The 72,089-nt window shown below is 34.1% G+C and overlaps 4 protein-coding genes and 1 non-coding gene across 5 annotated transcripts; 2 read left to right on the top strand and 3 right to left on the bottom strand.

The window, feature by feature from the left end:
• Nucleotides 1-27,962: 27,962 nt before the first annotated feature.
• LOC131611860 (protein MIZU-KUSSEI 1) lies at nt 27,963-28,983 on the bottom strand. Its single transcript, XM_058883703.1, has one exon. It carries the CDS (start codon nt 28,868-28,870, stop codon nt 28,133-28,135), a length of 738 nt encoding a protein of 245 aa, XP_058739686.1. The 5' UTR covers nt 28,871-28,983; the 3' UTR covers nt 27,963-28,132.
• Nucleotides 28,984-29,896: 913 nt separating this feature from the next.
• On the bottom strand, nt 29,897-32,457 carry LOC131611858 (protein NRT1/ PTR FAMILY 2.8-like). Its single transcript, XM_058883702.1, has 3 exons — nt 32,342-32,457; nt 32,012-32,229; nt 29,897-31,493 (listed from the first exon to the last, which is right to left on the bottom strand). Exons 1-3 carry the CDS (start codon nt 32,430-32,432, stop codon nt 30,054-30,056), a joined length of 1,749 nt encoding a protein of 582 aa, XP_058739685.1. The 5' UTR covers nt 32,433-32,457; the 3' UTR covers nt 29,897-30,053.
• Nucleotides 32,458-44,020: 11,563 nt separating this feature from the next.
• LOC131611857 (protein RETICULATA, chloroplastic-like) lies at nt 44,021-47,110 on the bottom strand. The gene is made up of 8 exons (XM_058883701.1): nt 46,899-47,110; nt 45,911-46,634; nt 45,713-45,811; nt 45,388-45,608; nt 45,115-45,184; nt 44,771-44,850; nt 44,529-44,593; nt 44,021-44,447 (listed from the first exon to the last, which is right to left on the bottom strand). The coding sequence occupies exons 2-8, from the start codon at nt 46,502-46,504 to the stop codon at nt 44,254-44,256; spliced, it is 1,323 nt and encodes a 440-aa protein (XP_058739684.1). The 5' UTR covers nt 46,505-46,634; nt 46,899-47,110; the 3' UTR covers nt 44,021-44,253.
• Nucleotides 47,111-57,474: 10,364 nt separating this feature from the next.
• Nucleotides 57,475-57,548, top strand: TRNAV-CAC (transfer RNA valine (anticodon CAC)). Its single transcript has one exon. It is a non-coding gene; the product is annotated as a tRNA-Val (tRNA).
• Nucleotides 57,549-57,611: 63 nt separating this feature from the next.
• Nucleotides 57,612-64,189, top strand: LOC131609296 (PRA1 family protein A1-like). The gene is made up of 8 exons (XM_058880989.1): nt 57,612-57,917; nt 58,258-58,298; nt 58,424-58,502; nt 59,783-59,869; nt 59,946-60,034; nt 60,170-60,241; nt 60,326-60,455; nt 63,862-64,189. Exons 1-7 carry the CDS (start codon nt 57,760-57,762, stop codon nt 60,427-60,429), a joined length of 630 nt encoding a protein of 209 aa, XP_058736972.1. The 5' UTR covers nt 57,612-57,759; the 3' UTR covers nt 60,430-60,455; nt 63,862-64,189.
• The last annotated feature ends 7,900 nt before the right edge of the window (nt 64,190-72,089 follow it).

The raw sequence follows: 72,089 nt of genomic DNA, 5'->3' as shown, positions 1-72,089 counted from the left end.
CGTACAGGTGAAATCGATTTCCCTTAGCATGAAATCGATTTCATGCATGTAACGTTAACAAAATTTCAAAAACAAACAGTGGGAAATCGATTTCCTCTTTAGGTAAATCGATTTACATAGTGCAAAAAGTGAATTTTTGCTTCTGGAAATGTTTTAAGACAGTGGCAAATCGATTTCATGTTATGGTAAATCGATTTACCCAGTGTAAAACATGAATAAAAGATTTTGCAAATGTTTGCTATTATCATGGATGGTCTATGCAATGGTTGGTTGATTTCTTGAGCATCTAAGACTTTAGAGAATGTAATTATAGTCATTATACCTTCTTGAAGTGCAAGCTTGATTCCAAAGCCTTGATCATTGATATTTTAACTTTAACAACTCATCTTTGCCTTCTTGTTATTTAGAGATTTGTCTTCATCAAAAAACAAAAGTTCTTTATTTAATCTTGACTTCACAGGGTGACCCACTTTCCCCGTATCTCTTTATTCTCATTTCAGAAGGCGTATCTACTCTTATTAAGGACGCAATGTCTCGAGGGGATATCCATGGCGCCCAAGTTTGTAGGGGGGCACCTAGTGTGTCCCACCTACTCTTATGAAGTTATTGCAAACCTACGCAATCGCGTCGGTTCAGGAGTGTCATACCCTAATTTCGACCCCTCTGAGATGTCATACTTTCAGGCTTTTCATCAGAATCAAAACAGATACTCAGAACAGTCACTTGTTCATCTGGTGCTTAATCAAGGGTGTTCAGAAACAAAAGAGCTCAGGCAAAGGATCAATCAATAAAAGGGATGGTCTTCAACACAAACATAGGACTCAAAAAACTTCATTCTATTCACCTATGATTGATTAGACACCCATCACCTGGACCCAAGTTTGCTTACTTCACCAGTCTAGGGTTTTGAGCCCATCAAGGACTAAAAGCAGGGATCACATTTGGGGAACCCTAGAAAGCTCCAGGGCATCACTCAAAGGCTTCAATTATCTTCAATTATCTCATATGACAATATCCATAAGGCATTACACTTCAATTCAAGGTCTACAGTCATCAATTTCATTTGGTCGACAATTAGGGTTTTTACCCTAATTCACCTGGGCAGTTGACTTTTAATCAGGACATGGATCCAAAAATCAAAGCATGACTCAGGAGCTTATATTACTTCAATATAATCCATTCACATCATTCATTTAAGGAGAAGAACTTGATTCATTGCCAAAGCCCAAGAATTCACTTCATCTGGAAAAAGTCAACTGTACAGGACTACCTTTGACTTTTAGGGTTTTGAGTCAAGACATGACTTTTAAAGATCAATATCATCAATATATGATTATTGAAGTCATTTGACCAAAGAAAATCAAGAAAATCAATCAAGAATCAAAAAGTCAAAGGTTGACTTTTCAAAACTTTGGAAGGCAATATCTCAAAATTTCAAGTACAAACTGAAAAAAACTTCCAACATAAAATTTGTAGATATTGATCCAATGAACAACTTTGTCACATATAATTTTTTGGCTAAAAATCAACCATTGAAGAGATATGGAGCTTCAAAGTTGCTGCCTTCACAAAACTAGCAAAGAAACCCTAGTTTTCTTCAAACTTTATGGGACTTTTTCACTAATTTCCCTAAATATTTTGGGCAAACACCAAACTAATGGATTGAAGTACATGTTAATAGCTTTCCAAATTGTGTTCAACCTTCTCCAAATTCATTTTGAGCTAGGAGTTATGCTTGTTCAAAGTTAGGCCCATGGAGTGAAGTTTTAAGGCATAACCAATTTTGGTTTTGGTCATTTTCGTGCAAGGACCTATACTAAATGGTGCATATACAATTCAAATATATCAGAAGAGATTGGAGAGAATCATTTGAATCATTTGCATCAAGATTCCAAAACATCCAAAAATCAAAGCCATGTGATTAAGTAATCATTACATTTAAGAATTTATGGCAAATGGTGATTCATCAATTGGAATCTTTTCTAAGCCAATTAGAGAGCTCCACACTTCATGTCTGTCCCCTAAGATCAGAAAAGATTAATGGATGGGGAGCTAGCTCGAAAACACCATCATTACATCTTGGAGATTCCTTGAATTCCTTCATGGCCTAGAAACCAAACTCACTTCACTAAGCAAGCTTACTATCTCCAATTGCTCTGAACATTTTGCCTATAAATACAAGTGCATACCTCAGTATCAAACACATCAAAGCAACTCCAATTCTTGCTTTCTCTTTCTCTCCCTCATGCTTATAGTTTTTCAAAGTTCTTTGGCAAGAAGAATCGATTTCTTCAAACTAGAGCTCTTCTTTGAGAAGTAAGCATTCTAACATCTCAAGGAGGTTCATTAGAGGTGGTCCAAGCACCTGGATCACTTCTGTAAGTGGAGTAACACCATAGTCACTCTCACTTTGGAGCTTAAGCAAGTGGAGGTCTGTAGAAGAATTCATAAGGTTTCAAGCCAAGCTAAGCACATCAACATGTTCCTAGAGGTGTAGTGAAGCTATTCAGATGCCTGCAACACATCTGTAACTACAAATTCATCAACCTCCATGTTCACTTGAAGCTCAATTTGAAGGAGTCGATTTGGACGATTCAGAGGGATTCAAGTCATAATAAGTATTCAATTAGCATCACTGAGTCCCTATGAAGCTTTTAGGATCACTCACACAAGCCCAGGTGTTCCTCATCATCCTCACGACCTCCATTTTCAGAGGTATTTTTTCAAACTCTAACTCACTTATTCAAGTACTCTTTCTCATATATCTCGATACCAGTTTGTTCAGCATCATAAGAGGATTAAAAACCCTCTATCATCATTCATTTATCTTTCAGTATAGCCATTTAACTTGATTTTCAAATTTTAGGGTTCTTCACGTTTTTTAGTAAATTTGTTAGATGTAGTTAATATAAATCTGTGTTAGTTACATATTTGAGTTCGTGAGAAAATTTAGAGTGAAATCCATGTTTGCATCACCCTGTTTGGTTGAGAAATGGGCAAGTTCACAAATTCAAAATTTGAGAGCTTGAGGAAGAAGACGACCATGGCTGTGGCGCGCAAAATTCAAATCTCTGGGTCAGGTTTATTTTATTTTGAATGGTATGAGTTTTACAAACGAATTCATCGTTTGCCCTAGTGGCCTCACATGCGCTCTTAGTCTTCTCATGCCCATAGTTTGGGGTTCGAATCCCCCTCGCCCCAGACTTTTTGATTCTTTTATTTTTTAAGCATTTCTAACTCATTATGAAACAAAACCAACTACGCGCGTGTTATAGTCACCAACTGGGGCTTGGCCCAGTGGTGTTATTTTGAACATGTGACCATAAGGGCGTGGGTTCAAGCCATGGTGGAGACAAACCTATTTTTTTACCACTAATTTCCTTTATTTTCTTCATAACTTCACATAATTAATTCACCTATGAAATTAAATCATTTTTACTTCATTTTTCACACACTTCTCATTTAATATATCTATTTTGAGGATATACCAAAAAAATCACAAAAAATATATTATTTTAGTATGTTTTAATTAGGTTTAAAATCATATATTTTAAGTGTGTTTTAATACTTAGAAAATATAAATTTCACTTGGTTTTCAAAACATAATCTCTTGTAAATATTTTTGTCATAAAAACCTAAGCATTTAAGTCTTAACTAGGTATAGACTTTGTCTTTACCCTAATTAAGTTGACATTTGTCAATTTTCAAAACTGTTTTCAATCTCCGATCCAACAGACGATCCAGGTTTTCCGACGACAAAACCTTGTATCATTTCAATCATCCTTCAACTGTTTTTCATAAACAGAAAATCATTTCTTGGGGCCTCTAATAGAGTGTAAGTCCCAAAACCTTTTTCTTTTCTTAGTTTGTTTTCAAAAACTGTATTTACAAAATCTTCTCATCTGTTTTCAAAACATTCTTCTGGTATTTGAAGGGCATTATTCCCGGTGAAACTCTTCAGATACCTATGTGACCTTTGTCCATCTTTACTTCTTCTGTTTTCAAAAACCTTTTAACTTTTATTATAAATATTCAACTGTTATCAATAAAACAACAAAAAATTGCTGGTAAGGCTTTGTACATACATCTTCAAAGGCCTCCACTCCATCCAGGTTAGGCTTTACAAGCTTTCAATTTACAGTCTTTATTTAAATTACTGTCAAATATATACTGTTTATATATTAGAACTACGTCTGAGTATAAACCTTAGGACAGTTAAACTATATATATATTATAGGACTATGGCCTAGGATTGAGAATGTCTTCCCGATGAAGGCTCTTTCCTAATTAGAGATCTTTAGTTCAAACCCTCAAGATGAATTATTCCCGGTGAAACATCTTGAAAAAAGCCTTAGAACCCAAACTAGGACACATCTACCCAAAGAGGAATTACTCCCGGTGAAACCTCTTACCCTTTTGCTTAAAGCCAAAATAAGTTCAAAACCACATAGCTTTCTCTTGTGCTATAACAAGGACCCCCGATGACCCTCGATTAGCCTCCTCTTGGGCTTTGTACAAGGACCCGCAGGCTTCTTAAAAGCATTCCTAGCTTCCTCTTGAGCTTGTATACAAGGACCCATCAGGTTTCTTATAAACATAGGAACAAGTCTTTAGTCACCTTTTAGCCTATCCTGGTGAGTTTCTTCCACTTTAAACCAGACTTTAAATAAGCTAAGAATGTCTCAATCTCATATTGAGTACACCTTTTGGAATGAGAGACATGGACAATCTCTGTCACCCTTATCTTCATTAATCTTCCTTAGCAGAGTCTAGGATCCATAGTTATCTATCCTCAATCAGAGTTAGCCTTAATCTTGGGCTTTAAACAAGAAGTCTCAATTAGATAAACTTTCTGCTATCATTCATAAATCCCTGGAAAGGGTTAGCCTCCAAAAATTCATTCTTTAAAAAGATAATTTCACCAGCTGGGTCAAAATCCCTGGAAAGGGTTAGCCTCCAAAAATTCATTCTTTAAAAAGATAATTTCACCAGCTGACTTAAAATCCCTGGAAAGGGTCAGCCTCAAAAAAAATCAGTCTTTTAATAGATAAATGCTCCAGCAGAGTAAAACTCCCCAAAGAGTCAGCCTCAACCTTGGGCCTCATACAAGGCATGAAATAATGACTTCCCCAGTTAAGAGTCAGCCACAACCTTGGGCTTCATACAAGGCACAAAATAGAGTCTCCCTAAGTAGAGTCAGCCACAATTCTGGGCTTTGTACAGAACACCAAATAAAATCAATCAAATAAATACTCTCCAGCTAGAGTCAGCCTCAATTCTGGGCTTTGTACAGAACACAAAAACTCTTTAGTTTAAATCCATCCCCAGTGGAGTTATCTCCCAGAGTCAATAAAATCAATCAAAAGCCTCAAGCTTGGGCCTCATACAAGCCAGCTAAAAATCAAATCTTTCAAACAGTAGGAAGACATAGCTTATCTCTATAGAAAGATATTCCTCCTATCTCACCACATTCAAACAAACAAACATTTCAATTTCAATTTCAACTTCAAACATTCTCCCATTTAGGACTTTGAAAGGCATGCTCTGAGGCAAACAAACCCAGACTTATACACTTTCCCTAATTTGGATGAGAATCCTTCTTTCATTCAAGAGACACGTGACTGGCATACTTGCAAACATACAAGTAAGGTCCCTCTCTTAATGAAATGAATTCAGCTTTTCTGTCACTCTTTTAAATGTTTGTGGTGGAATAGTAGAAATACCTCTCTATAAAAATGACTTCATGTCTCTTTACTGTAAACAGATATTTAATTCAAGCTTCAACCTTGAGCTTCAAGCAAGGCACCAAAAAATAATTAATTTCCCTTATTAGTTCTCCGAACTACATTAAGCTCTGACTTCCATTAGGGACATGTAGGCATGAGGTTCACAAGGAATCTCAGCGAGCTAATAAAAAACCAAAAATAGTCAGTCTGTCTGTCTTTCTTTTAATTCAATTCAATTCTCTCTCCTAACACAAAGGAGAAACTTTCCCATTAATAAGCAACAAACACAAACACATAGACACAGAGAAGTTTCCCGTAGAGTACTACGGATATGTAGGGTGCTTAAACTCTTCCCTATGTATAACCGACCCCCCGGACTCCAAAGTTTCTAGTCTAGGTGAATCCTCACACTTAGCAAACTCCTAGGGTTTATTTGAGATCTTTTTCCCCTCTCCTACTCGTAGGATAATTAAAAAGTTCGTGTGATATCGTAGGAAGAACTGAAACAAAATTCATCCCGCCACGGGCGCTTCCTCCTTCCAAATTCTGCGTGAAGGGTCTAGCGTGCCGTCCTCCCAAGTGAAACGGGGAGGTAAAAAAAACGACACCACAAGGAGATAAATCTTACTAAGTATGAAGTATTCTTTAGCCGTAATATCAGTATTCCAGCCCAAGAGGATATTGCAAATATTATGGGAGTCCGTCATGTGTTGGGCACAGGTACATATATGGGTCTACCATCGATGGTAGGTAGAAGCAAGAAAGAAGTTTTCGCTTTTATAAAGGATCGTATTTAGAAAAGAATAAATTCTTGGAGAGGGAGGGCGTTGTCTAAAGCATGTAAAGAGATGATGATAAAAGCAGTGTTGCAATCTATTCCGTCGTATATCATGAGTGTGTATCTTATCCCAGATGGGGTAATAATAAAGGGATTAGGTGGATGGCATGGGAGAAGCTAACTGACACAAAAAAGAGGGAGGATTGGGCTTTATATATTTCTGAGCTTTTAATCTGGCTATGATTGCAAAACAAGGATAGCAGTTATCGACAAAGCCTCAAACCCTGGTCTCCAGAATTTTCAAAGCAAGGTATTTCCCTAAATCTTCCTTCCTTGAAGCTAATCTGGGTAATAATCTGAGTTACATTTTGAGGAGTCTTTGGAAGGCTATAGATGTTCTTAGGGTTGGTTGCAGGTGGAGTATAGGTGATGGAAGTAATATCAAGGTCATGCATGAGTCGTGGTTGAGGGGTACAAAAGAAGTTTGCTTAGAAGGGCCTCAAGTGCAAGGTGTGTATGATCTTTATGTTCAAAATCTTATGCTTCCTAATACTAAGCAGTGGGATGTTAATACTATAACCTCTGTGTTTGATCCTATAATGGCTGAAGGTATCTTAAGAACACCTTTGGTGGGGGAGGTGGTTGAGGATGGTTTGATTTGGAAGGAAGAGCATAATGAGGAGTATAGCGTGAGAACTGGTTATAGGTTGTGGAGGAAGTTCCAGACAAATCGGGAGCAGAGGAGGGTCGAAAGCGGGTGGGATAGTCTGTGGAATATTATAGCACCCCCTAGAGCCAAGCATTTGTTATGGAGAATTTGTAGGGGCTGTTTACTGACGCAAACTAGGCTCCAACAACATTATGTTCAGTGTCCTTCGTTTTGTCAAAATTGTGAGCTTGAAGAGGAAGATGATTGGCATGTGTTTTTTGAAGGAGTGAAAAACACTTAGAAAGGGGGGGATTGAATAAGTGTAACTTCTAAAAAATGGTAGATAAAAATAAATAACACAATTATTTTTATCCTGGTTCGTTGTTAACAAAACTACTCCAGTCCACCCCTGACAAAGTGATTTACCTCAACTGAGGATTTAATCCACTAATCAAACTGATTACAATGGTTCTCCACTTAGATACCCTCTAAGTCTTCTAGAGTCTACAGATCACAACTTGATCACTCTAGGAAATCCTTTATAATCAATGTAAAAACAAATATTACAAGAGTTTAATTTGCTTCTAAGAAAGTTGTAATCACCAAGTGATATTTCTCTTAAGTTCTAGTTCGTAACACTCACAAAAATATTACAAATATGTGAGGTTGGAGATGAAGTTCTTCTTTGCTTTTCTTTGATTTCAATTTGACAGCGTTTTGGTACTTTTGCGTGAGAGAGTTGTTGTTGCTTCTGAATTAGAACTTCTATATATAGGCGCTGAGGAAATTTGACCGTTGGGAGCATTTAATGCTTTGCGTGAATAGTATACTGCTGCATTTAATGTTTCACTTTTTTTGTCAACTACCTCGAGTCATGCTTCGTCTGCTTTTACTGACTTTGCCTTTTGTAGCTTCTAACGTTCCCTTTGTCAGTCAGAGATTTGACGTTATAGCCTTTTCATCTTGTACTTGCTTCTGGACTCAGATTGTATATAATGAAGATTTGAATATCAGAGTCTTCAGCTTTGGTGCAGATGCAACTTTTGTCTTTAGACTTGGAAGTGCTTTGAGCGTGATACCCTCAGTTCTTTAGAGCTTTACTTCTGACTGTCATCTTCTGATGCTTTCCAGATCATGTTCTAATTCTGCATAACCATCTTCTGATGTCTGCCAGACCATGTTCTGATGAAGCCATCCAGAACTTCTGGGTCAGAGTCTCTGAGCGCTGATTTTGTGCATACTCTTTTATACTTTTTCTGAAATGGAAAACGTGAATAATTAGAGTACCACATTCTCTTATACAAAATTCATATATAATGTTATCATCAAAACTAAGAATATTGATCAGAACATTTCTTGTTCTAAAATTTTTTGGGTGTATTTCGTCTAGCCAGTGTTGGTGGGCAGCAGGTTTGTCCTATCCCCGATTACACTCTTTCAATGATGCTAAATCTCTTATTCTTGATATTTGTAATAAAGAGGACAGGAGGGAAGCTGGTAGATTTGCCGTGCTTTTAGAGATGCTTTGGAAAAATAGGAATAATGTTGTTTGGAATGATGAGCGGATGGATGTTACGAGACTAGGACTACAAGCGTACTACAATTGGACGAATTGGTTCTTGGCTCGTGATATTACAGAGATTGATAACCCCAAACCCAACTTGTCAGGTTGGACGCTGCCTTGCAAAGGGTGTGTGAAGTGTAATGTCGACGCGGGGTTCAACAGTCATCTTAGATCCACGAATAGGGGTTGGTGTTTTAGAAATAATATGGGTGATTTTGTTTCTGCGGATGTAGCTTGGGATTTTGGTCTTTTGTCCATTATAGAAGCGTAAGCTTTGGCTCTAAAAGAAGCTATTCTTAGCGCTTTCGAGTTGAGGATGGATTGTGTGAAGTTTGAAAGCGACTCTCAAATGGTGGTTCAAGCCATCCACTCTAGAGCCACCGGTAACTCTGAGTTTAGTATTATTGTTAGGTCCATTAAGCAATTGTTAATCTCTTTTCCAAACTTTGAGGTAAAGTTCATTAAGCATCAAGCAAATATGGTTGCCTACTCTCTAGCGAAGACGGCCAATTCTTGATCTAGGCGTAGTTCCGTTAATTATATACCTTCTTGTATTGAAACTCCTTTATTCAATGATATGAGTTAACTTTGTTACGGTAAAGAAAATCATATAAAAAGATATCACCCATACTAATGAATTTAAAGAGTAATTATTAACTTATTTAATTTCAGGATCATATTAGTGTTGTTTTGGAAATGGTGATAATGAATCATTAAGAAGTTAGTAATGTATAATAATAGAAAAAATTATTTAATTTTTATGTCTTTAATTATAATTATTAGTAAATAATTAAAATTTTATTTATGTGTATTTTACACTCATTTATTAATAACAATTAAATATTACCACCGTTCCTTTAAAAATGGACAATTCATTTTTTTTAGGTCTATTGAATAATCAAAATGTATCTAGTATATAAATAGACCAAATACATTAGTTATTGAATAAACCTAAAAAAAATGAATGGTCTTTTATAAAAAGGAACTGATGTAGTATTATGTTTTTTTTTAACAAAAGCAAACTTAACTTCTTTCATTATTCAAAATAGAGAAAATACAAGGAGGAATCTCATCAAATAACATGCGTCGAGTCTAGGAATTGGCCGCCTTAGCTAAAGTGTGAGCAACCATATTCGCTTGACGCTTTACAAACTTAACCTCAAAGTGGGGAAAATCTAGTAACAACAACTTAATAGAAGAAATAATACAATTAAACTCTGAGTTGCCACAAGCGGTTGATCTTAAACTTTGAACAACCACCTGAGAATCGCTTTCGAACAGAACATGGCCAAGGTGAAGGGTACTAACACCATGGATAGCTTCCTTGAGGGCTAAAGCCTCCGCTTCTAGAATAGATAAAGTACCACCATCCCAAGCAGCTCCAGCAACAACAAAGTCACCATGATCATCACGAATGCACCACCCACAGTTTGTTGTACCTAAGTGACGGTTAAAACCTGCATCCACATTACACTTAAAGGAACCACTCGACGGCGGATGCCACTGTAATAGATTCTCCTCAATACTTTCGGAGTGCCGAATTTGTTGAGCAGAAAACCTGGATGTAGTATTATGTTGAGTTAATGATTTAATTTTAAATTTGGTTGTTTTAACCCTTTCAAATATTTTGAATAAGTTTTAAGATATAGATATAATTCAATTTATTATTTTGCAATGTAATATTATTACCATTTATTAAATAGGTAAATAATTATAAAAAAAATATTTGTATTTTACTCTCACTTATCAATGAGAATTAAATATTATTTTCTGTTAATCATGTGGTTTTAAGTTTCATTTTCAACCATTGCAAATATTCTCAATAAATTACATGTTAAATTGAAATAATTAAATTTATTGTTTTTTAACGTGATATTGTTATTTGTTATCGTTTTAAATAAATGGTAATGATAATTAAAAAGTTAATAATTTTAATAGATGATGATGAAACCGAATTAATATATATATATATATATATATATATATATATATATATATATATATATATATATATATATATATATATATATATATATATATATATATATATATATATATATATATATAGAGAGAGAGAAAATACAACAAATTGAATGAAAATCGAAAAATAAAATATAAAAAATATTAGAAAATTGTTGATTAAAAAAAGAGGGAGAAATATGAGAGGGTAATAAATGTGTAGAATATCTAAAAAATATAACAAAAATTGAATGAAAATGGGAAAATAAAATTAAAGAATATTAAATTATTCTATAACAATTAGAAGATCTTTAGTTTACCAATCGTTGCTTTGTTCCAATTCCCTAGAGCAATGATGTTTCGGCCACCCGCAGAGACTGGGTCGCAAATGGTCTCCCAAGAAATTGGGGCTTTCTTTGAAGGGTTGTCCTTCCCAGTCCATAAGAACTTTCTGCACATGCTGTTAATGTGATTAATCACTTGCTTCGGTAAGGGAAAGATTTGCACCCAATAGTTTGCAATTGCAAAAAGTACGCTTTTAATCAATTAACTTCTGCCCGCATCAGACAACAACCTGGTGCTCCAGTGGTGCAGTCTTTGTAGCATCTTGTCGATCAAAGGTTGGCACATATTTATGGAGAGTTTTTTACTAGCCAACGAAACACCAAGATATTTGAACGGCAAGGACCCGGTGGCAAAACCAGTTTCTGTTTTAATTTCATGCTTTGTTTCCTCATCTAAACCGTGAGATGTTTGGTTTTCTTCTTTTCTTTTCTTTATATTTCTCTTTTGTTGAGTTTGTATGTAAATTAATCTAAACACATGGATGTTTGTTACTCTTTCTACTAGTTGTATAAAGTTTGCTTTACAAATCTTAATCGGTGTTTTTCTGATCGTTTTGCTTAATCGCTTTGGATTTATGCTGTATTAGAAATATGCTTCGTGAATCTTGATTAGGAGAATACATGTTAGTTCTAGATTCTAGACATAGGATTTGGGGTTAACATCCACATGATATCGGAGTTTAATGCTTATGTGTTGTTCGATCGGTTAAGACATCGTCGAAAGAGCAATATAGTTGAACTCTCGTCAGTGTTGTAGAAATGGACATTGATGTGAGAGGTATGTGGTGATTCTGATGAGTATTGTAGATTGAGTTCAACGGAGTGATAAATCTAAATTTGTGAGGATTAGTTTAGATTCAAACTAGATAAGTTATTCTCTATCAAGAATGTATTTATTTTATGTTCATATGTTATATTTTCCATTTTTACTTAAAACCCATTTAATCTAAACTCATAACTGCAGAAACTGTTGAATGGCAGTTTGATATCACTAATCTCTGTGGACACGATAAATTCCCGGATAAATATTTCCAAAACTTTTGTTGCTTTCCGCTTTACCGCTCCAACAATGGCCCAAACTCATGTGCCAAATTTCTGTTTTCGACAAAGGTTTTATGGATGCAACATTTATCGAACCACTTACAACTTTAGCCTCAAGGGTATATAAGCCTTATTTCTTCACACCTCTCAAGACTTCCTTCGACCCCTTCATGACTCTTAGGGTACTTTTATCTCCTTGGAAAACATATCTTTTCTTGTCGAATTCACCAAGAGAAATCAAATTTCTCTTCAAATCAAGAACATACCTGACTTCAGTCAACAACCTTATTGACTCATCATGGAGCTTGAATCTCACAAATCCAATACTTGCAATGTTGCAAGCTTTATTGCTTCCCAACAATACGGATCCACCATCTTGATCACATAATTCCTCGAATAAGTCTTTGTTTGGAGTCATGTGCCAAGTGCAACCTGAATCCATAATCCACTACTTACTCGAGTCACTGCTTGAAACCACAAACACATCATATGATTCAAAATCATCTTGAACAATGGTTGCATTGTCATTATCCTTATCTCCATGATCTTTCAGTCGTTCAGGACACACCTTTCTTGTGTGACCCTCCTTCTTACAATGATAGCATCGAATACCAGATGTTTCGCCACTGTAAGACTTCTGCTGACTTTTGCCCTTCTTTGTGTCGAACTTACTATCCTTTCGCGAGAATTTTCCCTTAGAATACAGGGTTGATTGAACTTAGAATACAGGGTTTATGCTTCTTTCGTTTGTTCAAGTCCTTAGAATACAGGGTTGATTGAACTCCTTCAAAGGTTAGGGTATCCCTTCCATACAAGAGAGTTTCTTTGAAGTGAGCATGTGATCGAGGCAAAACGCACAATAGTAACAGCGCTAGATCTTCATCATCGATCTTCACATCAATATTTTCAAGATCAAGAATCATCTTGTTGAACATATCCAACTGCTCAGCCAACACTTTATCTTCAATCAACTTGAATGAATACAAAGCTTGCTTCAAGTATAGTCGATTTACCAGCGATTTGGTCATGTATAAACTTTCAAGTTTTACTCATAACCCTGATGTCATCGTCTCCTTTGATACATGTCGAAGAACCTTATCACCAAGGCTTAAAAAATTGCATTGTGGGCTTTCTTTATCATGGTCGTCTTTTCTTTTTCCGTTAACACAACGTACATGGTCGCCGCTCCCTTCAACGCTTCCAAACAACCCTGGTGAACCATTAGGCCTTTCATCTTCAAGCGCCACAGACCAAAATCATTCACTCCGGTGAACTTTTAAATCTCATACTTTGTTGAAGGCATCTTCTTCACGCTCACCGCGCCAATTTGTTGTGAAAACGATGCCAAAAACATAGTATAATAGGGAACACAATAGGAAAACAAGAAGAACAACAAGGTATTGTTATAACTGTTATTCTTTACTTTTTCTTGAAACAAGATTACAAGTGTTACAAGAATAACAAATAACCCTCTCACCCTAAATTAAGATTTGATGTGTGCAATGAGGAGAGACTACTATGTTATTTATAATAAAACCTAACATGCTAAACTAATGGATTTTTTTTCACAAATACCAATTACAGGTCAACTTATGGTACAAGTTAACTTAACCAATTGGACATAACAAACAAGCCCAATTCGAAATACTAACAACCCTTGCATTTTGACACACATACTAGAACAAACTTCGATTACAATATGAAGGTCTTCGACACATTCAACCCACTAGAATTCGATTCAATTTTCACATTTATGTTATTTAAAAATTTTATTAATATTTGGACGCAAGTGTGTTTAAGTTTGGATTAGAACCTAAGACCTTCTGTTATATAAGAGGGAAAAAACTATTGTCATCTCAGCTAAGTGTTCTTGATTAAAATTATTTTAACAAGTGTAAGTGGGTTTAAAATTTAAAACTACTTCAAATCCATACAAAATAGAGAATCTATGATCTCTCTCCGCATAAAAAATCCCAACTAGTGAATGTGATCTCTTTCTCTATCATACACATAAACATCTTTAGAAGCTTGAAAAGATTCGAATCAAAAGGTAATCTATGGACACAAATGTGTAGTATAGTATATGTCTCATGTCGATTTTTTTGTTCTATTGCCCCACCACCTACGATTTAGACCATATAGTACACGAAAAAGAATGGTTACCTCACTTCTAAAGCACTTAATCAAAAGGCTTAGCTGGTAATTTTCCATTATACTATACAAATCCTTTGCAAACAAAATGATTCCAAAACAGGGTAAAAAGAAATTGTCCTCAAAAAGATTGACACGGTAATTTTAAAAAATTAAAAGAAATTAAGAATCATACTGTGGTCTCTTCAATCCATGTTACATTACAATATTATACATAAAAATAGTGAAGAAGAATACAATATTAGTGATGAAATTAGTTTAACATTTTTATTAAAAAAAATTCTAAACAAAAAAAAAAACCATCAACTTTACTAAACTCTCATTTGACAACAACACTAGAATTCTAAAAAAAAAAACTAAAAAATCCCGATTTATTTTTTCATTGAGATGAAGCATCTCTAAAAATGTTTTGATATTGGAATGACAATCAAATATACTTGAGTACGGATAAGTTTCAAAATTATGTAAAATACATAAATATTTATTAACTTATTTTTTAAGTAAACAATAAAAAAATTTATTAATCAAGAAAAAGTGATTAAGCATCTATTTAGACATTTAAATTACACATTGACTCAAAACCGATAAAAAGAAGTAAAAAAACACTAAAGACCTTGTCAAAGTACCTTCCCCAAGCAAGTCAAGAATAGAGTCCCGTTTAGCGAGCATAGGTGACAAACAAGACTTCATGGCCATGTAATTTCAAGGTTAAGCAACTAGCCCCGCTTAAAGTAACCTCAAAACTTGCTTAGCAAGGTAAGGCGGTTCATGACTTTAGTGTGTAGTTACTTCAAGGAAAAGGAAAAGTTTGTACGTTAGGCGAGGATGGGCGGCGTGCTTAGCGAACTAAGGCAGCAAAGGTAAGTTGCAGTTGAGCTGACATTTTTTAATAGAGAAGAAAGTAGGCGCTCTGAGCGTAGATGGGTGGCGTGTTTAGCGAGCATACCAAAACAAACCCTATAAATAGGGGTATCATTCAGTTCAAAGGGGAGCTCGTTGGTAAATTTGAGGTAGCTCTCAGATAAATTTAGGTTAACACCACAAATCACAACAGGAGAGGAAATGAGAGGAAGAATGAGGGCGGAAGCGCTGCTCGAGGAATCGTCTCAGATGTTGTTCAACTTCTTTCCTCTATGGTTTAATTGGAAAGCGACGATTAGTAAGTAATTAATTTTTCTTTTGTTGGGATTATATATAGTCATCATTATACTCATGTATTAATTACGATCGTGACATTTATGAAATTCTACTTAAACTTTAATATTGATGGATTCTTTGTTCTTAATGCATGTCTTGGATTAGATACCTAAATTTTATTTTCATGGTATGATTTGATATGTGAAAGGTACTATTATTACAAGATCCAAACTTTCATCTATTGGATGCTAAGCGTCAGACATATATTTAGATTTAATATATTCATATTGTTGCAGCTTAATGTTATCGTATTCGTTAATAGGTTGAGAAATCGTCTATTAAGTAATACGATTGAATTCACATCGTTAACTCAGACATGAGTTGCAATGGTAGCAACAAACAGTTATATTAATAATTGAGTAGAAGAGATTATTATTGATCAATACTCGTACATGAGGATGATGCGAATGACATCTAACCCCAACAAATTTTCTCACTATTAACACTACAAGTTCAATCTATTTTCGGTTATTCCAATTTCACGAACAAACAATTTTAAACAACTCATTCTTAGAATTATAGAAACTATTGAATGGTCTTTAAAACACAACTAGTCCCTCAGGATGCGATAATTTACACTTACATTTATGGTACAACAATCACGTTAGTGGGGCCTCACCCTAATCTAAGAAACTAGGGACACATATAAGAACGATCTTGCAAGACGTTTCAATGATGAGACTATCATTTAATACACATGTTCCCAAGACCACTTAAGTCACCTCCCATATCTTCTCCACTTCTCCAAGCGATGAACCCGACACGATAAACCGGACTCAGTTTTCTTAAAAACTTTTCAGTGTTGTGCCAAGGCAAGCCTTTGGGGTAACTTTTATAGGTCGGTCATAGCCCCAAAAGGGTGAGGTTCAATTATCAGTCCAAGTCCTCCATCAGAGCATCAAAGGTACAATGTAACCCTACCCAGGAGCTCCGCGTTGAATTCACGTCAAGGGTTGTTTCCTACCGTCAGATGTTATCGGACGGCCTCCCGTGTTCCACGCCAAATTAGCACAGAACGTCCATAATCACCCTTCATATGTAAGACATCCCATGTGAAACCTAAGGTACTATATGAACAATAAATCACACTTTTACTCTTCTCTTAAATATTTGAGTGTTAAAGTACTAATCTTGCAGGTACACCTTCGCGCCATAAAAACTCTACTTTATCACTTCACCAATTATTTCTGGTTCTCTATCAGAACAACTTTTAATACCTGAGTTCTAACCTATCCAATTAATTATTGGTTACATGAAAGTAGATGCAGCACTTGTGGTTTTATATTAGTGGCATTTATTTCTATTTTTAGAAACATAAAGTTCAATGACAAAAAGACAAAAATATGGTCCTTATGATTTGTTTATGATTTAAAACAGAATAAAATCAGTGATTCACTTTCAACCTATTTTTCTAAACTCTTTAAACAACTTTTTAAATATATGATCTATATGTATTGTTTAATTACATTCGATTCCTCTAAAATGATAACAGAATATAAAGTGGGAAAAAAAGTATCAAGAGATTGTGGTCTATATTGTGCAACAGTAATTGAGGACTATGTGATGGCAAATGCAGCCACATTAGACTGCAATCTTTTGAATCAAACTCACTCAAACCAGGCTGTTCTAATGACTATATAATTGAACATCAAAAGAACATCAAAAAGCAGTCAGAAAAACAGGAATAAATAAAAAATTCTTAGTAAGATATTGCCTACAAATAATTTCTTTATTGATCCCAAATGTCACTAGAAGAATATGTTTCACTTTCTCAACTATAAATAGAGCCCAAACATATGGTTACACTCAACTCAATCCAATAAACCATTTCTTTTGTTGTTTCTTCTATCATTCGTATGAACGAACGTTCTTGAAAGAGTTATTATTGGTTAAGGATTTGGTAATCGGCATCCTGAGGTTTAAAACAATAAGTTTATTGTATCTAGTCCTCGGGATGCCGATTACCTTTTCCTTATGTTATCACCAATGTACAGAGAATTTAAATCAGTTTGATAATGTTAAGTATCGTCTTTTAAAATGTTTTATAATAATATTTATACCATCTGACAAGTAAAAGTTGAATTAGACTTAGATAACGCTGACAGGGTAACACAATTGTTTTTCTATACTCCTTAAATAAATTTTTTTGAAATACTAAACATGTTTATGACAAATAAATTAGGAATGACTAGATAAGTTTCTGATAAATATATGAATCTTAAGTTCCTGGTTTCTGCAGAACTCTAATAACTTCTTTCCTACTTTCTGTGAAGTCTTTTCCATCTTTGAAAATCAGAAACTCCATCATCTCAACTCGAAAGAATATGAAACTTCCACATAAATGCGTAATGCAAGATCCAAAATCATTTCCAACAACACAATTCCATGCAGGTCCATAAGCTTCATCAAGTTTCTGTCAAACAAACTAATTTCTTGAAATAGTTTTCGAACCGAAAGGTTCAATACATATAACAATACTGCAAAACACAAGGATTTGAAAGAAGATGGAGTAGTTTATGTGATAGTTTAAGATAATAGACCTGTTTGATGAAATAGGCAACGTTTTGACAATCAGAAACTTCATGTGCATCTAGAGCTTGATGAGCTAACTCCATGACATGGTACTGCATCAGTTCTTCCATGTCTGTCTCTCGCACCACGCCTTTTCCTTCCAACATCTTCTTTAGCTTCTTCTGCTTGTTATGAATTATGATATCTTCTTACACTACCAATTTACTACTCAAATTTTGAAAGAGAAAATGCAGCACATGATTATGGATTTATGGTTACTGGTTTTTTTTTTACATATGTAGTCTGTTAAGTGTAAGACACTGCTAGAGCAAACTCTTCCGTGGTCGAGATTTTGAGATTGATAAAATCCTCCCGTGTTCAATTTTTGTTCTCTTTATTTTTATTGGTCTCGAAATAATCTTCATTTTTATTGCACTATTGTAGATAATTAAATTTTGTATTTATTTGGAGATATTTCAATCCAAACAGCTGTATAAAAATGTGGCCTTTAACTAACTACAATTCAATGAGATTAGCCTATTGAGTTATGAAGAATGCTACTGTATGTCCTTTGTGCTCTTAAATGTACAGGTTAAGAATTAAATCTAAGGATATTATTTTGAAAATTGTATATCGATTTTATTTAAAGTTGTGAGATATTGGATCGAACTCTAGTATGGTCGAAGGGTAGCTTCTTGGTTCGACAGGGTTAAGCATGAAGTCGAAGGTTGTTCGCATGCTTGTGTCGAAGATGCTAGGGTTGTTAGCATGTTAAATTAGGTTTTAGTGTTTAAACCCTAATTTGTTAAGTTAGCTTGTTTATTAAGTTGGCTTGTGTAATGGGCCTTGCTGAAAAAGCCCATTAGTTAGTATGTTAGGTTTATTATAAATAGCATACTATTCTCTCATCATTGCTAAGCTGCAAATCCTAATTTAGGATGAGAGAGGTTATTTGTTATTCTTGTAAACTTGTAATCTTGTTTTAAGAGAAAGTAAAAGAATAGCCGTTATAACCAATATTTGTGTTCTCCTCTTCTTCCTTGTCCTTTATTCATCCCTTATTTTATACTTTGTTCGTGGCATTGAATTCACAACAAATTGGTGCGGTGAACGTGGAGAAGATGCCTTCAACAAAGTATGAGATTGAAAAGTTTACCAGAGTGAATGATTTCGGTCTGTGGCGCTTGAAGATGAAAGCCCTACTGGTTCAGCAAGGTTGCTTGGAAGCGTTGAAGGGAGAGGCAGCCTTGAATGCAGAATTGACGGCAGCGGAGAAGACGAATATGATCGAGAAAGCACACAGCGCAATTTTGTTGAGCCTTGGTGATAAGGTTCTCCGGCAGGTATCAAAGGAGACGACGGCATCAAGGTTATGGGTGAAACTTGAAAGTTTGTATATGACCAAATCGCTGGTAAATCGACTCTACCTGAAGCAAGCTTTGTATTCATTCAAGATGATTGAAGACAAAGTATTGGCTGAGCAGTTGAATATGTTCAACAAGCTGATTCTTGATCTTGAAAATATTGATGTGAAGATCGATGATAAAGATCAAGCGTTGTTACTATTGTGTTCTTTGCCTCGATCACATGCTCACGTCAAAGAAACTCTCTTGTATAGAAGGGAGTCCCTGACGTTTGAAGAAGTTCAATCAGCCTTGTACTCTAAGGACTTGAATGAACGAAAGGAACATAAACCTTCGACTGTTGGCGATGGTTTGGCCGTTAAAGGAAAACTCTTACGAAAGGAGCATAAACCTTCGACTGTTGGCGAAGGTTTGGCCGTTAAAGGAAAACTCTTACGAAAGGATGGTAAGTTCGACAAGAAGAAAGGCAAAAGCCAGTCGAAGTCTTACAGTGGCGAAGCATCTGGCATTCGATGCTACCATTGTAAGAAGGAGGGTCACACAAGAAAGGTGTGCCCTGAACGCCTGAAATATCATGGAGGTAAGGATAATGGCAACGTTGCCATTGATCAAGATGATTTCGAATCATCTGATGTTTTTGTGGTTTCAAGCAGTGACTCTAAGAAGGAGTGGATTATGGATTCAGGTTGCACTTGGCACATGACTCCAAACAAAGACTTGTTCGAGGAATTATGTGATCAAGATGGTGGATCAGTATTGTTGGGAAACAACAAGGCTTGCAAGATTGCAGGTGTTGGATCTGTGAGATTCAAGCTCCATGTTGAGTCAATAAGGTTGTTGACTGAAGTCAGGTATGTTCCTGATTTGAAGAGAAATCTGCTTTCTCTTGGTGAATTCCACAAGAAAGGATATGTTTTCCAAGGAGAGAAAAGTATCCTAAGAGTCATGAAGGGTTCGAAGGAAGTCTTGAGAGGCGTGAAGAAACAAGGCTTGTATACCCTTGAGGCTGAAGTTGTAAGTGGTTTGACAAATGTTGCATCCACGAAACCTTTGTCGAAAACAGAAATCTGGCACATGAGATTGGGCCATGTCAGTGAAAGGGGTTTGGTCGAATTAGGGAAACAAAATCTGCTTGGTGGAGACAAAGTCGAAAAGCTGAAGTTTTGTGAACCCTGTGTACTTGGAAAATCTTGCAGAGTGAAGTTCAACAAAGGCAAACAAAGAACACATGGATCCCTTGATTACATCCATGCTGATCTTTGGGGGCCTGCAAGGTGTCCATCACATTCAGGAGCAAGGTATTTTCTATCCATAGTAGATGATTATTCCAGAAAATTATGGGTATTCATCTAGAAGACTAAGGATGAAACTTTTGAGAATTTCAAAAGTTGGAAGACTCTGGTTGAAAATCAGACTGGCAGAAAGGTCAAGAGGTTGAGAACCGACAATGGCCTTGAATTTCGCAATGAGGCATTCGATAGTTTTTGTGTTGCCTCTGGTATTGCAAGGCATAGAACTACTGCAGGTACACTCCACAGCAAAATGGTTTGGATGAAAGGTTTAATCGAACTATTTTGGAGAGAGTCAGATGCATGTTGACTAGTGCGGGGTTAACGAAGGTGTTCTGGGCTGAGGCTGTTTCGACAACAACATATCTGATAAATAGATGTCCTTCGACAGCGTTAGATATGAAGACACCTGAAGAAGTTTGGTCGGGACATCCACCAGATCTCGACAAACTGAGAGTATTTGGCTGCGTAGCCTATGCTCACATTAGGCAAGACAAGGTCGAACCTAGAGCTCTGAAATGCATGTTCATGGGATACCCAGAAGGAGTCAAAGCTTATAGGCTATGGTGCCTAGAGCCAGGTCACAGGAGGTGTATCACCAGTCGAGATGTAGTTTTCAATGAAGCTGAAATGACTTTTAAGAAAACTGATGATGTTGGTCGAAGTACAGAAACATCTGACGAAGAGCTGGAACAGGTAGAGATTCCTGTTGAGGTGGAGCATGTTGATGCTGAATTGCATATCCCTGATGAAGTCGAAGAAGAAGCAGAAGATGCTGAGGAAGTTGAGAAAACTGACGATGACTACCTATTGTCGAGAGATAGGTCGAGAAGAGTCATAAAGGCACCTCAGAGGCTTGGGTATGCAGATCTTATAGCTTATGCCTTAATCTCTGCAAGTGAGGTTCTAGACGAAGAACCTAGAGACTACAAGGAAGTTATGAGGAGTCGAAATAAGACTGAATGGCTGAAGGCCATGGATGATGAGATGAAATCTCTTCATGATAATCATACTTGGGAACTGATCAAGAAACCTGTTGGGGCAAGGTTAGTCAGTTGTAAATGGATTTTCAAAGTTAAGGAAGGAATTGAAGGAGTGACGTCGAAAAGATACAAGGCAAGGTTAGTTGCAAGGGGTTTCACTCAGAAAGAAGGTGTCGACTTCAATGATGTGTTTTCTCCTATTGTGAAGCATAGGTCCATTCGAATGTTGCTTGCCATGGTGGCACAGTTCGATCTTGAACTGGAACAGATGGATGTGAAGACTAGTCTTCTTTGGTGATCTAGATGAAACGGTCCTGATGAGGCAACCTGAAGGGTATGTCGAAAAGGGGAAGGAAGATTATGTGTGCAAGTTAAAGAGATCTTTGTATGGGCTGAAACAATCTCCTCGACAGTGGAATAGGAGATTCGACAAGTTTATGGCACGCATAAGTTTCATTAGAAGTCAGTTCGACCACTGCGTTTACTTCAGATTTCGACCTGGTAATTCATTTGTTATTTTTTTGCTTTATGTGGATGATATTCTCATAGCAAGAAACAATGTTGAAGATGTGACGATGGTGAAGGCTGAACTCAACAAGGAGTTCGATATGAAGGATCTGGGAGCTGCTTCCAGGATTCTTGGAATTGACATTCAAAGAGATAGAAAGAAGACGAAGTTATGCTTATCTCAAGAGGCATATCTACGGAAGATTCTCGAAAAGTTTGGTATGTCGAATTCGAAGCCAGTTGTGACTCCAACAAAACCCTCAATTCAAGCTGAGTATTGATCAGTGTCCCAGTACTGATGTCGAAAGAGCCTATATGAATAGCATCCCATATGCTAATATAGTTGGTTCTTTGATGTATGCTATGGTCTGTACTAGACCCGACATAGCATACGCAGTAAGTCTTGTAAGCAGGTACATGGCGAATCCTGGAAAGGCTCACTGGAAAGCATTGAAGTGGATTTTAAGGTACATAAATGGGTCTCTGAAAAGAGTCCTAATTTATGGTGGAGCCTTGGGTGAAGATGGTAAAGCAGCAATTGGAGGATATGTCGACTCTGATTATGCAGGTTGTATGGATTCCAGAAAATCTATTTCTGGATATGTTTTCACTATGTTTGGCACAGCAATTAGTTGGAAAGCAACACTTCAGAAGGTTAATGCTCTATCAACCACTGAAGCGGAGTATATTGCCCTAACTGAAGCTGTGAAAGAAGCATTGTGGCTTGAAGGTTTTGTGAATGAGCTGAAACTTCAAGGTCGAGGTATCACTGTTAAATGTGATAGTCAAAGTGCAATACACCTGTCGAAGAATTCAGCCTATCATGAGCGAACTAAGCACATTGATGTGAGGCTGCATTTCGTTAGAGGAGTAATCGAGCGTGGAGAAGTCCAAGTGCTGAAGGTTTTGACTGAAGACAATGCTGCTGATATGATCACCAAGACATTGCCGAGTTGCAAGTTTTTCCACTGTATGCAGTTGATAAAGCTGCACGAAGAAAGCTAGTTTGTTTCTTTGATGTTGTAGAGTTAGATCCAAGGTGGAGATTTGTGAGATATTTGATCAAACTCTAGTATGGTCGAAGGGTAGCTTCTTGGTTCGACAGGGTTAAGCATGAAGTCGAAGGTTGTTCACATGCTTGTGTCGAAGATGCTAGGGTTGTTAGCATGTTAAATTAGGTTTTAGTGTTTAAACCCTAATTTGTTAAGTTAGCTTGTTTATTAAGTTGGCTTGTGTAATGGGCCTTGCTGAAAAAGCCCATTAGTTAGTATGTTAGGTTTATTATAAATAGCATACTAGTCTCTTATCATTGCTAAGTTGCAAATCCTAATTTAGGGTGAGAGAGGTTATTTGTTATTCTTGTAAACTTGTAATCTTGTTTTAAGAGAAAGTAAAAGAATAGCCGTTATAACCAATATTTGTGTTCTCTTCTTCTTCCTTGTCCTTTATTCATCCCTTATTTTATACTTTGTTCGTGGCATTGAATTCACAACAAAAGTTTAAAATTTATTTTTTAATTATGTTTTCAACACAGTTTTCTTTTTTTTCACAAATCAACATTGTTAACAAGTGTTTTAAGACACAAAGTTAGCATGGTACTTGGGCAAATGCATATGTATATATTTGAGTTTGTAAGGGTCTTTTTAATTATTTTAATTTTAAGAAGATGGTCATTAACGTTACAAACTATCTATAATTTTGATCAAACTCATTATATATTTATTACACTGAGTTGTCATTTAAGAGAGAAAAACTTATATGGAATTATATGGAAATGCGCTTAAATTCATATTTTAGAAATAATTAATAAGGAGAGAAAATTTTAAATTTATTTTTAAAAAAATTTAGTTAGAATATGGGGTGGTTGTGATTAGGGTGGGAATAGATTGGGCCGAGTTAGGTTTTGCCAAGCCTGAGTCTGGCCTGTCAAAAATTTCAAAGCCTAAGTCTGGCCTGTGGCATTTCAAAGGCTTATTTTTAGGCCTAAGTCTGGCCTATTCAAAGGCCTGTTTGGCCTAAGAGCCTACATAAAAACCTATTTAATTTTAGCATTTGTAAATAAGAATTTAACTAATGTTTAAATAGACTAACAAATTAAAAGATCAACAAGACTAAATGCTTATTTGCGTTGACTTATTCACGTTTACTTATTAACTTAAATTTTTTGATACTATTTGTTTGAGAGAACTTAAGAAAACAACTTATGACATTGTTCATAAAGTTTTTACAGTTAATTTTCATCTGTTCATCAAAATGACTATGCTTGATTTTTGTATTTTAATTCAAAGTATGAATATAATATTATAATAATAATTAAAATATTCATATATATTTAAATAGGCTAGCCTATTAGGCTTGAAAGGCTTTTTGTATGGCTTGTGGCCTAACCTTTTTAGCTAAATAGGCTTTTAAAAAAGCTTAGGCCTTTTCTATTTAAAAAAAAAAGTATGGTCTAGCCTAGGCCTGTGTAGGCTAGACCATAGGCCCCTGTTAGTCGGTCGGACCTATTTCCACCCCTAGTTGTGATAATGAATGAGAGAGAAAATTTTTTATTTTAATTAATAAAAAAGTTGTGATTGATTGTTTGTAAAACTACCCACTATATTTGTGATTATCTAAGAATTTTCTCATTTAATAATCTAATTTGGCACAAAAGTTCATGTTTAGTGTCTAAATGGAAATTTTACCGATCTCTATGGTCTCAATATCTTCTCCTTTTATTTGATTTCATTTTCGTTACGTTACGACCATATATTTATTTTCATACCAACAATTGAACTTTATAATCCTTCAATCCGAACACTTAAGTTGCATGACCCAAAGTGCACGATAGAAATCATTTTAATATCTTTTTTCCTCTCGTATCTGTTAGCCGGTATCTTTTAGTCGGTGTTCATATTGTCTCATAATTTTAATAACAACAACTTTTCTCCCTCAAGTTTGTCTGTTCCATCCTATTCCCTAAAACAATGTTAAATATTTTAAAATTTTGTCATAGTCATCAATATGTGGCATCCAAGTCAAATTCATATATTATAAATCTCAAATTCTTGAATGTATGCATCTTTGTGAATTTAGGACATCATCATCTTCAACCTTGCATTTGTATTCTGTCAGGGCATTAACATTTTATCATAAAACTACACATCTTTATCGTTCTATTAGAGCATCACAATTTTGAAAACAAGAACAAGAATTAGTTCTACAAATTCGTCTTCATTTCATAAAGTGATTGATAATAAGGGAGACAACACAAACAGTTCCAAAGTGAAGGTTTACCCTACTTTGAAGCAACGATAGAGACCTAATTGTTAGTGTGGTGACTTCAACGTACTTCGAATGGCTACAACAGTTATTATTTTCGGAAGTAATTTCGAGGATGTCCACACTATATGGTAAGATATCAATAATTCTTCACCAATTTCATCTTAGAATAGTGGGTGATATTTTTCTGAATTTATGCAGGGGTCTACTATGTGTGGTTATTTTGATTGGTTTTATGATGAAGTGGAAAATGAAAAAGACGTTTTTATCAAAAAACAGGTTGAAAATTTTAACAAAAGCAAATTAAGATCAAGGACATAAACACTGATTCAACAACATTCATTAACACTATCAAAAAGATCCAAGTCTAGTATTTCATAAATCAAACAATCAAAATGATCCAACATTAAAATTAATTTAAACCAAATCATAAACTAACATTCAATTTATCCTTAATTAATAGAAATTTAAGTTGTCTTCTTTTTTGGATTATTTAATTTTGTTAGAGATGAATTGAGTCTGGTGGTAGGTTCTTTAATCTTCTCAGAGGCACTTAATGTTGTTGTAGGATCTTGTGATTCAGAACTTGTTGATATCCTCCTAATGTTTAGTTTTGTCAGTTTTTTAGCACTTCCTGATCCAGCACCTTAAGACTGAGTCGTCTGAGCCAGAGTATCTTTTTGACACTTCTTGATCCACCACCTTGAGACTGAGCAATCTTTTTAGCATGTCCCCATATGAAGATTAAAATCTAAGACCCAGCATGTGAAGAAATCTTACACAAACACAAAGGAGAAAATCGAAGAAACCCTAAATTATGAAAAGGCGGAAAAATGAGACTTAATAGTGTACTTAACTTGTTTCATTCTTCATTTCGTTTCATTTCATAAGACTTATCTTCCTTGTTTCGTTCCAACAAACATTCAAGTTAGTTTGCATGTCTTCTTCGTTCGCGACTAACGTTTCTTCTTTGTCTGTCACTCTTTTTGTTCTTTGCTCTTTCAATGACATGTCTTTCCAAATTTTTCTTTTTCGATATTTGGAAGACTCGACAAACAATGACCTAATGTATGACTCAACAAAAAATTAAAATTACATTAACTAAAGATTACAGTTCACTTAGCATTTAACATTAATAGGGCTTTTAGTTGACTTTGACTAATATATTTGACAGGAAGGACAAACGTGAGCCTTATTGAAGAATTGAGATACCAAAATGGGTGTTTTTAAAGTTATGGCACCAAACTAAACCCCCAATTAAAAGATAAGGGACGGAAAAGGATATTAAGTTTTAGAAAAGCTTTGTTTGGCAAAAAAATAAATGGTTAACTATATGTAATTGAGAGTGAAAATTAGGAATATGAATAAATCAAATTAACATTTAAGATTTTTTTATTAATTTATAATCTTGTTAACCTTTTTGATAATTTTATTTATTAATCTACATTACTTTTTTGCATATTAAAATTTATTATTATAATTTAATATTGAAATATTATATTATATGTAAATTAGTTTTGAAGAGGTCGTATTAAATATCAAAATAAAGTTTAATCTCATTGATTTTTTAGTTCCTTAATCTATTTAAATGTAGATTAGACTAATTATTTAAATAAATTTATACAAAAAAAATTAAATAAGCTAACACACCATTCTTACAAATTAAAAATAAATCTATGTTTGAACAAATGTCAAATTTATACTTTAATTTTTTTTACAAGTTGGACTTAGGCCTCGCAGAGCCTATCTGCGCCTGTCTGTTCACACCTCCTTGGTAAGTCTATTAACACCCCTTTTTAAAAATGTATTCTTCGAAATTCACTTATATAACTGCTTTAAGTTTAACGTAATGATCAACCCATTCAACCTAATGTTTAAAACCCTTCACATACAAAAAGTCGTAACATCTCTAATATTATTAGAGTTTAATAGTAGTGTACTGACAGTGTAAAGAAGTATTACACAGACTTCAATTAAATTATTTTAAAGTGTTAAATCATTACAATAATTTAAAATTTAAAAGATGATTTAGTAAGATACATGGTTGTCATTGGTTGACTATCGGTTCAGATTTTCTTTTCTCATATTATTAACTTAATGTAGATATAGTTCCTACGAATATAAATGGAAGGATAAATTTAATTAATATTTTCCAATTAGTGAATGTGATCTCTTTCCCTATCATACACATAAACATCTTTAGAATCCTGAAAATATTCAAATCAAAAGGTGATCTATGGACACAAATGTGTAGTATAGTATACCTCCTGCCTATTGTTTGTTCTATTGCCCTACCACCTATAATTAAGACCATATACTACAACCAAAAACAATGGTTAACCCTCTTCTAAATCACTTAACCAAAAAGCTTAGCTGCTAATTTTCCATTACATAATGCAAATCCTTCGCAAAAAAAATTATTCCAAAGCATGATAAAAACAAATTGTCCTCAATAAAGTTGACACACTAATTTAAAAATATTCAAACAAATTAAGATTCATAAACCGTACTATAATCTCTTTAAACCATGTTACATTACAATATTATGCACAAAAAGTGAATAACAATACAATATTAGCAATGAGATTAGTTTTAGAAAAACTCATCAGCTTTACAAAGAAACTCACATGGCAACAACACTACAATCCTCAACAAAAAATTGAAAATCCCAACACATTAAAAAATCAAGAATAAAAAAAGATTATCTTTTTCTGTAAATCTTTACTGTTATCTATCTGTACCAGAAAATATATCAAAATTACATAATTAATTAAAAATAGAAAATAAAAAAGAACATCACTGAGTTCAGCGATTCACCCCGAGTCTTGATCGGAGCAAGAAAACACTGAGTTCCTGACCGGTACACTCGTCCGGGTTAACGAGATGAAACGACTCGGAATCAACGTTTCCCACAACGTGTTCGAAGTTTGCACGCATATACATAAGCTCCTCGGAACCCGACCCGAATCCGGAAGGTATAACACCGGCACCGACGGTGACGCACTGCATGGTTGAGAGAATGTTGCGGACCCAATCTCCGGCGCGGCGGCGTGCGGAGAAACCGGTTTTACGGCCGTTGCAGTAGGCGGTCCAGAGAGGGACGGAGCGGAGGGGGCAGGTGGAGAAGGCGGGGTTGTCGGAGGAGGTGCAGCATTCGAGAGCGATGCGGACGAGGCCGTTGCGCATTTCGTGGACGAGGGTGTTGGTGGAGAGGGGGAGTTCGAGGAGGAGAGATGGTTTTAGGGTTAGGCGGTCGTGTTGGATGCAGAACCAGACGTGGCCGCGGCGGTTGCCGAAGATGGTGCCGATTACCATGGATTTGGAGGGGCGGGGTGGGGCGGTTGTGGAGATTGTTGTTGCGGCGGAGGAGGAGGTGGAGGAGGTAGGGGAGATTGTGTGATGGTTGTGGTGGTGGTTGTCTTGGAGAGAGGAGGTGCTGGTGCGGTTTTTCTTGGTGGAGGTTGTGGTGGTTGGTTTGTTGCTGGTGGTGGTGGATGGGGTGAAACAAGGGAGAAAGAATCGACGGAGGGTGTCGATGGTCATGGTGGTTGTAATGGTGGTGGTGGTGGTGATGGTGGAAATGTGGAAAGTGGTTCTTGAAGATGGTAAAGAATGTGGAAATGGAGTGTGGTTTTTGGAAGTGAGGAAGGTGAAGGGTGTGCACGTGCATGGTGATATGAATTGTGTGCATGTGTAGGTATATATATAATAATGTAGTGATAACTGATAAGGTAAGGGTTAGCTGTGGAAATGTGTTTATGATGATTGATTATTACTTTGGTTTGTTTTTGTATATGAAACTCACATGCCCTTATGATTTCATCTGATATGAGACAGCATGTTATCACTATGAGTCAAGAAGGACTTTAATTTCACGTTACGCTTGCGTAAAGGATTTTGCGATTTAGATTGAAACAAGTGTAATGATATTCACTATAGTCGTCGCGGTGTGATTTAATCATAATTTGTTTTATCATAAAAACGGTGAATAGTGATATCGTTATCGACTACACCTTTCAATACTAACCGACTTTTTAAAAAAACTTGCTACGACTCATGTGTATATATCAGCAACACTTTTTAATTAAATCATGTAAATGTAAAAAAAATTATACTATGAAACATGGTTTTAAATTGCGGTGGCGGATGGGGCTGCGGGAGTTTTCATTATGGTCATTGCTAGCATGAATTTTGATTAAGTGGTGTTTGAAATATAATGTTGAAAAACAATGTTAAGATTTTTCTTTACATGTAAATTGAATTTTGGGATTATGGATATTTTGAGATTTGATTAAATAATTTGAAAAAAATAGTGAAATTGTTTGATGTTGTTTTTAGTGCAGAGGACGGATGATCTTAAATCATCCTGTAATTATAGTTTGATGCAGCTGCGGAGATTACCACATCGTCAATATTGTAGCCACAATTGCGATTGGAGAGTGAATTTAAAACGAAACTTATATCTTTTCCATCATAAAAATTTCTTTCTAGGCATAATAAGGTTAATATATATAGAACAATACAAATTTAATCATATCTTCTTATCTATTGAACCAGATGAGTTAAAGATAAAGATCAAACTCTCTTCTGTTTTTCATTTCATAAATCATTACAAGAACAAATATCACATAGATAATGAACAATTATGCTCTAGTTAAATTTTTCAACACATCTTTAGTTCTATGAAATGTGCATAGACTCTAGAATTCAACTACTATTGTTGACACTATTTCTCTTCATCTTCTGCTTTTCGATTCTCTCTCTGTAATTCCTCACTAGACAGAAAAAACCGAGCAAAGAACAAAAAATACATCAAGTTCAACCCTCCAAGAACAGCAATAGTATAATAATAATGCTCAAGCCTATTCTTATTCAAATCATTCCCACCTAACCAAGGTGTTCCACCGTTCCTCTTTGTCAAACCAACAATAACCTTTATAAGAATATTGCTCAATGAACTAGCAATGCTCAAACTAAGAAAAAACACTGCACCCCCTAATGTCTTCATGCTCTCAGGCCAATAAGAAGTCAACAACTCCATCATCGGAATCGCGGCGAAAACTTCTACCAAACCGGATAAAGCAAACTGCGGAATTAGCCACCAGATTCTCGTTGGCGATTCCAACGAGTTGTTTTTCAACGCGCTGTCTCGGCGGCGTACCTCTACTAGTCCTGCAACCACCATGCAGGCAATGGAACAAATGATGCCTATTGTTAGTCTTTGCACTATTGACAACCTTTTACCTTTTAAGGTTTTTATCTTAGTCCATGGTACATAGATTTTCTCATAGAGTAGAATCCATAATGAGAGTGAAATCATTGGTACTAATCCCATCCAAGCCGGTGGAACGTTGAAGCTTTTTCCGATTGATTTGTCTGTTTGTAATGCTTGTAAAATTCCATAAGAATTCGCCTGTCCCATTGAAAGAAAACATATGATTCCTGCTAACCAAACTGGCAATGTTGTTACTATTGATTTCAGTTCTTCCACTTGCTGTAAACTGCATAGCCTCCAATCATCGATCGATTTTCCACTGCTGTCGATTTCAGTTTGGTTTGTGATCACCGCGGCTTTCTCTAAAAATCTAAACCTATTTGTATGAGCAAGCTTGAGATTTGCGTGTCTTGATTCTTCCGCCTCGGTAGGAGCTAATGGTGGATCGTAAAACAACAGTTCTGAATCTTTCTTCATGTCAACATCATGTTTCCTAAATGCAGCAAGGACGACTTTGAATAAGTCGCATATGACGCTTCCTTTCGGCTTTAATCGAACGTAAGTGCCTTGTCCGATCACGAAGATGGTTAGGGAGAACGCGAAGCAGACGGTCGGAATGATGTATCCAAGAAACCAGCTTATGTTTGTTTGAATGTAGACAACTAAGGTAAGAGCTACCAAAAGTGCTATTGTGAATAAGAAATACCACCAGTTACAAAAGCTCTCTAATTGTGCTCTTCCTTTTTCGGTTTTTGTATCGAACTGATCGGCTCCGAAGGCAATGTTGCATGGTCTTAGACATCCTGAGCCGATTGCGAAAAATCCAAGTCCCACATATAAAACAGCGAGCTGCGTGCTCGTTGGATTTGTCGGTACGCAATCAGCAAAAGGGGAGCAGGGTGGAGGTCTTAATGATGGTACACCAGCACCTAGTGACATGAATCCCATGCCCTGTCACAAATTGAAACTCATCTCTTCAATTGTTCATTCATATTTCATAAGAAGAATAATATTTATAATAGAGAATATAATTTTAAACTGGGATACACAACCTTGCAACCTCAACAATGACGCGATATAAAGGTTTTTGAAATTTTTGCAAAGACATCACAATTGCAATTGCGACTACATTTGTTTGTCAGGACCGTTAAATTACCGCACATAACCCAAAATTTAATACGATTAATCTTTAAAGGCCTCATAGAAAATTTGTCATAAAAAAACTTTGACAAAATAGACCCGTAATCTAATTACACAACACAGGGCTTATGAAAACTTATGACGGTCCCGACATTTATCTGCCTTCAAAATATCGAGGTTTATGGGGGTAAACACTAATATCACAAACGTGTTTTGTGACATATATGATTCATTTAATTTTGTCACGTACTGAAATTATTACCGAAATTATTACCGGTGTCATGTGCAGGAGAGTCTCGTGGATAGATGTATATAAATTTAAAATTTACCATAAATGAAGCTATGCTGCCAAATATGAGCATATAAAATTTGCCAGTATATGCATCTGCAAGATAAGCAGCAACCAATGGAAGAAAATTTGTGAAACCAGACCAAATATTGAAAACCTCAACAGAAAATGTTGTGTCCATGTTATATTGTGTATGCATGTAAACAATTAAGTTGGCTATCAAACTCATTGAAGCCAATTTCTCGAATGTCTCGTTTCCTATAATCAAACAAAACACAAAATTTTAATTCATAAAATCATATCATCAAGAAAATAAAAATTAAAAAAAAAAAAAAACAATTGTACATAATTGAAGGTATTATTTATTTACCAAGAATGTATTTGACTGATTTCCATCCTCCTTTTTTCTTTTTGGTTGAAGAAGAAGAATCATGAATTTCAGGAGAATGATTCTCATTCATCTTTTCTTCTCCTTTGAATTTTCTAACCACCTCCTCATAGTTTATAGTGTGAAGAAAATTGTACCCTTCATTCTAAAATAAGAATTTTTTAAAATATATTACAAATTTGTCCTCATTAATTATTGATATTATTTGTTGTCATAAAAGTATAATGATAGATAGTGTACAAAATATTAATGTGTTTGACATTATAAATTTATAAATTTAACGTACAAAATTCTTTATAAATATTTTTTTAAAGAATCTTTAATTTATAAATTTACAAAATATTGAAAATTATTTAAAAATTCTTTATAAAATTTTAAATTTCTTTACAAATCTGTCCTTATTTACTTAAAAATTTAGAAAGAAATGTGTATATTTTGAATGATTAGGCCGGTCAGGCAAGCCGACACCAGAGATGGAAGGTTGACACAAGATAAGATGGACAAGAGACACGTCTAATCTTAGAAAACTATTAGTTCAACCCGGCATGGACCTTCAACTCGACAGGGACCTCCCATCGGGTTAAGGCCCTCAATCCGGTTGAGGCAGATTCTCTAAGTCGGTGGACGTTGTCGTAAGTAGGGTCGAAAGCGTTCACCCTAGTCGGCCATAACTGTCATCCACACACGAAAGGACTCCGTTGTTACGGGAGTTACAATCCTTTAATGGTCAGACGACAGAGGTTAGTGTAGTTGCTCATTATGGAGGGAATTCAAGGTTCCTTCATTTATGATGGTGATTACTGCTCCAACAACTATAAATAGGGCTCTGACCGAGGGATAAGCAAGACACTTCTTATCTTGAGTTTGCATCACTTGCACTGTTCAAATTCCTAAAGCTATCACTTACAAACTCGTGTGTGACTTCGTCGGAATCTTCTTTTGAGAAGTAATCAAAAGTGTTTTGCAGGTACAAAATGTGATCACTAAAATATTAGTTAAAGATAAAACTAAAATAAATTAATTTATATTGAATGATATTTGACTTTTTGTTGGCTAAAATAGCATTTATTTAAAGTGGGAGGAAATGACACGTCGTTATCATTTGTAGAGCCCGTTTGTCAAATATTTTTAAAATAATGTTAAAATACTATTTTTTTAAGAGAAAATGGGTCATGCACTGACAGTGTAAAATATTTTTACACTGTCAACCAATCACCACCATGCATCTAATTAAAACATTCTTTTATTTAAAAAAACTTTAATGACATGGCACATTCATGACTCCCTATTGGATGACAGTGTAAAATTATTTTACACTGTCAGTGCACTACCTTTTAACTCTTTTTTTAATTATATTAAAAAAATAAATAAAATTAATTTAAATAAATTCCCATAATACATTATTTTAAAAAATTTATCTTCTTACTATAACATTTTTAGAATATCAAAACTTTAAAAAGCTACTTAAATTCAAAACTATTTTGAATAAATTTTTATGAAAGTTATTTTTAAAATATATTTTAAAAATAATTATGTGATTTTAACTATGAGCTAATTTGCAGTAATGTATATTAATATTATTAAATATTTAATTAATATTTAATTTATAAAATTTAATTTCAAAATAACTTTTACTATTTTAAAAAATATATAAAAAATATTTTTATAAATACTAAAAAAAATCAAATAAAACAAATGGGCCTAAACTAATGTAAAAAAGTAGAAAAAAGAATTAACTTTTATGATTTACTTTGCACATGTTTTGTCTTAAACTATACTTTTTCTATTAGACATTCATTAAAATAAAATATAACATGGTTATATTGGTTTGTCTTTAAATTACATGTACGTATACCATTAAAATTCATTTAGAGGAGATGTATAATCTATAAATATGTAAGTAACTGATTTTGGAGGTTTTCATGCATGTTGCTTTTGCTGAAAATGGGATAGTTATAATTTTGTTGCACAAGTGAGAATTAATTAACCATTCAATTTTCAGGACTTGCGTTAAGGTTTTTGCCATTTTTTCACAAGTGTAAAATTAAGTTGTAACAACAAATCAGTTATACGGTCACCAACATGTAGTGGCCAACTTTTTCAACGTAGCTGGTATCTAATTGGGGGACAGTGGTGCATGCCTTGACTAAAGAAAACAGATTTACTATTTTTTTTAAGGTCTAGATTGACTTTTGATTTATGTAAATCCGCCTATTATTTATTTTATTTTATTTTATGAAATTTTCCTTGAGAAACAAATGAAACTTAATATTTAAGAATTGTATCCAAAAAAATACATATATAGAATTGAAAAACAAAAACACGTCAACTTACCGATACCAAAAAATTATTTAAACCTTTTTTAAGAGAAAAACTGCAAAAGAAGTTCGCCATCTATCATTTTGAAATAATTCAAAACCATTTTTTTTTATTTTTGTAAGACTTATTCTTTTATGTGAGGAAATAAAATATTTCAATACTTTTACCATGGATCATATTTAGAGTTCATTATCACTTTGAAAATTATAAATATGGTTCTTTCTCATTTGTTGTTAACACTAGTGAGAAACAAACTGTAGAAATTTATAAGAATATATTTTTGGAGTTTGACAGCTTTTTTTTTCAAGTTTTAGTATCAACTTTTGAAATATAGTGAATCGGAGAGTTGTTCTCTTCCCATATGTATGTGAATTGATCGAATTGGATAAACAATTTCTTCCATGTTTTCGCATATTATTTTTTGTTGCTTGAAGTTATTTGATTGGTTGTCATTATTTTTGTCTCACACGTCAAAGTTTTGGTGTGTTAAATATTATTTATACTTATTTTCTCAACAAGTGGCGCTTACAGTGGGACAAAGGGGTTAAGTTTACAAGTGAGTATCATGAGTTTCAAATGGGACATCAAGAGGTTTTCTATAGGCAACGACTTTGGATTGTGGAAGGAGAATATACAAGCAAGATTAATTCAATAAAGATGTGTAAAAGCACTGAAAGGAGATGAATTGATGCTTGCAAGCCTAACACAGGATGACAAGACTGTGATGATGGATAAGGTGGAAAGTTTCATTATCTTATACCTCAGATTTAAAGTAGTAAGGAAAATCGCAAGGGAGAAGATTATGAATGAGATGTGGGTCAATCTTGAATATATATATATATATATATATATATATATATATATATATATATATATATATATATATATATATATATATATATATATATAAGCAAGTAATTGGCTCACATATTGTGTTTGAAACAATAACTTATTTTTTCTGTATAGTGGAAAATAAATATATTGTGGAGCAAGTGGCTGAATTTCACAATATCATTTATGATTTACAAAATATTTAGGTAAAAATTGAAGATGAAGACAATGTTCTACTCTTGTTAATTTCACTACCCAACTCCTTTGAGCACTTTAAGCATCCTCGTCTTTGTGGTAACAACAGTACTGCCACTTTGGATTAAGTTTAGACAATCATAAGATTAAAGGTTATCAAAGTTGAAAATTTTGAAGGTTGGCGATAGTGGTGAAGGCTTAAGTTTATCAAAAAAGGAGTAAGGGTAGAAGAAATCAAAAAGGGTAGAGATCCAGGTCAAAGGTCAAGTCCAAGTTTTTTTATACGTAAAAAATTAAATGTTTTAATTGTCACAAATCAGTCATTTTAAAAAAGATTGTCCTGAAAGAGTGAACAATGGTGATTTTGTTCATATTATGATTGCCTCAGACAAATATGGTTATGAAAGTGTTGGCACATTAGTTGTAACAAGTTTGGAAATAGAGAAGAGTTCAGTTAGAGACTCAGGTTGCTCTTATCATATGTGTCTAAGGAAAGAATATTTTGAAACTTTGGAGTTGTAAGAAAGTAGATTCGTTCAACTTGGAAACAATAAGGTTTTGTGATCGTGAGTTCCTTCAATTATGAGGTAAGTTCCTGAACTTAAGAAAAATTTATTGTCTATAAGCAAGTTTGATGATTTAGGCTATTGTACTAGAATATAGTGTGGGGCGTTGAAAATTTTGCATGGTAAATTAATAACGGCTAAAGGGTCCAAAATGTGTGGGTTGGATTTTTTTATGGTTCCATTTTTATTTGTCATGCATCAGTAGCTAGTCAAGAACTTTTTGAAAAATCTAACCTGAGTTATTTGAAATTAGAGCATGTCACTGAAAGAGGTTTGGTAAAATTTGCTAAACAAAGTTTTCTAAGGAATGAGAAGTTAAATATACTAGAACTTGTGATAATTGCATTCTATGCAAACAATGTAGTGTGGAGTTTGGGAGTTGTGTGTGTAATTCTAGTAGACCTTTAGAATATATTCATTCAAATTTATGGGGTCCAACAAGGCCGAAAACTCATAGGGGTAGATTTTATTTCCTCTATATTATTGATGATTTCTCTATAAGAGTATGGGTCTACATTCTAAAAAGTAAAAGTGACACATTTGAAAAGATTGATGAATGTTATAACCATATAGTAAGTTAATTAGAAATTAAACTAAATATATTCAGAACTGATAATAGCCTAGTGTTTGTTTCAAACAGTTTAATTATTTTTGCAAGAAACAGGGAATCAACAAGCATAGAATCATTGTTGACAGACCTCAACAAAATGGCTTAGCACAATGCATGAATAGAACCATTTTGGAGAGAGTTGTTAAATATGCTTGGATCTCAACCTCAAAAGCTAGCTCAAGAGGTGAGGTTGTCCTCACATATTTATACACCCAACAGTCCGGGAACCTAAGCAATGTGGGACTTCAAACAAACTCACAAATACCAACTTCAACACCCACCCTCACGCCTAGCGTGGGCATGGGCCAAACGCCCATATTGCAGTCCTTAACCCGGCTCTGATGCCATGTTAAATATGCTTGGATCTCAACCTCAAAAGCTAGCTCAAGAGGTGAGGTTGTCCTCACATATTTATACACCCAACAGTCCGGGAACCTAAGCAATGTGGGACTTCAAACAAACTCACAAATACCAACTTCAACAAGAGTGAGGTGCATGTTGTTGGGATTTGGATTACCAAATAGTTTATGGGGTGAAGTTGTTGCTATAGTAGCTCACTTGATTAATAGATGTCCATCCAAAGGAATAAACCTCAAGGCACGTATAAAAGTTTGAAGTGGGAAATTATTATATTACTCAAATTTTAAGATTTTCAAAATCTTTGGCATTTTCTCATATCAAATAAGACAAACTTGATGCTAGGGATATGGAATTCATCTTCATTGGTTATATTGAAGGAGTGAATGGTTACAAACTGTGGAAGATGAAACTTAGAGAATAAAAATTTATCATAAGCAAGGATGTTACTTTTAATGAGACTTGTATGGGGATAAAGTGTAAAGACCTGGAGGTTAAAGAATCACATACTATGGTAAAAATAGACTCAATTTTAGGTGAAGGATTCTAATAGTGAGATAATAGACAAGGAGGTAGTTCAGACTCATGTTTCCAGTACTATGAAAGGGCAACATACAATGTCTCTTAATTATCAATCGGATCATGATATATTTCTGAGGGAAATTATACCTCCTCAAAGACTCGGAACCAAAGACCTTTAGAGAAGCAAACAAAAGCAAAGATAGTCAAAGATAGTTTATGGTGGTAAATGATTAGATGAATTTATTGATGAAAAGCCATAATTAGGAGCTTATGAGAATACCTAACAAAAGAGATTGGTTGGATGCAAGTGAAACTTCAAAAAGAAGGAATGTAATCTAGGGATTGAATAACCAAGGTTTAAGGAAAGCCTTATAGTGAAGGATTTTACTCGGGTGAGGGGATTGGTTACAATGAAATTTTGTTCACCTACAGTAAAATATTGTTATATAAGGGTACTTATGGTAATTGTAAATTAATATAATCTTGAATTGGAACAGATGGACGTCAAAAAAGGTTTATTACATGGATATATTGAAATTACAATATACATGGAACAACCTAAAGATTTTATAGAAGATAAAACTAAGGCATGTTTGTTGAATAAATCTTTATATGGGTTGAAACAAAGCCTAAGGAAGTGTTATTGTCAGTTTGATGAATTTCTTCTTAAATTGATTTTGTAAGAAGTAATTATGAAACTTGTGTATAGATATTAAAGAGGAATGAGATAGTCACTCTCTATCTCCTTCTATATGTTGATGATTCTGATGGCAAGCTCTAGCAAGATAGAGACTGATAAGTTCAAGAAGATCTTGAATGGTAAATTTGAGATGAAAAATCTTGGTAAAGGTAAAAGAATTGTGGGAATGGATATCATGAGAAATCTTAAGAGTGGTGAATTTTTCTTATCTCAATCTAGTTACTTGAAGAAAACTGTGGAGCAATTTAGAATGCAAGATAGTAAAACCTTCAATACTCCTTTGTTTCATTACATGAAGTTTTCAGTTAAACAATTTCCTCAAATTAAGGAATAGAGTAAATAATAGACAATACTCCCTATAAAAGTAGGGTTGGATGAATTATGTATGACACGTTTGTAGTATATCGGATTTAGCAATGCAGTCAGCATAGTAAATTGATTTATGGAAAATCGTGGTCATGTTGATTAGGAAGCTTTGAAGTGGATATTGAGGTATTTGAATGATTCTCTAAGGTGTGTTTGGAAGTTTGGAGAGAAAGGGAAGGGAGGGATTTGAAAAAAGATAAGGATTGAATGGAATGAGTTAAAGGATTTTGGTTAGGATGGCTTTGGAGGATTTGATTTTATTCATAAAACCAAAAAACTCCTAATTTAGGGGAACTCAAAATTTGCATTGAAGGAGGATTTTGGAGGGCTTCCATAAAATTTCTAAATATCTTTTATATTCTTATACTATTCTTAAAATTAAAAATATAGTAATGATCATAAACACTCTTTTATCATTCTATACAAAATTATTTTTTCAAAAAATGTCAAATATTTTTCTATATTTTTTTAGAAATTCGTTTTCAGAAGTCCTCCATTTCAAACTCTCAAACAAAGCCTAAAGGTCTATTTGGGAGCTGGTGATTGGAGAATTTTGAAGGATAAGGTTTTAAAGGGTTGCGTCTATATTTTTAAAAAGTTTAAAAAAAATAATTTAATACATTAGCATATAAAATTATATTATTTTTTAAACTTTTTTAAAATATCAAGCAGATATCAAAGTAATCCTCCCAAAAAGACCCTAAATAATGGTTTAAAATACAAAAAATTAACTCAAGAGGAAGATATTTTGAAGGATTTTGTACATTTAGACTATGCAAGTAATGTGGAAGCTAGAAAATCCCTATCATATTTTATGTTTACAATATTTGGGACAACTATAAGTTGGAACAACTCGGTATTTCATGAACGTACCAAACATATTGAGATTGATTGCCACTTCACCCGGCATCACCTTCAAGAAGGAACAATTACTCTACCGTTTGTTTCATCTGCTTTACAGATTGCTGATTTGTTTACGAAAAAACGCATTCCATTAAACGTTTTCGTTTTTTGATTGACAAACTCTCGATGCTCTCTGCTAATGCATCTTGAGTTTGAGGGGAGATGTTAGTTATTATTATTAATTATTATATTTTATTGTATCTTTATAAGGGTAGTTAGGTCTTTCTTTACTTTTGGTATTTATATTCTGATGTAACCCTTACTCACACATTTTTTGATTCATTCTATTAAAACCCTAACCTAAAGGTTCTTTCTCTTTCCCGATGTTTATATTTGTTCACTGTTGCTAACAGGTCAATCAACAATCAGTAGTCGAATTATCTATTATTCAAGGATAATATATTTCCTTAGTTGAAGGAGTCAAGGAAGTCATATGACTAAAAGGCATGATTGAAAATTTAGGAATTACTTAAAAATATGTGAAGATAAATTGTGTGAGCAAAAGTGTCATTTAGTTAAAAAAATCATCAAGTTTATCATGAGAGGACAAAATATATTGACATTGGCTAACACTATATAAGTTACATGATAGAGTCAATGGAGTTCATGTTTTGAAAGTGCCCTCATACAGGAATCCAACAAAGATGTTCACCAAATCATTACCAAGATTAAGGTTCAAGCATTATTTAAACTTGATCAAATTTGTTAAAGACTAATTCAAGTTTTGGAAAGAGAAGCAAGGTGGTTGGTGGATTAATTGAGATCACTAGAGATTTAAAGTTAATGTGGATATTGGTTGTAATGTCTTAAAATCTCAAGTGAGAAAAGAGCGAAAAAACATACTTTGATATTGTTAATTTATCAGGTTTGTTTGCGGATCCATTCGTTAATAGTTCATATCTAAGATCCGTTAAAATTTGGGCAGTTATAAATATGGTTCTCTCACATTTGTCGTTAACACAAGTTGCAAAATGTGCATAAGATAACAACCCTAATGAGAAGAAAACACTTAGATAAATATAAGTTGGAAGGTCAATCAACAATCAATGTTTTTTTTTAATAATTATTGAAGTATAATACGTTGAAGAGTTGCTCTCTCTCCTAAATGCAGATTGACTTAATTAAAATGGATAAATAATTTCTATATAGTCTTGTCTATTATTTTTTATTATTTGAAGTTATTTATTTAGTTGTCATTATTTTTCTTTTTTATCTCACATATCAAAATCTTGGTGTGCTTAAGAAGTCATATGTAATTCTTTTTTCAACATAGAAATTATAAAAGTAGATTTATATGTTTGTTTTAAAGTTGGAAAATTAATTTTTGAATAGAAAACATTTTGACATAAAATAATTTTTCAGATTCCCATATTTTTATTCTTAATGTAATGGGTGAAAATGAAAGTTCTTCTAACAAATGATGTTCACACAACATTTCCTTTCGTAATCCTTCTATCCAAATTTGAATTTTTAAGAGAAAAAACCAAAGCCAATTAAAAAGTAGGTTGATAAATATATTTTTGGAGAAAAACATAAAATACTTTGACGTCAATAATTATAAAAAGTTATATATAGCACATTTTTTTATTTGTAAACAAATATTCACCACAAACTCATACAATTGTAACATCAAACTCATACAATTGTGGCATCTTACATTTGAACATGAAACAATATTTTCAACTTAACATTATTGATATCTTTTAGTTAGTTTTAGGGCCATTTTGGACAAATATTTAGAGAATTTCTTAATCCATTTTTATAGGTGAACTACATTTCTGAAAATCACAAATTGCTCTTCGAAAATATATCTCCAAACGAACCACAACGAATTTTAGAAAAGTGGTTCGGATACGTATTTTCGAAAACACTCAAGGACGTTTCGGATATGCATATCCAAAAACATGACTGGACAGAATGGTTGGCAGAAACATATATTGTTTTTTACTTTTTTTCGAAAAGAATCAATGTCGTTTTGATCCGTAATTTAGTTAAACTGTTAATAAACACGCAAACGGAAAACAATAAAGCAAAGACAATGAAGATAGGAAATATTGTTCTGATATAGCGAAAAATAATACAAATATTGTTCAGAAAGTATGAAATGTAAAATTAATACATCGGCAAATAAAAAAAGAAGGGCATATGCCTAATCCTAACCCCTGACTCCTCATCTGCCTCCTGTATCCTGCAACACTCGATGCCTCCCTAACCATCCTTTCTACGATGGTCCCCGCTTCAGGACCGCCTCTCTCAATCACACCTAAGTCCAAAGCTTCTTGTCCAATCAATTGTATACGCTGACAAATCGGCAAGACATCAGTGGCATGGTCATCCTGGGCCTACTGGTTCTCCAAGATCTCCTTATGAGCTGGCCTAAGTGGACGTCCAGAAGTGTCCGGTGTCATGATAGGGTGTGACACTCGGTAGAACTATTTCATGTATCCCTTTACACAGTGACAACTGCTCGATGTTGGTATCATCTGATACTCATCTGGCACTATATGATGCTTTCAATCCTGAAAGATGTCATTGAGATCCCGACGGACAATGGTGTCAAGAGCAGCCTGAAAGGGAGATCTGGGGATGGTCTGCACATAGCCAAATTGTCTCATGCATTGCTTAGGAAGATACCTAACCATAATGTTACTCCCACATGCCAGCCACCCTGAGTATAATGAGATGGGGTCGAAGGGGGTTGTCTCCTTGTGATCCTCGTAAGGCATCTAGTTAATGTCATCGTGAACGATCTGGTCAAGATACACCTGGAACGACGACGTGACATTATTCCCTCTTTGCAAGAGGTACATGGTAGCCCGCGGTAACTCTTCATGATAATCCTCATCAATGTAGAAACCATGAATGCGGTGGAAGTGGGAAATGATCCATCCCTGAAAAACGAATAAGAGCTATGTAAGAAAAAATATTAAAACCAAATTAAAATTAATAGTTGGAATGAAAAGTACCGTCAGCAGTGTGCAAGATCCTGTCAACTGCCTTATCCTCCAATTAGAAGCTTCATTCAGTTTTTGGTATAGGTATACCAAACAACTGACAATGTTAGTCGCTAACATATTTGTATGTGAAACATTGGATGAAAAATTGTAAACAAAAATACATCTTCTGCCCAAACATGCGGAAAGGCATGGGTATCGTAATATACCAAAAGAGAGGTGTCATAGGACCCTCTTGGATACTCTTGGGCAGACCTCTCGGTAGTCTGCCTCATTGCTGCATGTAGTTGTGCAACCTACATATCAAGAGCAGCTTGTGCTTGAATGTGTTTCTCCTTGGATTCCTGCTCATTATCCCCGTGATATCGAGACGAGGTCGCATGAGCCAGGCAACGCCTCTGGGCAGAAGTGGATTCTCCCTGTGCACTTCTAGACTGATTAGCTCTGTCACGCCGAGCGGATGCTGTTGCCTTGGCCTGCCAAGTCTCAATCTGAGGTTCTTAGTCATAATCCTGAAAAAAATAACATTAATTAAAAAAACACTCGGGCAATGAAACAAATATGAAAAAAAACTCAGGCAACATTTCGGATTGGCACATCCAAAAATTTCTCAGAGAGGATTTCAGATATGCACATTCGAACACCCCTGCGAATAGCCATGGATGAACATATGTGTGTTCTTGCCCTAAATACCCCATTAAACTTTAAATAATGGTCCAAACAGACACATTTTCCAAATTAAACTTCTATCTAATGGTTTCAAATAATTATAAACTACCTATTAGATACACGCAATGTACAACAAATGATTCGGAGAAACTTACCCAAATTCAAAGCTTTTAGAAATTTGTTGAAATGTGGAGAAGAAACACTTGCTTCAGTAACACTTACTTCTTCAAAGTCTCAGAAACACTTGCTTCGATAACTTGCTCAAAATGGAGATATGAAGGATTTAGGTATATGTGTGAATGGAATAAAAAGAGTACAAAAATGATGAAGTATGAGGGGTTCTGTCTGCGCCAAATATATACTTAAAACAGGTTCGGATATGCATCTCTAAAACCCCCTGAATTTAAATTATGTGGTTGATTCAAAGATGCATATGCAAAATCCCCCTGATTTTGAAAAAAAAAATTCAGATATGCATATCCGAAAACTCCCCTAAATATATGTGATGTAGTGAATTTAGATAGGATATGCATATTCAAATTGTGAAGAGTATTTTGGAGTTTTCACCAAGAATCTCTAAAAAAACGTAAGGGTGCTCTAAGAAATTCTCAATATTTTTCACAGACAAACTTGTACTCGCATATTTCAGTCCGATAGACACAAAAGAAATAGATTTCCTCGTGAAGGCTTATTATTAAAATAGAGAGATCAAATAGACATCCTCCAAATTATTGCCTAAAATTTTTCTAGCTCAAAACATGGAACCCATAACCTTTGGTTATTCATTATAGGTCCATGAACCTTGAGGTAGAAATTTAAGCTTCAACCTTAAACAAAATTTATGGCTAGAATATTACATCTACAAGACTACAATACATTACAAAACAAGGTAATGAAAGCAACTATTGCACCCCACTCCACCTAGCCCAGTCAACAAACTGCATGCCACCATAAACATTGTTGGCGAAACGCACGCCAACTGTGAAAGCCAGAGCAACTGGCGGAACCTGCTTTGCCATTGGTGAGGTTTCTACCAAACGTTCGAGTCCATTGACGATTTGGTATCGCGTGTTTGAAGATACGGCAAGGAACACACCTGCACAGATGTTCAAGAAACATGTCACATGCAGTCTATACATCAGTAATAGTTAGAAGTCAAAACCGGACAATTTCTTACCCCAAAGAGCAGCACTCTTCAAAAGAGGAGGTACTGGTACGTCGTCTTCTGATGTCTTTATGCTCCTGGTAGCAATAAGAGATGAAATATTAATCGCGCAGGAAAATAAGTATCAATTTACGGAAAATTGTGCTAGTATTATTCAGTTTGAACATCGCCGTTTATGTCTGAACATGGAAAGTTATTTTTGGGTGCAAATCATGCAAACAATGTAAAAACAGACTGTAGATACGAAACCATACCGCTTTGCAGTCATGATCATGTTTGCAATGCCTTGGCCTATAATACCGCATCCAAATCCAACGGCTCCATACATTATACCCTGGAAACAGAAAGGTAAATCAAAATCAGTATTGTCAGTTGCGGATAATGGAAAATAGCAAAGTTGAAATTCGCTATGCTATAGTGCTATAGCGACTATTTGACAACACTTTTTATTCAATAGCATATCCGAAACAATAGCGGTATGTCCAAATTCCGCTATGCTTTGCGGTATAGCGCCGCAATAGTGGCTATTTAACATTGATCAAACTAACGAAACCTCCCATAATTTGGTTTACCGACCAAATGACCTTGCATTCATTACCTTGAAGAAGTATGTTCCAAGTCTCTGCTGTACAGAAAATCTACATCCTGGCCTTTCAGCTTCAAATACACTGGATAAAGTAAGCGAAGAGAAAATTAGAAGAAAAAAAATCAAATCTGTGTTGAAATTTAGACCATTTAATTTTGATCATGTGTTGACTGCACGAATGTGTGGGATTGAGATTGCAGCCAATCCAAATCCGTATACATAAGAAACATATATAAAATATAATGACGTCAAAAGCAAGATTCTTTTAATGTTATGATGAGTAACCTGCTAGGCAAAGCTGCGTAAGCTTTCTGCATACTTCCGAGAAATCCCTTAGATATTGATGGTTTTCCGATTCGAGCATAAGGTGCCAACATTCCTACCAAAGCAACATTAACAACCAACCCAACAAGAAGATCTGCAACATACAACTCGAATTCATTCCAAAAGTCTTTGCCTCTCTTTTGATATTCAGCAACAGTAGCACAACAAGAATCAATTACGATCTGCATATCATGACCGAAATCGGATTAATTAAGATACTCAAATACTAGGATTGAGAAATAAAAAAAGTATAAACTAAGATTATAATAAGAAAATCCAAACAGACCTCTGAGCCAATTTTGAAAAGAAATGCCGGATCAGCCAGCATTCGATTGCGAAGGATAGAGCATGATCTCATCGCAAATCCTAAAGGCCAAAAAGATCCCTGCAATTTGTAACATCATAAGAAACAACATTAAAGTCCGAGGTAATTGTCATCTTTTTTTGCACAAAAGCATGCTCTTTCCAATGAAAGAAAGTGTACCTCTAAATCCAAATATCTAAGAAGAAGCAACTTTGGGATTCCCACATTCTTGGCAGCCTCCAACATATCAGAAGGAAGAGTAACACCACGTGCCTCCGTCTCTCTCAATACCTCGTCATATTTCAGCATAGGTCCAAACTCCCCCTCTTCTTTTTCGTCACCATCATCATCACCACCACCACCACCGCCTCCCACTCCACCATTTCCAAAGCTCCCATTACCACCACTACCATCAAACACAACTCCATTACTTTCATTTCCAACACTCCTGGAATCCGACACACTATCCAAAATTTCGAGTTCCTTTCCCACGTTACTATCACCTCCCTCGTTCGACAACTCTATCCTAGTTACAGAAGGCTGCGATTCAGCCGACGACTGTGACATACACATTGTCAAAAACATCTTTTTCTTTTGTATAGACGCATACGATCCACCACCACACTTGTTCACACAAATGGACGGAAATGCAGCCTCATTTAAGAACATCATACTCCTAAAACTTGAATATTGATTTACATTCTTCCTCAAAACAGATTCTTTCCCTAAACTAACAACACGCGCCACCCCAAAATTCGAAGAACAACCCGCCATTTTCCTATAAAACTTGTAACTTCTCTACCACAAAAACCACACTCACTAAAAATTAGTATCTAATATCTATCAGTATCACCAGCTCAACAAGTAAGAATGAAACCAAAAGAGATCATACCCCAAAATGAACCTACAAGAAACAACGAATCAAACAAAAACAATTATTGAAACAAATAAATGCATGCTCATGGTCATCGAGGAATCAATTAACAAACAAAAACAATCATTGAAACAAACAAACTATGTTTCTGGGAATAATATTAAAACCAACTAAAATACTCAAAAATTGTTTCTTTTTCCTAAAAATGAAAGTAAAAGAGCTGAGGAAATGAAAGTAAGCTACAAAATCAAAAAGGGTATCTAGAAAAAGGGTTTATTAAGGGAAAAAGTGTACCTTGTTGAGAGAAAATGACACTATAGTGGCAGTGAGGTTAGTGATCTAGAGTTAGAGATATTGAGCATGAAACAACAAGAGAGGTAAATGCGGCGAAGTGAGTTTGATGTTGTGGTTCCCCTAGTTGTGTTGGTGTTGAAACTTGGGTTATATATGAATTTGGAAATTGAAAATTCGTACTAGAGCAATTATTGAAACAGTTATTATACACAACACGACACATAGAATATTACCGAATCTGGTTATCTATATATCGTGTGGGTGGGTGGGTCGCATGGGATATTTATTAAAGATTGGGTTATTTTTGTGGTTACAAATGAGGCAATCCATAGTATTATTAATGCTCTAGGGGTGATCGCGGTCTGATTTGGATCGGTTTTGAAACAAAAAGTCATCCGATCCAAAGATATAAAGAGTGTGCGGTTTGATTCGATTTTTGAATGACTACAAAAATATTCAATTCAATCTGATCCGATCCAATTTATGCGGTTTATTTCGATTCGTTTTATTCGGTTTTTAAAATAAACATTGCATAAATACTTTTAAATAATTTAAAATTTTATTTTAACTAGAAGTGACTATAGTTTTTAAAAAACAAATTAAGCTTTTTTTTTTTGCTAGATTTTGTTTGTGCATTTTAAGAAAAAAGAAATTAAGCAAATTCTTTTGCTAGGTTTTGTTTTAACAAACTAAAGGAAATGAGTCAATAATTATACATAATGTGCATCATTTGAAAACAATGTGCCAAAACAGGAAAACAAGTACTTTATTTTCCATTAAGTCACTAACAATGTGCATTATTTAAAAGTCATACTAGTATAGCATGAAACTAGAACATAAATACCAGTATACCCATATAACTTTAAAAGCCATTTCCACTAACAGTGTCAAACAAAATGAAAAATGTGTAAAGGTTCGTACAAAAACATGTTTTCCATTAAAATTTCATATTTATTACATTTCTTATATTTAATATTTATTATATTTTGGGGAATGACATTTGTGGAACGGCGGATATTTATTATCCTAACGTCGTTAGATACTTGTTTTCTAATGGCATATTCATTATATTTAATAAAATAAGAATAAATAGAAAAAAAATACTTTGGTTTGGTTTGGATGAGTTCGATTCTCATGCAGTCAATCGAAAACCGAACCGAACTGATCGGTTGTGCTATAAAGTAATCCAAACACATCCAAAAAAATTGGTTTTTTCGGTTTTTGGTTTTTTCGGTTTGGTTTTCGTTTTTTTTTTTTTTTTGAATTGGATTGGATTGGATCTGAACACCCCTAATGCTTCCATTAATTTAATTGAAGATTTAATTTTAATTCTTTAATTAATAAAATATTCTTATTTAATCTCTCAAAAATTATCATGGTAGTTAAATTGATCATTTATGTTAAAGTTTATAAAAAACATTAAATTTGTATAATAAGGGCCGGATCTGACAATTTAGAGGCCCAAGACAAATGATAAAAATAGATCCCTAATAAAAAATATTTTTTAAAAAAAAATCATCATCTATTTAAATTGTAAATAATATCAATAAAGTTAGTCATTTATCCTTGTAACTATCATAAAAAGATGTTATATTCTAATCAATATTTGATAACAGAGTCGTCTCAAATAATTTGAGGGTTATGTTCCAATTTTATATATATATATATATATATATATATATATATATATATATATATATATATATATATATATATATATATAAATTCGTATAAGTTTGTAACTCTAAATACTTTATGTAATGTTAATAAAAAGAAGTGTTTTAATTAATAAACAAACAAAAATATGATAATATTTTGCAATTCTTTATTTTTGTATGAATCATGAAGGTGGAGAAAAACACAAGAAAGGGGGATTGAATTGTGTTCTTTATCAATTAAAATTCTCTTTCCTTTTCTTTAACGTCTTTACTTTCAATTAATCATTTAATGGATTATGCTTTAATGTTGCGGAAGCATGAAGTGTAGAACTACATAACCAATAGGATGTTCATTTTAACTTCTAAAGGATATCAGAACTTCTGACTTGCTCAGTACAGTTCTGAGAAGCTTTTGCTTGAATGTTCTAAGTTAAAATGACATGAGCAGAAAGTAAAAGACACATTCATTTTTATACTGGCTCACCTTCTAACTAAGGCTACCTCCAGTCCACCTTCTTCAGATGATTTGCCTCTCAACAGAGGTCTTAATCCATTATAACCAAATCATGATTACAATTGCACGTTCCTCCGTCGTGATTCACAACCTGCACAGCCAACTACTGTGACTAACCATCTTGACAATGACCCGTTCTGTGATCTCCGCGAGATATAATGTCCATTGACTGAAGCACCCTGCACAGTCTACCTACTGTGACTAACCCTGCACAGTCTACCTACTGTGACTAACCCTGCACAACCAACCTGTTGTGACTAACTCCACACAGCAAACCACTGTGACTAACTTTTGATAATGAACCGTTCAGGGATCCCATCAGGATATAATGTTCATTCATCTTCTGGAGATTACAAATATGCTTCTTAGTTAAGCAGATTGTCTCCTATTCTAAGTTCATAGTTTAAGACATAACACACTACGAGCAATGTGTTTTACATTTTGAATACAAAAAACATATATCTTGCAGTCTTCTTGTCTTCAGCTTCTAGATGAGATATTCAATTTACTGATTGATAAGCAGAGTTAGAATATTTGCTCCTTTCTGATGATTGCTTCTTTAATCTGGTCTTCATCTTCGTTCTTCTTTAAGCATTTTAAGAGCAACAATTATTATGTAAATTTGCTTCTTTAATTCTTTCCTTGAATATCGAGGAATTGATTTCTTCTTCAGAAATATCTTCATCTTCTTTTCCTAGAATCACATAAGGAGCAACATCTCTTATATCTTTTGATTCTGTCTTCATCATCAACTTTTGATGCATCTTTAGCAAGTGTACTGCTCATGTCTCCTGTGAAGCATACTGCTCATTTAGTAGGAACTGTCTGTCTTCTCTTGAGCTCTTCTTCTGGGAGGTTGATGTTAATAACGTTCTTATTCCATCATACACTTTATGTATGTTTCCTCTTGCGTAACTTCTGACACATGTCTTCAACATTTCTTCTTTCATATTTTTATGATCAGTTTCTCACTACAGATTTTCTTTTGAAATATTTCTTGATCTTCACTCTGTAGATGTATCCTAGATACATTCTCTGATGCTCATTCTAGATGCATACTTAGATACATACTAGAACGCATACATTAAAGTCTTGAAGTTTTGATCTATTTATATAGCTTGGTATGTTACCGTTGGAATCTAGCCGTTGAGATTTGTTTGAATGTTGTCTTGAATGCTTTGTCTAGATTGAGCCTTTTGTGACATGTGTTGTTCTTGGCAGAACCTTATCCTAATCATGATGATTATAGTTAATGGCGTGCTTCTTTGGTTAAGCTTGTCTTTCTAATGCGCTACACGTGGGTTGCTTCTTCTTTCAACCTTGGGAGTTGTTCCTTTTAAATGTTGTACCTGTTTTACATGTGATGATATTTCTAGCAACTCTCCCTTAGATTCTAAGCTTTTTATATTTTACTCAATTTGTATGATGAGCTGTAGATTCTTCATTGGCTTGTATATGACTTCAATTGGTGTTTGTATTTTGCATGTCGCTGCGTTGTAGCTTCAGAACTTCTGATCTTTCTTCGTGCGTAATCTTCTGATGTTTGCAATGCTTCTTGTAGTTGATCTTTCTTGTTTATTTCCTTGTAGCTTCTGAAGTACTTTCTGATTGAGACTGTTGTATGTAGGCCTTGATATTGCTTGTTCTTCTGAATGATCTTGTCCCTTATTATTGCTTCTCTTGCTTCTGATATGTGGTTTTTGGCTTGTTTGACATGTTCTTAGTCAGAACATTAAATGAATGATGTTTAGCTTCGTCAATCTTCTGGATATTTCGGATGTAGTTGTTGTACTCTTATCCTGATGAATCCTATATAAGATTTGTAACATAATATCTGCACACTAAATGAAACCATTAGTAATAAAATTGTTACTTACAAAATATATGCTTGTTATCACCAAAACTAGATTCTGAACATAGATTCTCAATCTTGTTCTAACAAATCATTCATTTAAAATTAAAGAAATTGTAATTCTGAGTTAATTTATACCGAAAGAGAATATATATTTAAAATTTTATATTAACGTTTAAATTTTTACTAGAGTTTATACAGTAGCGCGAAGAAATTTGAACTAATTAGAAAAATTATAAGACTTTAAAAATACTCTGGTAGACTAAATTAACTCTTGTTAAAACTATTAATTTAATTATGTATACTTAATCATAAAAATTTAATTAAAAATAATACTAATATTAATAAATCTTTAATATGATTATAAAATAATACTTCCGATGGTTTAATTTTATATTTTATAATGATTATAAAACATGGCAGTTTTTTAAAACAAACTAAAAAAAATTACATATGCATAGCAGTTTTTGAAAACAAATTAAAAAAATTTATATTTTATAATCTTTATAAAACATGGCAGTTTTTTAAAACAAAGTCCGTCGCCAGCTAAAGCCCGCCTCACCTATTCGTTAAGCTCGTCTCGTCTTAAGTCCGTCATGTTTTAGCTGATTCTAGTAATTCAAATTGTGATGGTTTTATTTTATACATTTATTTGTAAATATATGCAATATTTTTTTGGATAAATTTTGTTTAAAAGATACTTTATAAAAAATTGTTTTAAAAAATAAGTGAAAAATTTAATTAAAAGATAAAAAAGACTATTAATCTATTTAAAAATAAAAAAATAGGCGGACAAGCCCGCCGCCGCCAACCCGCCACCTTGGCGGAGCGGGCATGATTTTTATGTCCATTTTACTTGACAGGCTTAAGGCTGGGCAGGGCGGGCGGCCCGTTTTGTCACCCCTAAATTCATGTCACGTTTAATTAAAAGAAACTTAATTCTTATCAAAAATGTTAATTTTTCATTAATTTAACAAAATTATTAATGTAATGGTTAGGGTTTTAGTAGTTTAATGGAATTATTGTGTTTAGCGATTACTTTATGTTGTAAAAAATTCAAAGATTCAAACGCAAATGAAAATGACGTATGCAATAAATAACAATGACAATCAATTAAACAGCCTCAAATAATAATTAACCTACCTGCTAAGTGTAAACAAATCACAAACTGACAAGAACGAAGATAAAAGTAAAAATCAACACACATAAATTATTTATCCAATTTAATCCAAAATTATTTATTTTAGGAGAGGGAGCAAATCTCTTATTCATTGTCAATCAAGAATCTCAACAAGAGACTACATGTGAATTGCAAGAAATTAGCTCGACAAGTTAATAAAATAATGTTCTAATTTACACTCATTTGTGAGTTAGAATCAAAATGCATGGATTTTAGTTCCTTACCTGCCTTGTAGTCCCTATTGCGCAACTTGTAGGCGATGCAAATTCTGGTTGCTGAATTTTGTTCAAATTTTAAAGCACACTCCAGAACTCACCACTTTATCTTCAAGTTGATGGTGACATCAGTTACCTATCCACCATATTGTTGCTCTCACCTTTCTTGAATCACTCTTCAATAAAGTTGGCTAAGTCGAAATAATGCTTAAAACTTGACTTAGGTATAATCAGTAGAAAGATCGTTTCGAAGACTTAATATATCACATACATATGTTTATTACATAAAATCAATATACGCGATAAACTTGGCCGAATGTGTAACACCCTTCTAAATACCCCGAATAACATAGTGCATAATCAGAGTTAAACATGAATTCAAGGGCGTCACAATTTAAAACAATTATACATTCCAGGTGTAATCATGCTATACTGAGAAAACAACATATAATTAATTCAAACTCATGTTTAATCATAACGGAAAATCAATAATATTTGGATACCCCATGAAACATCATTCATAAGGATCTAAGCCTTTTATTCCAACAAAAGATAATTATCCAAACCAAATAATAAAGAAATAAAAGAGTATGATAACTCTAAAAACATGTGTTACCAGTGTTACAAGTATTCAGAGCATGACACCAACACCTAATTATTAGACTAAAAGCGATAACTCCCTAAAAGCCATCCTCACCAAACATCTAAGCCACTTAGCTTCAATCTGAAAAATAAGAGTAAGGGTGAGACTACATCATAAATTAAATAGCATTATAAATCGTCAGATATAGAATTCATAAGCAATTATCCATCCTACTTAGCATGTTCAAATTAATCAATTCATACCAATCACAAGTACAGGTCAAAAGTATGCACCAATAACATAACACAATCATAACACCGGATTTCATCCTGACATGTTACAATTTATATAAAGACAATGCAGACTCTTATGCATGTGGTACCAACGACAAGTGAACCATGTCACCAACACTAATCCCTCAATTGGATACAGTCTCATTGATTTACCCGCGTCACCAGAACATAATCCAATCTCACCTCCCATATCCCAGGCTTGGCTATTGACAATATACACCCGATTCCACACAATGGGAACCAGTGTCACCAAGATGCATATGCATGCAAACCACCGAGCATAAAACATCATTCATCAAAACACATGATAACAACATTTACCATGAATAACATCCATTTGCATAACCAGCAGAAGCAATCACATTATAACAACACACATCATTGCATATATTCAATTATGCAAACAACAAACCATTGCACATCATCAATTATGCAAAACAAGAATAAACCACATTTGGAGAAATCAATACTTTCCAAAATAAAATCAAGTTATTGTTGTTTTATTTATTTTATATGGTAGAGTATTTAATTTAAGAAACAATGTCCAAAACGGCGTCTAAAACGGATTTACGGTTTGAAAATTAGAAGTTTTTGAAGTAAAATGGTTTTTGAAAAAAAAAAGAGCTGGAACTCGGTTCCTCCCCAGGTGGGAACTGGTTCCTGAAACCCAAAATTTCCTCGCTTCGGATTTTTACTATAGGAACCCGGTTCCTCCCACTTGGGAACCGGTTCCTGACGTTGCTGTAGCAGAAAAACTCCAATTTTTCAGCATTCATGGCTTCCCAACTCATCCCAATTGTCCCAAACACAAAAATACACACAATTGGCATCAACATATATCACAATACATGAACCCAGAGCCAAAACAACAAATCATTGCAACCTATAATCATTCTACAACATTAATTTCATAGAATTCATCAAATTTTAGGCATGTCAGTGTTCAATCTCATAAACCCTAACATCCTAAATAGAGGTTGAAACTCTTAATCTATTCTACCATCATCAAAATTATAATACTAGTTAATAAAGAATAGTCACCTCTTACCTTGATGGAGATTCTTGAATTGATCCTTGAACTTTGGGGTTTTTCCTCCTTCCTTTACTCTTCTCACTTCTACGATCAAAATCTTTTCTCCCAACTCTTCTCTTGTTCCTTTCTTTTCTATTTTCCCAATAATAAAATAATAATAGAATTAGGACTAAGTGTAGAGCTTTTTACTCCATACACCCCCTAATTACCCCTCACACCCCAAAAGTCCAATATTCTCTTTTTATTCATTTATTCCATTATTTTCAAAAATATTCATAAACTAAATTTTAATTAAATAATTAACCAAAATTCCATTTATTTAATAATTTAAAAATACGGGTGTTACAGAATGTGATTCTAGAAAGCGATAAAATCTAAAATCATACAAATATATACAGGAATTTAAAAACAAGGATGGAAAATATGGATCAATGTGTTTTCATGTATAATGATTGCAACAATCACTTGGCCTATTTGGTTTTTATTATGACAACATTGTGATGTGAAGTCTTCATCAAAAGTGATGATTAAGTCCTTTTAGTTCTGATGATGACAACACCCTGGAGTAAATTATAAAAAATGGTGATCATGTTGTGGTGCTTGGTGATCAAGATGTCAAAGCCTATCTGTAAAGGGCAACACCTAATGTCAAGCGACATTCAATGGAATTTCTAAGGATCTTAGTCAACCAATCTCTCTAATGATGATATTAATCAAGAAGATTCATCAAGCCTCATCAAAAGTGAAGTCAAGTCCCAAATGAAGTGTTGCATCATTATTGTAGTAAGCAAGGGATCTTATATCATTAGATTTGTGAAAGAGAAGAAGTGTGAAAGCTTGCCTTATTTGTGTCGACTGATTTGAGTCTGAAAAGGTATAATGTTATCTCTTGAATTAATAAGGAAAATCACACACACACAACACACATTCAATTGTTCAAAAAGCCTATATTCTTTTATAAGATAACTAGAAAATATTTTATGCAAGTAGCTAGTTGGTTATTAGATCAATTAGTCTTTTATGGTTGTAGTTTACACTAGATAATTGATTAACATATTTAGGTTAGTCGATTATCTCTTTTGTAACACTTCATAATCGATTATTTCGACTTATAATCGATTAGTAATAGTGTCATTTAAAAACCTTCCCTAATCAATTATGTGATATGCATAATCGATTATGAGCATTAAAAATCCCATATATGATTTCCATTTTTGAGCCACAATTTGTCCTATAATTAGTTGACTCATTTCTCATTTCATTCACACCAGAAAACATATTTTAAATATTTTTTCCCACTCATCTCTCTCTCTCTCTCTGAGCATGGAGTATATGTCAATAATGTAGACAAGGTCATTCGAATCATTATATAACTGTATATAGATGATTTATTGATCACATGTGCAGATGAAACAAAGATAAGAAAAGTTAAGTCGAAGTTGATGCAGGAGTTTGAAATGTTTAACCTAGCGAAGTTGTCATATTTCTTAGAGATGGAGTTCAAAAACACTGGTGAATAAGTGTTCTTGCACCAAAAGAAGTATGTTCAAGACATCTTGAAAATGTTCAATATGAGCAACTATAATACAACCGCCACGCCATTAGAAACTGGATCAAAGTTGAAGAAGGATACAAATGATGAGTTCGTAAGTGTAACACTGTACAAACAAATCATTTGATCCTTGAGGTATCTTTGGAACACCAGGCTAGATATTTTTCAAAGTGTCGGATTATTGAGTAAATTCATGGAGAAACCTCAAAAGTGTCATCTCATTGCAGTTAAAAGGGTGCTGATATACATAAAAGGTACCATCAATCATGGTGTGCTGATGCCGAAACAGAAGAATACTGGCACAAATGCAGAAGTACATTGTTACACTAATTCATATTTTAGTGGAGATCAAGACGGGAAGAAGAGTACTACAGGCTACATATCCATGATAGGAGGCACTCAAATCTCTTGTAGCTCAAAGAAGCAAAACAACTTAGCTTTGTCATCATGTGAAGTTGAGTTCGTGACTGCATCGTATGCATCATGTCAAGCAGTATGGATAAAGGTGTTGCAAGAAGAGTCCAATATCATGGAACTTAAGAAAATGAAGTTATTTGTTGATAACAAGCCAACCATCAACCTAATCAATCATGCTATGTGTCATGGTTGAAGTAAACACATAGAGATGGGGTATCATTTTCTTAGGGATCAAGAAAATAATGGAAAGATTGAACTTGAGCATTGTAGGTCAGACCCAGAGCTAGCTGATATACTCACCAAACCCATGAAGAAAGTCAAGTTTGATGAGTTGAAGAAACATCGGGATTAAAAGTCTTAAAAACATGAATTAAGAGGTGTGTTATGGTTTCATGAAGTAGTTAGTGTTTGACAAGGTTGTGCAACCTAGTCGAAGTAGCTGTAGAGTCGGCTGTATTTGACAGAATACATCATATAATTGTTAGGTCAAAGTATAACATTGTATGTTTTGGGCTTGGGTGTATGTTTTGGGATTGGGTATTGGTTGCCTAGAAATATACAATGATGTTGCAATTCAATACAATCTGTACAGGGTGACAAAATGGGTTTCATATTTAATTTTCTTGAAATCCTAAGAGTTCCACATGTTCCAACAATGCGTATATAAACTACTAATATTTTGAATCAGATTGCAAAAAATTTAGACAATCAATTTCTAAACTATTTTTTCATGTTAAATAGTGAAAAATGAAAAAAAAATCAATTTATTTATTTATTAAAAGTAAATGAAAGACTATCAACTATCTCCTCCGATGTGAAATTGAGAATCATATTAAAAAACTTCAACAATTAAGAAAAGAAAACAAATAGTTTGAAGAATGCATAACATGGAATTAAAAAAAAAACTAACATAGAGAGAAATAAACTTGGAAGAAATAATTTTTTTTGAAAAATGTAGTTGTCTAAGAAAATACATTTATAATTAACAAATTTAATGTATAATAAAAAAAAATATCAATCACTACATGAAATAGCAAATAATCTTATACATGAATAATTTTGATCGATACATTTCAAAATAAAAGGGTATCAACTGTCCCCCAAACTCAATTATTTTTAGGTAGTAGTAATTGTGTGGACAACATGACCTGCGTTATATAATTTGATTTTATAGTCAAAGAAAAGAGAAAACAAGAAAAAGAAAACAATTATTAGTTGAATAATAATGTATTACAGTAATTTATTATTTTATGCAAAAATCTTTCATCAACTCAACAATGTCTGGGTGGTGTAGTCGGTTATCACGCTAGTCTCACACACTAGAGGTCCCCGGTTCGAACCCGGGCTCAGACAAATCCTTTTCCTAATTAATTCTTTATTTTTACCATTTTACCCTTATCCTTATACCAAAGAAAAGTCATAACCAAAACGCAACACCACTTTCTTTTCCCTTTTCTTCACTTTCACTTATTCACTTTCCTTCTTCCCTTTCCAATACCATCGTTTATTTCACTTCATATTCCTTTCTTCCATTTTCAATCATCGAAGTTTCTCTCCTAAATCAATGGATTGGGGAAACGTTACCGCTGAAGATCTCGTCGACGCTCTCCGTGAAGTCGATTGGTCATCGCCGCCGCGTCCTCTCTCCGAATTCTTCTCCCGATTCACCGTTCCGCGATCTTCCTCCAAATGGAACAGCCGCCTCAAATGCAATCTCTACTAGTACCAATCCTTTTTCCTTCGTTCTCGTTTTTCACTTCTCTTGCAATTTGAATCGAATGAGATTATTTCTACGATTAATTTTTAGGTTTTTGCATGTGCTTTGTTTTACTGATTTTTGTATGATGATGATCAACTTATTGAGCTTTTACAATTTTCATTTCACTGTATACATCTGCTATAACGGAAAATGATTTGTTTGATTTTATTTTGTGTAGATGATTCTAATTAAGTAGTATTTGGGGAATTCCTTGTTATTGTTTTCTGAATTGTGAAGTTATAACTGTAGTGAAGTTTTTTAGGGTTTGAAAGTAACTATGGTTATTTATGGTTGTATTTGCAGCTACAGGACCAACTATTTCATTTTGATTGTTTCTGTTCTCAGTAAGTGAGCGTGATGTGTAGTTTTTATGTGTTTATTTGTTCAGATTTTTTTTTTTTTTTTTGTTTTCATGTTTTTTGCTGTGTTTTGCCTTATAGTCTGATTACCTATATATTGAATTTTGCAGTATTGGGGTTTCTTCGGAGGCCGCTTGCTATTGTGGCTGCACTTCTTACAGCACTAAGCATAGCCTTTCTAAATGACAGGTAAACAGTGTTTGTATGTTGTTTAGTGTTTATATATTAGATTATTTGGCTTACAATTTATCTTGGTCTGAAGGTTCAGTTCTTTGTGCTATTTAAGCGTGCATGTTTTACATCAGTTAAGAACTTTAGGAATTTGATGCCAGTTTGTGTGATGTTAATCTGATTTTTTTTTTGTGCAACAAAGCTGACTTATGCTTCAACTTTTAAGGGAGTAGGGAGGAAATTTACCCACCCCATAAGCACTTCGCGAAAAAACGAAGTTTCTGTGCTGTCTGGATGTGCACATCCGGACTAAGGCAGTTTTTGGGCTGTCTGGATGTGTACTTTCGAGAGTCATGTGTGGTTTTTTTAGAAATGTGAGGGGGGATAAAGGTTGCCGTGTTAAGAAAGTGTCATATTTTGTGGGGGTTGCCGTGTTTAGAAAGTGTTGTGCTGCCTTTTGCTGAATGCCGAGTACTATATGCTGTGTGCATAGTGTAACTTTATGCTTAAACAGGCTTCTTAGATAACCTAGAAAAATGTTGGTATGTTTTTGTTTTGTATATGATATATATTTACTATAATTGTAGAACCAAACCCTATAATGAATCCTGTCATGAAACTAAATGATACGAGTCACATGGTAGTTTAGTTTTACTTTGAGCTTTGTAACAGGATAACAACTTTTTTTATTTAAAAAGTTGTCAACATAGTATTTTTTACCTTGATTCTTATGGAAAATACAAGTTTTTCATCTTTTAAAAGGGATGAGCGAAAATAAACAAACCAATACATTTTAGTCTGAAATATGGGAAATGTATTTATGATGGAAAATGGAGGGCTTTGATCAAGTTTAGGTAATAAGGCTCAAGTATTTTAGATTATAAATTGTGTATGTGTACTGGAACCAACTATATTAATACTCTTGCCCTTGACTTGATATAGAGTATTTATATCCTCTTACTATTAGTCCACTAGTTTCTTATTTAAAGGGGAAAAGTATCGACGTGAAATCATTTATACATGGTTGTGATATTAACATGGTTACCAAAAAGAGGACAAAAGAACTCCAAAAGTTTATGATACAGCTGCTGAATATAATAAGCTGCCTAAAAGTTTTACTCCGATGACATGGGCTATTAGACAATTATATTTTCCAGTTCTACAGTACAGACAATTTATGAAATCCAGGGAATTGATGAGTATGACAAGATTTGATATACAATGTCTTCATTTAGTTTCCGAATTGGTCCCTGTTTCTATATTTATTCCACATCAATCTAATGGGTTTCTTTCTGCAGCTTTGCAGGTACCTTTAGTGAGAAGGTGACAAGAACAGTTAGGCAATTTTCACCTCATTTAGCTGCCAAAATGAGACCCCCGCTTACGTAAGTATGTTTGACTGTTATTGTATTTGTGGACCTTTGGATTTTTCTGTATCTTTAGTAATTATTTGAATTCCAGGCCTGTTATTCGTGGACGTCCATCAGCTAAGAGAGCAATTTATATTTGTGGCCGGCCTCGTTGGGTGTTTGTCTTGATATTTTCTTCTGGTAAATCAGTCTGTGAAACAGTTACAATTTTTCTCATTAATAACTCTTTCGCCATGTTAAATATTTTTGGATATTCGCCCAATGCTATACTTTTCAATTTTTTTGACATCAGTGCTCCTTACCCCCTTTTTGCAGCAAGTTTCTTTCTTTGGTTTGTTTCGGCTGGTCTCCTGACTGTTTTATGGGCGCTTGCTATTGGTCTCCTTGGTAATTGCATTTTGAGAAATTTAATCTTAATATTGTTTAGCCTTTTTATTCTTGTTTTTAAATTGTTTTTTCTCGCTTCTTCAGCTACCATCCTGCATGCAAGCTTTAGAACACCTAACCTGAAAGCACGTCTAAACACATTCCGTGAAGAATTTCGTGCTGTATGGCGCAATTACAGCGAGCTGTAGTTCACATAAAATTTGCTGGACCGGATGTGAGTGCTTTCTTCCATAACATTTATATATATTCATATGCTATTTCTTGATAATTCTTTTGCTTATGCACAATTTGTAAAATCCATTGGTATGTTGAAATGATTGAGTAGATATATATGTCATAGACTTATAGAGTGATAGGCATCTGATTGAAATGTGCCATAGTATTTCGTTCAGGGGAATTGGAAGCCAAAGGGGAGGAGGGAGTGGAGATTGCCAAATGTCTTTTCCTTAATTTTGGCTACCCTCTAATACTAGAAGGATTTGGGAGGAGAGAAATGAATTTAAATATTTTAAGTATACTGACTAAAATATGTAGGAATCCAAAACTACCGTCTACCTTCCTACATATTTGCCACTGTTAGGCACCTTCAATTGTTGCTACTGCTAAACACCAACATACATACTGCTTTCAGGCAACCTCTACTACTGCTGCACAGTACCTCCACCACCACCACCACCAGAATTGAGCACCTTCCGTTATTTCCTTTTGGCACTTACTGCTGCTGCTAACAATCCTTTAGTCTATCATTGCTGCCAATGCCATTGCCTGATACCCTCCACTATCATAGCTTGGAACCCTTCACCGTTGTTGTTGCTATTCAGCATCATCCATTGCCTATGTTGCTTGGTACACACCCTCAACCACCACCACTGTCCGCTCAGCAATCATCACTCCTTCACCACCTCTGCTGCTAGGCACCCTCCACCAATGTCATTCAATCGGGTACCTTCCATTGCCTCTGTTACTGCTTGGTACCCTCAACCATCAATACCACTCACCCTATAGTGTTCATCATTGCCACAACCACTTGGTACCCTTCACCATAGATCATCCCCACCACAACTACTTCTGTCCGACACTCTCCATTGTCTGATACCCTCCATCATTTGCAACTACTTTGTAGAACTGGGCATTAAAAGATATTCACTATTACAACTTTACAAGGCTATTATAGTAAATTAGTTTCATTTTCCTCTCCTCTCCTCCCTCTTAAACAAAGAAAATATCTAGGTTTCCCCTTCCATTCTTCGAAAGGAACCTTTGGTTTCTTTTCAATTCATGCACCAGATTGGAGAATGCTACAGGTTGGATCATCTCATGAGAACTTCAAAATTCCTTTGGAAGAAAATTGTTGGGATTCTTTCTATCAATCCTTTGGGCATGGATCCTTTGTTGGTCCATAATATTTAGAATTAGACCCACCTTGCAAAATATCCTCACTACTCCTTCCTCTTTTTCTAGAATCCAATCCGCTACATAACTCTTTCTAGTTAAAACACACAACAACTTGGCTGATTCATACCTTCCCGCCGCATGGTTGCTTCCATTGGTATCAGCAGAACAATACCACAGCTGGACCCCAGGCATGCATGGCACGAGATTAGTGCAATCCATTGCGGTTGGAAGATAAACAGACAGTGAGTGATGGAAGTGCTATGGGCTTAGACTTAAATACCAGATCCATTTGAGCTTTGATGCATTAGATCAAATAAACCCCCATTTTTGTGTTTTATCCATTTTCCGCCTATTTTCTCTAGAACCTTCCCATGTGGTGCAAGAGTTTTGATACATACTTGATCTGCCTGCATATTCACCGGAACAGAGATGGTGAATAATCGTCCTTTCAGCATGACCTCTACCACGAATCACCATGAATCACCCTGAATCTCTCGATCAAAGCAGTGGAAGAGGACTCCCTTTTTGTATTAAATTTGGCCTATGAAGCACGGACTGTGACATAGATACCGGGACATGACACCATACGGACACTCTGTCTCCGATAATGTAAAAAATATTGGAGACCGACACTGTTACATATATGATAGTTAGTATTTGACCTTCATTTATTCATCTATATTTAAAAGAGTTAAAAATATTCTAATCAAAATTAATGTCTTTAATTCTTCATCTTCATCGATAACATTGCTTCAGTATATGATTAACCCTTTATGTTAGATTTGTCAAAAAAAGTAGTGTGTTTGAAGCAAAGAAAAACAATTTTTTTTTTTGAAATAATTGTTTGAATTGTCTAACATGTGCTGTATGAGTGTTGTACTAATGTGAGACCGATTTAAAGAGTGTTGAAGTAAAGAATTAAACCATTTTTTAAGGACACTTGTTTGTGTTTTCTGACAAGTGTCGTACAAGTGTCAACGCATGTTGGCCACCAACACGTGTTAGACATCGATGAGTACCAGTCACCCCAGCACGCCTACTCCTAAAGGTGTCCGTGCAGTGAAACCATATCATAGATACTCCTTCCATTCTTATGAATGACCACTGGAGTTTATCGCAGGTGCAAGTTTCGTTCTTCTCAAAGAACCTTTAAGCCCTCATGATCCATCCAACAGGATCTGTCCTTCTTAAATCTTGTAGTTTCTTAATTCATGAACCAATTGTGTACGATTCTCCCATCTCTAGTAATACTGACTCTGCCCTAAGATCCGACAGGTCGGACCAATTGATAGGAACCTAAATTCAGGACAATACCGAAATTTTATTATTAATAAAAAAAGTAAGAAATATTTTACAAGAGTTCCCCTATAATCCCAGAGCCTAGCTCCTCAGGTGAAATAATTCTCACTCTGCCCACCCCATAATACGGTTCTTAATATAAAAGATACTGAAAATGCCATATTATTCTACTCTGCATCCTATAACAAACTCAACTTTCTCTTTTGCCCATGTAAATGATTCTTCCCCATTCGCTAGTTTCTCACTTAAGTGGGCATTTGAACAATTGGACCTATGGCTGTATAGATAAGGAACCTGTCATTTTCACTCCCAATTTATAAAAATATTCTCTTACATTCTATCATTGTGTTTCTCCCATCTGTAGGTTTTATGAATTGTTTTAAATTTTAAAAATATGCTTAGTATTTAGCAGTGTTGGAATAAGTTATAAATGATTTTTTGATCCATTGAAGAATGCACATTTAAGTTGAGTGAAAGTGTGATTTCCTTTCCATTTGTATCCATCATTCATCATTTCTGTTTAACTTTTGCCCAGTAAACTATTCTAGTTGGTGAGTGAAGGCGGGATCGGGTTTAATGAGTATGACATTTGGCTTATTTATGTGATCCGTAAACTTGAAAAAGTAGATTTCTTTTGGCTTGATTTAGATTTCTGTGACTTCACACACTTGGATTTCATCCATTTTTTTGTTTGGGACTATGGCCCACTCCATTTTATTTTGGGTTGTAACAACATAATAACGTATATTTTCTTTTTTGTGGTGGCATTTTTGAGTAAGATTATGACGAACTCTATTATACACTTGATTATGGGGAAACATCACATTCTGTCTTGTAGATTTCTATATCCTGGCACCTCTTTTATAGTTGTTCCGTAATCCCAGCATGAATTGCACTAAACTGATGTGGTATAAATATTATTTTAGGTATGCCGTATGCTGCGTTTTAATGGGAACATTTTCGTTTGATTGGATTGGAATTTTCCAGGGAGGCTGCCAACTGTCCAACAGATTGTAAATTTCAGATGGTGTTTTTGTAAAGTACACTGTTTTCATTGTTTATTATATCTTAGTGGAAGCATTGGAATATTGATACATCCTGTAACATAGGAATTGTCACCATTACTAGTTTTCAGAATTCTTTACTGCTGTGAGAAATAGGCAAAGATACTTTCAATTACCTTTACGGTTCTTATTTGGTACTTTGATTTCTGTTTTAGTAAAGATTACAAATATGGTTGATTGCCTTGGATTATCCATGTTTCTGAAGCAATATCAGTTCTTACATTGCATATGTTGACTTCGGTTGTGGTGAGGTTCATAAGGGAAAGAGGGAAGTATAACAAAGTTGCCATGCCCCACTCATATTAAGGTGGTATAAAGGTAGCTATGGACACCAAAATAACTTGTAATAGAAAAGGTGTTTTAAGTCTTTCATTATTTATATAATTCTCCTCCAAAGTCTAAGTTACAGTCTTTTCCTAAAGCATTGCCTAAAAAAAAACCATTGATTTCACTATATGCAATTAAGAGATTTCATTAACTGAATTATAGCATAAATTAGTTTAATAAAAATATTGCTATATCTTTTCAAATGTGAGGCAGTGTAGGGCTTTCTTTTGTTGGCATTCAACCTATAGGGCAGGGCTCCTAGGATTCTATGTGAACATGGTATGATCGGGTTGATTATTGAGTTATTATATATTTATAGCTCTGGTCTCTTCTTTGGTTAGACCAGTTTTTTGTTCAATCTGGTCTTGACTTGACAGTGGAGTCGGGAGTGAATCGGTCCCTTTAATGAAAGAGACATGGTTAGTCAATTAGTGGGACTTAGAATTTTAGTTGGGGGTGTGGCAAACTTGCCCTCATGTTTGTCAAGTGACATCGTTCTACTTTCTTTTAGCACCTTTTGTGCTGCTTACGAGTTATTAGTTGATAAACTGGGAATTTTGGTACTTGTTAGGGTTGAATTATAAGGGTCCATGACTATAAGATGAAGGACCTTTAAATGTATGAGTTGATTTGCATTCTGTGAGTTGATTTGCATTCTAAGCTGCTCATTAAATCATTATTTTAGTTCTTTTTCCGACAGGTTTTTTTGGTACAACAAAAGTAATTTTTTATCAAATAGTCTAAGGGTTGAAAATTCACCTTTTAAAAGTGAATAGTGAATAAATGAAATGTCTCCATTTGTCTCCTATTCAAATCCGCGATCTTTCACACTAATTGAACTGTTGATTTAACAGGAAGGAATAAATGTTTTTTTAAATAAATATAAAAGTGATTTTCATATCTCTATTGTTCACTTGCATATATTTATGTTGTAACGCCTTTAGCCTTCAAAGGGACGATTGCCTATTGTTTTTTTCAAAAAAGAAAACGACAAGATTCCTGTTGTAAGCATTTATGCCACATAAAAAGAAACTTTTATTAAGGAAAGCGAAACTAATTTATTACTCTTTGCTTTAGCCTTTAAAGGATTATAAGAGGTGGAAGAGCATTTGCTCCGCTAGGGTGTGCGTAACCATAAAAATCACAGGTTGGCCCTGTGTTGTTTTGCACTCTTTCAAGCTCACACCATGTGCCACACCATATCTCACCAGAACATCCCAATTGATTCCATTATTCTCTTTCCCCTAAAGAGCAAAGATCTATCATAATACTCATAATTGATTATGGTATATATATTATACGCAATGAAAGGAGCTGAAGATCAAAATCAGACATAGGATAATATACATGTGAGAAAAAGTGAATGGAGAAATACTTGAGTTGGGTACAAGCTTTGGTTTCAGTATGGGGATTCATGTTGTTGGTGGCTATTCTATGTTGTTGCCTAAGCACCAAACCGCAACAAGGCGGTGATATTATCTCCGGCAGCGGTGGATGCACTTGCGACGGTGGTGGCCATGGTTGTGTATGATGTTTTTCATCATTTAATTTTTTGGGTGGTAGGTAATTCAAATGGTTGGGATATATATACTTGATGTACATATTTTTACAATGTTTTTATTCATTTATATAAACATAGAAAGCTAATTGTAGAATTTAATTTGTTTTTTTCCCCAAAATTTTTACCTCCTTTTCTATAAGTTTATAGTTGTCATTAAGATGTAGTTAATATAACCTAATTGAAACTTGTTAATTAATTAAATTTATATACGAATCCATCTTTGCTTGTCACTTTGGAGCGAGCACTTTCTTCACACACAATACAATATAGTTTCATCGAGAAGAATATTGGTTAGGTAACTTCTATTCCAATCTTTTAGAGCAAGTTTAAAACTGATCCTCATTTGATAGTGTCTGTCTAATAAATCAAGATAATAAAACAATAATTGCTTATGAAAAAGTAACACTAAAATTATATTTTTCAAAAAAAGAAAAAATAGATTTTTTTTTGGTGTGATGAGGAAATAGTTATTGATAAAAATACATGTGGAGTAAACTAATTGATAATTCTACTAGTGTGTCCATTTATGTTAGCTAGCGTTTGCACCGTTAGCATTTTTTTTGCTTTATTTTGTTTTATTAATTTTATTTTAACTTCTAAAATTTATATTAAATCTGTTTTTGTCCAAAAATTACGAAAAAATTCCTAAAAATATTTCTTCTCATTTTATACTTCGTTTAATTTTATGAGAATTTTATTTTCTGTTTTACTATTTTTCTTTAATTTCTTCTTTTGCGTGCATTTTAATTAGTTTAAAAATATTGTTATGTACTAAAAAATTCTAAATTTTTTATTATATGATTCAATGATGGTCTCTGATCTATGTTAAGTGACATATCATTACCATTAGTGCCACTTCAGCTTTTTTGAAAATGAGTTTGGGAAAAAGGTCAACGGTGGGACGTTAGTTAACATAAAAGACCCCATGTAGCGAAAAAAACATAAAGGATTAACTTGTTACAATTAAATAACCTAAAGGACCCCGGAGGTAATTTAGCTAAAAAAATAAAGGGCTAAGATGATTTGGAGCAAGTCTTTAAACCTACTTTTGGAGTCAATATATCCATTCTCATATATATATATATATATATATATATATATATATATATATATATATATATATATATATATATATATATATATATATATATATATATATATATATAATCAAGTTGACTCATGAACCTAACGAGTCGAACTATACACAGTCCAAGTTCAACTCATTTAGTTAACAAACACAATTTTTTACTCATATTCAATTCATTTGGTTCATGAATCTATTTCATGAATCCATTTCTCTATTGAAGTTCTTTCTTCGAGCTCCATCTGTTTTTATCACAAATTCGAATTGAGCCTACTTCATTAGTAGAAATTCGTTGTCTTAATTGTTCTATCCCTCTCTTATTCCCAACCACTCGCAATCTCAAGTAATTTCTTAAACCTTATGTAGTTGTTTGGCAAATTTTGTAGCAAATTGTTAAGCAATATATTATGACATGTTGTGATACATCCCGTCTCTAGCTGTTTTCTCGCCCACATGTTTTGTTTGATTGAATTTATCTCAAATAGATTTGTTTTCTTTTTGGTTCAATAAGGAACTCTATGGATGGCACACTTTCGTGTGAATCCTTTGATGAAGTTTTTTTGGAATTCTTATTTATCTCAAATTTATATTTATTTAGATTTTATTCAAAGATATAGAATTATGGAGATTGATTCTTCTTGCACTTTTTGGAAACCAGCCATTATTGTGCCAAAGCCCTATTAGGCTTTTATACTAGTTATTGTTGCTATTTAAGGAGAGGTTCTACCCTTGTGTGTAGAAAAATGGAACTATACCGAGGAGTTCAAATGAGTTGTGGTGTACTATTGAATATTTATTAGTGAATTTACTTAAATTGGGTTGATGCCCTCCTAACGTAGGTGACTTTGCATCAAACTGGGTTAACAATAACTTGTTTATTTACTTTATGTATTTAATATTTACTATTATATCATCACATTGTCATTTATATTGTCACAATATTTGTGTGTGACATCTTGTTACAATTCTAACAAAATTTCAATTGGCATCAAAGCTGACACCCTATTCTGGTTGGGCGAGCTCTAGGATTTCCCTACATTTTGTTCAAGATGGACAATGCAAAAGAAAGAGGATTTGTGAATCGACCAACAGTTATTGATTGTGAGAACTATGGTTATTATAAAGTACATATGGTTTCCTTTCTTAAATCAATGGATACTTAGACTTGGAAATCAGTCATAAAAGGATGAACTCCTCCAAAGATCACAATTGCTAACAACACTGAAACTGTGAAGGCACTTAATTCTATTTACAATGGAGTTGACAAAAATGTTTTTATAATCATCAATACTTGCACCAGTACCAAAGAAGCTCGTGAAACTCTTGAAACTACACATGAAGGTACATCCAAAGTTCGAATGTCAAGACTTCAACTTCTCACAACAATATTTGTAAATATAAATATGAAGCAGGACTAAACCATCTTTGAATTCAATGCCTGACTTTGTGAAATTGCTAACAACTCATTTTCCCTTGGTGAAAAAATCTCTGAAAAAATGGTAAGAAAAATCCTTAGATCTATTCACCAAAGAGGTTATATGAAGGTCACAACCATGGAAGAAGAAAAAAGTATCTCCATGATAAAAGTAGGTGAACTAGTTGGCTCCCTACTCATTTTGAAATGGCCGTTAATGATAAATCCGAGAAAAAGAGTAAAGGTGCATCATTTAAAGTGGACACTGAAGATTGTGAAAACCAATTAGAACTGATGCTGATGAAAATATCATTGAGTCTATGTCAATGCTTCCTAAGAACTTGAACAAGGTCATGAAAAGACTAGACATGATATTTGTGAATAATGTTTCTACCAATGTCAAAGACAAATCTACAACAAAGTTTCAAAAGTGTTCACTTTCAGCATCAAGGAAAAGATGGTAAAATACAAAACTTCAACCGATCTTACAGAGGCAAAGGGATCCCATGTTGTGAATGCAAAGGTCTTGGACATATTCAGGATGAATGCCAAGTTTTATAAGGAAACAATGAAAAAGCTACACTGTCACTTTCTCTAGTGACGAGTTAGATGAAGAAAGTGAATCTAATCAAGCAAACAATGTTGCGGCTTTCAACACTCACATTAAATAAATCTAAAATTCCGAGTTACCCGGTAATAATGAAGATATTAGTGACAATGATATATCTGATGATGCTCTTGCCGAAGCTTACAAGACTATATACCTTAAATGATCTGAAGAATCCCAAGTTGCTGAAAAGAAGAAGGAAAGGATTGAAGCTCTTATTCAAGACAAAACTCATCTCATGCTCACTATCTTAGTTTTGAAAGAAGAATTTAAACTTCTCAATTCTAAATTTGATGGCATAACCAAGTTTGTTCGCTTGTTGAATTATGGAACTGAGAGTCTTGATGAATTTCTAGGTATGGGCAAATCATTAAAAGATATGAAGGGAATTAGATATATTGGTGAATCATCCAATTGAAAGGCTATGTTCGTTTCTCCTATTTAAAAAACAGAGTTCACAATGTTCAATGACAAGTCATAACAACCTACCCAACAGGTTTACCAATGCTCTAACTTTTAAAATAGGCCTACGAGAGTATGTAACTACTATGCTCGATGTAGTCATATTCAACCTTACTGCTATAAATTTTATGGAAGACAACCACATCATAATCAACTGCATTCTCAGTGGAATGTGAAGTATGATCTACATCCCTAATAAGCCTAATATTCTTGTTCATATTGCTTATACCTCCCTCAAGGTTTCATCTCATGAAGAATGATATTTTGATAATGGTTGCTCTAGACATATGACAAGATAAAGAAACTATATGAAAAACATCAAACCTTATTCTAACAACCATGTTACGTTTGTCGTGGCATGAAAAATACCCAAGCGTATCGCACACTCGAAATACAATAGAGTTGCCACTGATCTTTATTTATTTCAAAAAAGGAAATGGAAAATGTCAAATAAAACCCACTAAAGAAAGGAAATGGTCTTCGCAACCAATAGCGGGTTTGAGAGTCGCTTATACAAGGCGAAATTATTAGCACCCCTCACATTTGTTGTACTTAATGGGACCCATTTAGTTAATTTTGCGTATGAGTGTTAGCGTGAATTATTTGCGATATTCTACTTATTATGCGAAAAAAGAGAAATAAAGGATATTTAGGTTTTTTATTATTGCACTCGCCAAGATGTTGAAATCCTGTGGCTAGGTACCCTCAAGTGCAATGAGGAAATCAAAGATTCGTTGTTCGTGGTAGAAAACCACGAGTTTGTTGATTGCTTTTAGAGAATGACGCGTTAGACATTTCAAGAATTTAAACTTTTGATTATTGCTCACTCTTGGAGACTGAATCCTTTGTTTGTTTCGCATCGAAATGGCTGAAACACACTCATTTCAGAAAAGGTTTTCAAGGTCTCACACGAGCCACAAGCTAGGCATAACCAACAATCCAAGTACTCGGTAACGGAAGGAATAGAAGCGTCATAACCATCCTTTTCATCCAAAAAGATTTTTATGAGGCGAAACACGGTTTGTTTATTTAATGTGTTTTGAAGCATGGAATCCAAGTATTGGGCCACAAGCTAGGTACAACCAACAACCCAAATACTCGGGAACATAGGGGATAGAAGCGTCCCAACTGTATTTTCCAGTTTTATTGGAAAAAGGTTTTTGAAAAGAAGACTTGACATTGGATCAAGTATTTTTGATTATGAAAGCATTTGATTAATCGAGAAATAAGACTTAATGTTTGATCAAACTTCACATTGCATTCATTTTTGAGTTTGATTTGGAAAAAGACTCGACTTTGGATCAAGTATTATTTTTGTTCTTTTTGAAAATGGTTAACTTTATTCTATCCTAATCTTGATTAACAAGCATACAAAGTAATAAACAAAGATAAAAGGAAGTACAGTAAATTTATTACAATGGCATGGGAATGATGATACATTTTGTCGAATGAGGATATAATAAAGCGATTAAATTACAAGTCCATAAAAAAATACACAAATGGATCAATCATTTAATCAATTAATTAAAAATAAATTAAATCAATTAACTAAGTTAATAAAAATTGATTTGCAAAACTAACTAACTTTAATTAACAAAATTAATTAACTAAAGCAAAATTTAATTTATCAATTAGAGCTCATTGTAAGAAGGCCAAAGAGAAAGCCAAGGGATCAGAAAGCAACCAAAATTCGGACTTGACTTTAGCCTATGTTAAGCAATCATTGAGCGGATTCGTGTACGAATCACTCTATATGAGGCCGGTCAAAAATATATGCGTCCAAATGTTTTTTGAATGATAAATCAAAATCAAAATTTCCGAAAATGCAACGCGATAAAAAAGTCCAGCAACACAATCACTACTACAAAATTACCTTTCGTAACACCATCGAATTTTATTTCACCACTGCTTAAGGATCCACTGTGGATCAAGCTTCGCATTGCATTCATTTTTAAGTTTGATTTGGAAAAAGACTCGACGTTGGATTGAGTATTATTTTTGTTCTTTTCGAAAATGGTTACCTTTATTCTATCCTAATCTTGATTAACAAGCATACAAAGTAATAAACAAAGATAAAAGGAAGTACGGTAAAATTATTATAATGCCATGGGAATGAGGGTACATTTTGTCGAATGAGGATAAAATAAAGTGATTAAATTACAAGTCCATAAAAAAACACAAATGGATCAATTAGTTAGTCAATTAATTAAAAATTAATTAAATTAATTAACTAATTTAATAAAAATTGATTTGCAAAACTGACCAACTTAATTAACAAAATTAATTAACTAAACCAAAATTTAATTTATCAATCAAAGCTCATTGTAAGAAGGCCAAAGAAAAAGCCAAGGGATCGGAAAGCAATTGAAATCGGGACTCGAATTTAGCTTATGTTAAGCAATCATAGAGTGGATTCATGTAGGAATTACTCTATATGAGTCTCGTAAAAAATATACGCGTCCAAATGTTTTTTGAAAGAAAAATCAAAATTATACTTTTCGAAAAAGCAACACAATAAAAGAGTCCAGCAACACAATTACTACTACCAAAATTACCTTTTGTAACGCAACCGAATTTTATTTCACCACGGCTAAAGCATCCACCGTGATAGAACTTATTTAATTAGGTACTTTTA

The sequence above is a fragment of the Vicia villosa genome, linkage group LG6 (genome assembly GCF_029867415.1).
Source record: "Vicia villosa cultivar HV-30 ecotype Madison, WI linkage group LG6, Vvil1.0, whole genome shotgun sequence".
NCBI lineage: Eukaryota > Viridiplantae > Streptophyta > Magnoliopsida > Fabales > Fabaceae > Vicia > Vicia villosa.
This window is presented reverse-complemented; position numbering and strand designations above follow the sequence as displayed.

Bases quoted from the DNA above. Each gene is read 5' to 3' on its own strand.
- LOC131611857 (XM_058883701.1), bottom strand. From the start codon at position 46,504: ATGGCGGGTTGTTCTTCGAATTTTGGGGTGGCGCGTGTTGTTAGTTTA. The intron at 44,594-44,770 runs GTATGGTTTCGT...TATTGCTACCAG, and splicing joins ATGATCATGACTGCAAAGCG to GAGCATAAAGACATCAGAAG. The intron at 44,448-44,528 runs GTAAGAAATTGT...ACATCTGTGCAG, and splicing joins GAAGAGTGCTGCTCTTTGGG to GTGTGTTCCTTGCCGTATCT.
- LOC131611858 (XM_058883702.1), bottom strand. From the start codon at position 32,432: ATGAATGAGAATCATTCTCCTGAAATTCATGATTCTTCTTCTTCAACC. The intron at 32,230-32,341 runs GTAAATAAATAA...GTTTGATTATAG, and splicing joins ATCAGTCAAATACATTCTTG to GAAACGAGACATTCGAGAAA. The intron at 31,494-32,011 runs GTAAATTTTAAA...AATTTGTGACAG, and splicing joins GCAGCATAGCTTCATTTATG to GGCATGGGATTCATGTCACT.
- LOC131609296 (XM_058880989.1), top strand. From the start codon at position 57,760: ATGGATTGGGGAAACGTTACCGCTGAAGATCTCGTCGACGCTCTCCGT. The intron at 58,503-59,782 runs GTAAACAGTGTT...TTCTTTCTGCAG, and splicing joins ATAGCCTTTCTAAATGACAG to CTTTGCAGGTACCTTTAGTG. The intron at 60,242-60,325 runs GTAATTGCATTT...TCGCTTCTTCAG, and splicing joins GCTTGCTATTGGTCTCCTTG to CTACCATCCTGCATGCAAGC.
- LOC131611860 (XM_058883703.1), bottom strand. From the start codon at position 28,870: ATGACCATCGACACCCTCCGTCGATTCTTTCTCCCTTGTTTCACCCCA.